The sequence below is a fragment of the Heptranchias perlo genome, unplaced genomic scaffold (genome assembly GCF_035084215.1).
Source record: "Heptranchias perlo isolate sHepPer1 unplaced genomic scaffold, sHepPer1.hap1 HAP1_SCAFFOLD_56, whole genome shotgun sequence".
NCBI classification, from domain to species: domain Eukaryota; kingdom Metazoa; phylum Chordata; class Chondrichthyes; order Hexanchiformes; family Hexanchidae; genus Heptranchias; species Heptranchias perlo.
This window is the reverse complement of record NW_027139581.1, coordinates 2,923,093-2,985,168: the sequence shown is the minus strand read 5'-3', so window position 1 is coordinate 2,985,168 and position 62,076 is coordinate 2,923,093. Positions and strand designations below refer to the sequence as shown.

Here is a 62,076-nt window from a genome sequence, read left to right as displayed (position 1 = left end):
TGGTCCATCTCTCTGCCGCTTCTGGATCTTCTGGTGACCTTCAACTTCGCCACCGTCTTTCTGCCCCTCGAACGATTCTGCACACATCCGGGCTCTTCATTCTCACGGAAATGCCTCCAGAAGTGCGTTCTCTGATACTTCAAATAGCTTCTGGATTCTCTCTCCCTCCACACCTGTCTCCGAACCAGGACATCAGTTCGTTGATGCTCCAAACTGACTCCACCCTATCTACGTCATCTTTATCCCACCACGGGACTTCTAAATGTAACTTTCTTCTCCCTCCTATTGTCTCCTCTATTCCCTGTTTATTGCCAGGAAATTTCTATCCCAATCTTGCTATGTAACCGGGCCTATGTAACCAGAGTTTCCCTGTGTCCATTCACGTGTGTGTTTTTGCGGCCGCTCCAGAACCGAGCCCATCGCATCTATTTCCCCTTTTTTCTTCTTTACTCTTTACCCCTCCTAGGCCCCTCCCTCCTGTCGTCATGCCTCCTTTCATTTCTGCCCTCTCGGGTACTCTGCCCCCCAATCCCTATCCCAACCCTTCAGCACTCCTCCACCTTCCTACTCTCCTACCGCCATCCCAGGCTTGACTCCCTCTTAGATAATCCCACAGCTTCCTTCTGTGCCTCTCTTGACATCCTCTGAAGGGCCCATCGAGACACTCGTCGCGACCTCCTTATGAGCAGCAACCCCAAATGCCCCTTCCGACTCTCTCACCGACATTCCAACCCAACGTATCCGCTGCGGGCTAACCTTCCTGTCCCACTCACCCCTCCCAGCTCTGACACTGTCGATTCTCCCAGCGGATCAGCAATCACCGCCCCTCTCCGCATCTCCCTCCAGAATGTCAGTTCACTTGTGATCGAAGCCCTTGCAATCCATGATCTCACTGTGGATGATTGCATCGATATCATGGCCTTGACAGAAACCTGGCTGACGGGTGATGACACCTTCCCCCTTAATTATGCCTGACGCCTGGGTATATCTATCACTTGACCCGCCCAGACCGCCGCGGTGGCGGTGTGCATCTTATCACCAAATTACACCAATGTCTGACCCCCTAATCCTCTGGCACCTTCTCCTCCTTTGAGCATCTCACGTTGATCCGCTCCACTCACCGCTCCGATAAAATCCTCGTTCTCTACCGCCACCCAAATCCCACGCCACGTTTCTCACCGAGATATCTTCACTGCTTCCCTCCCTCAACCTCTGCACCGAGCGACTTCTCATCCTCGGTGATTTCAATCTCCATCTCAACTCATCATTCTTTCTCTCCTCTGAGTTCACTGCCCTCCTATCCTCCATTAATCTCTAATATGAACATATGAACTGGGAATCCAGGGGGTGTTGTGGGACGTCAGCAGCAGCAGCAGAATTGCATCCCAGCACAATCTGTAACCTCATGGCGCGGCATATTCCTCACTCGTATGAGGCCATTCGGCCCCTCGAGCCTGCTCTGTCATTTGATAAGATCATGGCTGATCTGATTGTGACCTCAACCCTATTTTCCCGTCCACCTACTATAACATTTGACTCCTTTGTTAATCACGATTCTATCCAACTCAGCTTTAAAAATATTCAATGACCCTGCCTCCCCCGCTCTCTGGGGAAGGGAGCTCCACAGACTCACGACCCTCTGAGAGAAAAAAATTCTCCTCATCTCTGTCTAAAATGGGAGACCCCTGGTTTTAAAACTGTGGCCCTAGTCTCTCCAGTCTCTCCCACAAGGGGAAACATCCTCTCAGCAGCTGCCCATTCTAGTCCCCTCATGATCTTATATGTTTCAATAAGATCACCTCACAGTCTTCTGAACTCCAGTGTATACCAGCCCAACGTGTCCAACCTTTCCTCATAAGTTAACCCATTCAATCCAGGAATCAGTCGAGTGAACCTCCTCTGAACCGCCTCCCAAGTAATTATGTCCTTTCTTAAATAAGGAGAACAAAACTGCACACAGTATTCGAGATGTCGTCTCACCAATGCCTGTACAACTGTAGCAAAACATCTCCACTTTTATATTCCATTCCCCTTGCAATAAATGACAACATTCCATTTGCCTTCCGAATCACTTGCTGTACCTGCATACTAACTTTTTGTGATTCATGTGCTAGGACACCCAGATCCCTCTGTACCTCAGAGTTCTGCAATCTCTCTTCATTTAAGTAATGTACTGCTTTTCGATTCCTCTTGCCAAAGTGTACAAGTTCACATTTTCCCACATTATACACCATCTGCCAATTTTTTGCCCACTCAACCTATTTAACCTATTTATATCCCTTTGTAGACACATTATGTCCCCTTCACAACTTACATTCCTGCCCACCTTTGTGTCATAAGCAAATTTAGCAACTACACATTCGGTCCCTTCATCCAAGTCATTGATACAGATTGTAAATATTTGAGACCCAAGCACTGATCCCTGTGGCACTCGACTTCCTACAACTTGTTAAGCTGAAAATGACCTTTTTATGCCTACTCTCTGTTTCCTGTTAGCTAACCAATCCTTTACCATCCGGTCGCTCTCCCTGCATTTAAATTCCCCATTCATATTCAAAGCCACCACCTCGACCTTGCCATCTCACGTGACATCTCTACTCCTATCGTGTCAATCACGGATACGGACATTTCTGACCACGAAGTTGTCTCCCTCTCCAACCGTATCACCACACCCCCTCCCAACTGCACTTCTTTCTGTGTTCGTCCCTGGAACAAACTCTCCACCAAATCACTTATAAAGGCAATTTCATATTCACAACTGTCTCGCCTTTGCCCCTCCATTCACCATGAAATTTCTGTTGCTACTGATCTGCTCAGTCACAACCTCACCTCCACCTTTCTTGCCCTTGTCCCCATTAAAACCATTATTCTCTCTCACCCGGGTCGCTCCCCCTGGTACGGCCCCTGTCTCCGCTCCCTTAAGTCCAGGGGACGCAGACTGGAAAGTTTATGCTGGACAATTCGTTTAGTCATTCATCGCCAGATCTGGCTGGACCACATAAAGCACTATCGGGTCCTGATCTCCTCTGCCAAAACTGCTCACTTTTCCAGGATCACCATTGGCGGCCGTGCCTTCAGCTGCCTAGGTTCCAAGTTCTGGAATTTCCTCTCAAAATCTCTCCGCCTCTCGATCTCTCTCGCCTCCTTTAAGACGATGCTGACAAACTACCTCTTTGCCCAAACGTTTGATCACCTGTCCTAATATCTCCTGATGTTGCTCGGTGTCAAAGTTTGTTTGATGATCGCTCCTGTGAAGCATCTTGGGACGTTTTACCACATTAAAGGCGCCATATAATTGCAAGTTGTTTTTGATGTCGAATATATGCGGGGATTAAAGAGTGGCAGCAGCATTAAATAACGGTAAATTATTGGGGTTAAGAATCTCCACTGGTGCTGCTCACAAGTGAGCTAGAGAACACCCTGGTTAATCTCGTTCCAATATGTAAACTGGCCCACTGATGTACCGCGAGTGAACCAGTCCGACTGTATTTTTATTACAGACTGGTCGACCTCTCGTGGCATTCCTTGTAAGGGGTGATCGGGTGAAGAGGGATGAGATGGCAGAGGATAATGGCACAAGGAGTGCTAACCTCGTTCAACCCTAATTTTAAATTCCCATCATGTGGAGATGCCGGTGATGGACTGGGTTTGACAATTGTAAACAATTTTACAACACCAAGTTATAGTCCAACGATTTTATTTGAAATCTACAAGCTTTCGGAGGCTTCATCCTTCCTCAGGTAAATGTCAGGAACTCCTCGAAGCCTACGCATTTATAAATCACAGAACAATACATGGTGATTACAGACAGCCTTTGCAACTGCCCGTTGCCAAGGCAATCACCGTGTTCAGACAGAGAGGTGTTACCTACAGAACCCCCGAATATACATTCAACAAAAAAAACAAACAGGGAAAAAAAACAGAGAGAGGCAGAAACATCCGGAAGGCACAGAAAGCCAGCAAATGACCCCTTATATTAAAAACAGATAGATATTGTTCGCTGGTGGGCTTACGTGTCGCGTAACATGAACCCAAGATCCCGGTTGAGGCCGTCCTCATGGGTGCGGAACTTGGCCATCAATTTCTGCTCGACGATTTTGCGTTGTCGTGTGTCTCGAAGGCCGCCTTGGAGTACACTTACCCGAAGGTCGGTGGCTGAATGTTCCTGACTGCTGAAGTGTTCCCCGACTGGGAGGGAACCCTCCTGTCTGGCGATTGTTGCGCGGTGTCCGTTCATCCGTTGTAGCAGTGTCTGCATGGTCTCGCCAATGTACCATGCTCTGGGGCATCCTTTCCTGCAACGTATGAGGTGGACAACGTTGGCCGAGTCACAGGAGTATGAACCATGCACCTGGTGGGTGGTGTCCTCTCGTGTGATGGTGGTATCTGTGTCGATGATCTGGCATGTCTTGCAGAGGTTACCGTGGCAGGGTTGTATCGTGCCGTGGACGTTGTTCTCCTGAATGCTGGTTAATTTGCTGCGAACGATAGTCTGGTTGAGGTTGGGTGGCTGTTTAAAGGCGAGCAGTGGCGGTGTGGGGATGGCCATAGCGAGGTGTTCGTCGTCATTGATGACATGTTGAAGGCTGCGGAGAACATGGCGTAGTTTCTCCGCTCCGGGGAAGTACTGGACGACGAAGGGTATTCTGTTGGCTGCGTCCCGTGTTAGTCTTCTCAGGAGGTCTATGCGATTTTTCGCTGTGGCCCGTCGGAACTGTCGATAGATGAGTCGAGCGTCATATCCCGTTCTTACCAGGGCTTCTTTCAGAGTCTGTAGGTGTCCATCGCGTTCCTCCTCGTCTGAGCAGACCCTGTGTATTCGCAGGGCCTGTCCACAGGGGATGGGCTCTTTGACGTGGTTAGGGTGGAAGCTGGAAAAGTGGAGCATCGTGAGGTTGTCCGTGGGCTTGCGGTAGAGTGAGGTGCTGAGGTGCCCGTTTTTGATGGAGATTCGTGTGTCCAAGAAAGAAACTGATTCTGAGGAGTAGTCCATGGTGAGCTTGATGGTGGGATGGAACTTGTTGATGTTATCGTGTAGTCTCTTTATTGATTCTTCGCCGTGGGTCCATAGAAAGAAAATGTCGTCGATGTATCTGGTGTATAGCGTTGGTTGGACTCCTCCGGAGGGTCGCTGCCCAAGCTTTCAGGAAATGCGTCAATGCCAGATTCATCAGGCGCACTCAGAAGACAGTCCAGAATGTCACCCGAGCACAACGCAACGCCATCAACGCTCTCAAGACCAACCACAACATCGTCATCAAACCAGCGGACAAAGGAGGAGCCATCGTCATACAGAACAGAACGGACTATTGCAAAGAAGCATACCGACAACTGGACAACCAGGAACACTACAGACGGTTACCCGCAGATCCGACCAAAGAACACACCCACCAGATCAACAAACTGATCAAGACCTTCGATCCAGACCTTCAAAGCATCCTACGCGCTCTCATCCCACGTACTCCCCGCGTGGGAGACGTCTACTGCCTCCCAAAGATACACAAAGCCAACACACCCGGACGTCCTATCGTATCAGGCAACGGAACCCTGTGTGAGAACCTCGCTGGATACATCGAGGGCATCCTGAAACCCATCGTACAGGGAACCTCCAGCTTCTGTCGCGAAACTTCAGACTTCCCACAAAAACTCAGTACCCACGGACCAGTTGAACCAGGAGCACTTCTCACCACGATGGACGTCTCGGCACTCTACACCAGTATCCCCCACGATGACGGCATCGCTGCGACACCATAAATACTCAACACCATCAACAGCCAATCTCCAGACGCCATCCTACAACTCATCCGCTTCATCCTGGATCACAATGTCTTCACCACAATACGCCAACATTTTCATGCCCAAGTTCGAGCAGGACTTCTTCACTGCACAAGACCTCCAACTAACCAGATACATCGACGACATTTTCTTTCTATGGACCCACGGTGAGGAATCACTAAAGAGACTACACGATAACATCAACAAGTTCCATCCCACCATCAAGCTCACCATGGACTACTCCTCAGAATCAGTTTCTTTCTTGGACATACGAATCTCCATCAAAGACGGGCACCTCAGCACCTCACTCTACCGCAAGCCCACGGACAACCTCACGATGCTCCACTTTTCCAGCTTCCACCCTAACCACGTCAAAGAGGCCATCCCCTGTGGACAGGCCCTGCGAATACACAGGGTCTGCTCAGACGAGGAGGAACGCGATGGACACCTACAGACTCTGAAAGAAGCCCTGGTAACAACGGGATATGAAGCTCGACTCATCTATCGACAGTTCCGACGGGCCACAGCGAAAAATCGCATAGACCTCCTCAGAAGACTAACACGGGACGCAGCCAACAGAGTACGTTTCGTCGTCCAGTACTTCCCCGGAGCGGAGAAACTACGCCATGTTCTCCGCAGCCTTCAACATGTCATCAATGACGACGAACACCTCGCTATGGCCATCCCCACACCTCCACTACTCGCCTTTAAACAGCCACCCAACCTCAAACAGACTATCGTTCGCAGCAAATTGCCCAGCTTTCAGGAGAACAGCGTCTACGACACCACACAACCCTGCCACAGTAACCTCTGCAAGACATGCCAGATCATCGACACAGATACCACCATCACACGAGAGGACACCACCCACCAGGTGCATGGTTCATACTCCTGTGACTCGGCCAACATTGTCTACCTCATACGTTGCAGGAAAGGATGCCCCAGAGCATGGTACATTGGCGAGACCATGCAGACACTGCGACAACGGATGAACGGACACCGTGCAACAATCGCCAGACAGGAGGGTTCCCTCCCAGTCGGGGAACACTTCAGCAGTCAGGGACATTCAGCCACCGACCTTCGGGTAAGCGTACTCCAAGGCGGCCTTCGAGACACACGACAACGCAAAATCGTCGAGCAGAAATTGATAGCCAAGTTCCGCACCCATGAGGACGGCCTCAACCGGGATCTTGGGTTCATGTTACGCGACACGCAAGCCCACCAGCGAACAATATCTATCTGTTTTTAATATAACGGGTCATTTCTGTGCCTTCCGGATGTTTCTGCCTCTCTCTATTTTTTTTTCCTGTTTGTTTTTTTTGTTGAATGTATATTCGGGGGTTCTGTAGGTTAAACCTCTCTGTCTGAACACGGTGATTGCCTTGGCAACGGGCAGTTGGAAAGGCTGTCTGTAATCACCATGTATTGTTCTGTGATTTATAAATGCGTAGGCTTCGAGGAGTTCCTGACATTTACCTGAGGAAGGATGAAGCCTCCGAAAGCTTGTAGATTTCAAATAAAATCGTTGGACTATAACTTGGTGTTGTAAAATTGTTTACAATTAAATTCCCATGGCAAGCTATTCTATCTTGTCCAAAACAGTAGGACCAGCGGGCACGGTCTGCACTTGAAGGGGATAAATTCAAAACTAATCTGCAGAAATAATATTTCAGTGAGCGAGTGGCCAATGTGTGGAACAGATTCCCTTCGGGAGACAGTGGAAGCAGTTGGATCGATTTCTTTCAGAAAATATAGGATCCAGTATAAGAGTGATATGGGACATGACATGTGGTTAGTGTAACATGGTTGGGAGGAACAGGTAACTTTGGACCTATGGTTCCTGAAGCTCTCCATCACTGGGGTTTCCCTCCCCTCATGCCTGGGTCTGATGTAGATTAATTGATAGAGATTGATTGTCATGATGAATCAACAACTCCATTATCATTATATCATGTGACTACCCAGGATGGTAGAAGATCAACTAGATGGACCTTGGTCTTTCTTTCCTTTTGGAATTCCTATGTTCCAAAAAGCACAAGTCCGCTTTTGAAATGGGAACCGCGTCTGTAACTTGTCACGCTGCAATTACACCCTCCCACCAGCAGTGGCACTGCAGCGCCTTCACTGGCAAGAGAATGCAACTGCATCATGCCAAGTTGCATTGGCGTTTCCCATTCTAAATATGGTGCAATGACATTGTTAATGATATTCTTCGGCTCAAATTTGATGATTCTGTGCATATTAACATGCAAACTGTAAATCGACAGTTTTCCTCCTCACTATTAACCACACGGTCAATTTTTATATCATCTGCAAACTTCTTGATCAAGACTTTCATGTAGAAAAACGACCCAAGGCGCTTCACAGATGCATAATCAGATAGAAATGGACACTGAACTACAGAATGAGGTATTATGAGGAGTGGCCGAAAGCTTGGGCGAACAGGTGGGTTCCGAGGAGGGTCTTGAAGGAGGTGTTTAACCATGTAAGTAAAAAAAAACATTAAAAAATCACAATGAACATGTCTGCTTTGGAATATTCAGCCACCGATCTTCGGGTAAGCGTTCTCCAAGGCGGCCTTCGAGACACACGACAACGCAAAATCGTCGAGCAGAAGTTGATAGCCAAGTTCCGCACCCATGAGGACGGCCTCAACCGGGATCTTGGGTTCATGTCACGCGACACGTAACCCCACCAGCAAAAAGGGGAAAAAAAGTTATGTTTTTAATATTCTCTCTCTCTCTCTCTGCCATTTGGGTTTCTTTCTGTCTGTCTGTTAAATTGACACAATGTATATCCAGTGTACTGGGACGTGCCGTTCTCCGTGACTGGCCTGTTTGAACAACAACGACACCTTTTGATTGGTGTGATGCTGTCCCAGCCGAGTCTTAGATATGCGATTTGAGAACCTTTTCACTCATTCACCTGACGAAGGGGATAATCTCCGAAAGCTTGTGATTTTAAAATAAATTTGTTGGACTATAACCTGGTGTTGTAAGATTCCTTACATTTGCTTTGGAATACACAGAGGAAGTCCCGCTCACCCAACACCACTGTCCTCGCTGTCACACATTGTTTTCCAGTTCCCCAACGCCTCCAATTTAAAATTCTCATCCTCGTCTTTAAAACCCTCCATGGCCTCACTTTTCCATATCTCTGTAACATCCTCCAGCCCTACAACCCTCCGAGATCTCTGCACTCCTCTAATTCTGGCGTCTTATCCACTCCCACACTTTTCTTCCAACCATTGGCGGCCGTGCCTCCAGCCGTCTAGGGCCCAAGCTGTGGAATTCCCTCCCTAAACCGCTCCACCTCCTTCAAGACCCACCTTGGAACCCACCTCTTCGCCCAAGCTTCCGGCCGATCCTCACAATACCTCATTCTGTAGTTCAGTGTCCATTTATATCTGATTATGCATCTGTGAAGCGCCTTGGGTCGTTTTTCGACATGAAAGTCTTGATCAAGAAGTTTGCAGATGATATAAAAATTGACCGTGTGGTTGACAGTGAGGAGGAAAGCTGTAGACTGCAGGAAGATATCAATAGACTGGTCAGATGGGGAGAAAAGTGGCAAATGGAATTCAATCTACAGAAGTGTGAGGTAATGCATTTCGGGACAGACAAGGCAAGGGAGTACACAGTAAATGGGAGGATACTGAGAGGTTTAGGGGAACAAAGGGACCTTGGAGTGCATGACCACAGACCCCTGAAGGTAGCAGGATAGGTAGATAAAAAGGTTAAAAAGGCATGTGGAATACATTCCTTCATTCGCCAAGGCATAGCATAGAAGAACAGGGAGTTTATGCCAGAACTGTATAAAACATTGGTCAGGCCACAGCTTGAGTGCTCCGGACAGTTCTGCCCACCATGTTACAGGAACGACGTGATTGAACTCGAAAGAGTACAGAGGAGATTTACGAGGATGTTGCCACTTCTGGAGAATTTTAGCTATGAGGAAAGATTGGATAGGCTGGGTTGTTTTCTTTGGAACAAAGGAGGCTGAGGGGAGATTTAATTGAGGTGTATAAAATTATGACTGGACGAAACAGAGTGGATAGGGAGGACCTATTTCCCTTAGCGGAAGTGCAATTGACCAGGGGCATAGATTTCAAGTGATTGGTAGAAGGATTGGAGGGGAGCTGAGAAGAATCTTTTTCACCCAGAGGTTGGTGGGGTCTGGAACTCAATGCCTGAAAGGGTGGGAGAGGCAGAAATCCTCAACTCATTTAAAAAGTACTTGGATTTGCACTTGAAGTGCCATAACCTACACGGCTATAGACCAAGTGCTGGAAAGTGGGGTTAAGCTGGATAACTCTTTTTAGGCCGGCACGGGCACGATGTGCCGAATGCCCTCCATCTGCGCCTTAACTTTCTATGATTCCATGATTCAGCCCCTCAAATCTGTAACACAGGAACAGTAGGAAGCCTCGTCAGATCCCCTCCCTGTTACATTGGAACAGGAGGATGCCCATTAATCCCCTCGAGCCTGTGACACAGGAACAGGAGGAGTCCATTCTGCCTCTCAAGCTTGTTACACAGGAACTGGAGGAGTCCATTCTGCCTCTCAAGCCCATTGCACAGGAACTGGAGGAGTCCATTCAGCCTCTCAAGCTTGTTACACAGGAACAGGAGGAGTCCATTCTGCCTCTCAAGCCCATTACACAGGAACTGGAGGAGTCCATTCTGCCTCTCAATCCTTTTACACAGGAACAGGAGGAGGCCATTCTGCCTCTCAAGCCCATTGCACAGGAACTGGAGGAGTCCATTCAGCCTCTCAAGCCCATTACACAGGAACTGGAGGAGTCCATTCTGCCTCTCAAGCCCATTACACAGGAACTGCAGGAGTCCATTCTGCCTTTCAAGCCTGTTACAAAGGAACAGGAGGAGGCCATTCTACCACTCGAGCCTTTCCCGCCACTTTATTAAATCTTTGCCGATCTGTATCTCACTCCATTTCCCCGCCTTAACTCCATATCCCTCGATCCCCAGACCAAATAAAAGGGGAGGTTTTATGACTTACGACTTTGTACTGAAAACAGAATCTGATCCTGTTCAGAAACTGGAAACCAGGGAAACAGACAGACTAAGTGAGTGGGCAAAACTGGGGCAGAATTTATGTTTAATGTGGGCAAGTGTGAGACCATCTACTTTGGGTCAGAGAAAAACAAAGGAGTATATTGTCTTAATGGGGCGAGATTAGGAACCGTGGATGAGCAGAGAGATTTGGGGTTCAAGTACACAAATCACCAAAATTATTCAAAAGCCTATTGGGCTGTTGGCCTTTATCTCAAGAGGGCTGGAATACAAAGGGGTGGAAATTATGCTTCAATTGTTTGGAGCTCTGGTTAGACCCCATCAGGAGACTGTCTTAAGTTCTGGGCACCGAACCTCAGGAAGGATATATTGGCCTTGGAGGGGGAGCAGCACAGATTCACCAGAATGATACAGGGCCTTAAATCGCTACATTATAAGGACAGGTTGCATAAAATTTGCTTGTATTCCCTTTAATTTAGAAGGTTGTGGGGAGTTCTGATCGAGGCGTTAAAATGATCAGGGGATTAGATAGGGTAGATACGGAGAAACTATTTCCTCTGGTGGGGGAATCCAGAGCAAGGGTGCTAATCTTAAAATTATAACTAGGCTGTTCAAGGGAGATATCAGAAAGCATTTCTTCTCAAAAAGTGTCGTAGAAATCTGGAACCGTCTCCCCCAAAAGGCTGTGGATGCTGGGGGTCAATTGAAGCTTTAAAGACTGAGATTGATAAGGTTTTTGTTGGGTGAGGGGATCAAAGGATACGGAACAAAGGCGAGTAAATGGAGTTGAGGTCCAGATCAGCCACCATCGAATAGAATGGTGGAACAAGCTGGAGGGTCTGAATGGCCTCCTCCTGTTCCTATGCTCATGAGTGATTAATGTTAGCGGTTTGGCAAGCAGCACAAGTGGGGTCTAATAGCGGCGACCCCGCCCCCCACAACAGCTTGTTACAACAAAAATTTGCACCTGTGCTCGATCCTGCGGTAAACTTTGAAGAGGAGTGGTGTGAAATATTGAATAAGGTAAACAGAACGAGAGAGGAAGTAGTCGAGGGACTGGAATCCTTGATTGTTGATAAGTCAGCAGGGCCGGATGGATTGTTTCCCAGGATATTGAAGGAAGCCAGGGAGGAAATAGCAGATGCTCTGAGGATCATTTTCCAATCCTCACTAAATACAGGGGAGGTTCCGGAGGGATGGAAGATTGCAAACGTAGTACCATTGTTTAAAAAGGGTACGAGGGAAAGGCCGAACAATTATAGGCCGGTCAGTCTTACCTCGGTGGTGGGCAAACTATTAGAATCAATACTGAGAGATAGGATAAACTGTCACTTGGAAAGGCATGGTTTAATCTGTTATCGTCAGCATAGATTTGTTCAGGGAAGGTCATGCCTTACAAATCTGATTAAATTCTTTGAGGAAATGACAAGGAGGATGTTGTCTACATGGATTTTGGTAAGGCATTTGACAAGGTCCCACATGGCAGACTGGTCAGAAAGGTAAAAACCCATGGGATACAGGGAAATGTGGCGAATTGGATCCAAAAATTGGCTTAGTAACAGGAAACAAAGGGTAAAAGTCGATGGATGTCTTTGCGAATGGAAATCCGTTTCCAGTGGTGTGTCACAGGGCTCAGTGTTGGATCACTTGCTGTTCGTGGTATATATTAATGATTTGGACATGAATGTCGGAGGCATAATTGGTAAATTTGCAGACAACACAAAAATTGGCCGTGTAATTGATATCAATGGGTTGGTGGAGTGGGCGGAAGAGTGGCAAATGGAGTTCAACCCAAAGAAGTGTGAGTTAATGTACTTCGGGAGGGCAAACAGTAAAAGGGAATACGCAGTGATTGGGAATATATTGAGAGGGGTCGAGGAAGTGAGAGACCTTGGAGTGCATGTGCACAGGTCCCTGAAGGTGGCAGCACAGGTCGATAAGGTTGTGAAGAAGGCATACGGAATGCTCTCCGTTATTAGAATACAAAAGCAGGGATGTAATGATGGAACTGTATAAAACGCTGGTAAGGCCACAGCTGGAGTATTGTGCGCAGTTCTGGTCACCACATTACAGGAAGGACGTAATTGCTGTGGAGAGAGTGCAGAGAAGATTTACAAGAACGTTGCCAGTGCTTGAAAGTTGCAGCTACGAGGAGAGGTTGGATAGGCTGGGATTGTTTTTCTTGGAGCAGAGGAGGCTGAGGGGTGACATGATTGAGGTGCACAAAATTATGAGTGGCCCAGATAGAGTAGACAGGAAGTACCTGTTTCCACTAGCGGAGAGTTCAAGAACTAAACGACATCGATTTAAGCTGGTTGGCGGAAGGATTAAAGGAGACATGAGGAAAATCTTTTTTACCCAGAGGGTGGTGGGTGTATGGAATTCGCTGCCCGATTTGGTGGTAGAGGCTGGGACCCTCAACTCTTCTAAAAAGTCCCTGGATCTGCAGCCAAAGTGCTGAAAGCTGCAGGGCTCAGACCGGGTGCTGGGAGGTGGGATTAGAATGGGCACCTGGTTGTTCTACGAGCTGGTGCGGACTCGTTGGGCCGAATGGCCCCCTTCTATGCTGAATCTTTTCGATGGATCTATGGTTCTATCCCTTCTCAAAGCACTGACCTTGTCTCTCTTCCCGTTGGGTATTTTCACCGCTGATTTTCATTTGTCCCTTTCTGTAACTGCTTTAATCCTAATTATATTATGATCACTATTACCCAGATGTTCTCCCAATGAAACACACTCCACTTGCCCTACTTCATTCCATAGAACTGGATCCAGCACTGCCTCCTTCCACTTTGGGCTCGAAACATACAGATTAAGAAAGTTCTCCAAAACACATTTTAGGAATTCTTCACCCTCCTTGTCCTATACGTTGTTTTCCCCCCAGTCTTCTCTGTTTCTGCAGAAATAATTCCAATATTGAACCCAGATACAGTTTCCCTTCCTTGGCTTCATTAGAGTGAATCTACACTGTGCTCTCCATGGCGTTAATGTAGTTTCTCTAATGGGATGCACAAAGCTGCACACAATACTCTGGAAATGTGGGCTAACCCATGTTTTGTACAAATTTGTCATTGCTTCTTTATATTTGTACTGTATGACCCTACTTATAAAATTCAACATGCTCTTTGCATTTGTTTATGATTTATGGAGCTGCCGTCACAATTCCATGGAATTACACATTTGAGTACTTAATTCTCACTTTTATTCAACATCATTCGGCGTCTTTTCATTAACTGTATACACAAATTCATTGATTTGCTTCCAATATCGTTCACTTTACATTAAAATACAGCTGCCTCGTGTCTGCTCAATCCAGCCAAGCTGCCTGCATCGTTCTTTAATATTGATATAACCGTCCTCATATTTTGCCAAACTCTGCTGTTGTTTATCAGCAGAATTAGAGATTGCCCTCCGTCGGCCTAAGCCCAAATCCTCTCTACAAACAGTGGGACTTCGTGGGGTTTGGCACATGGACATTCCTTGATTAACCCGAGCACTGCTACCTGCTCCACAGATTTAGATCTAATGATGGATTCTAAGAGTTTCTCCACAAATAAGGTTAGAACCACTGGTCTACACGTATCCAATGGATTTCTCTCTCCCTCCCGTCCCAAAAACAACAATCTAATTTCATACCAAGACAACACAATGTCAGAACATACGGGGTCTTTCTCAATCAGCCCCAGGGAGCAGTGACATCGCAGATTGGATGGCAAAAAAAGTGAATCAGCCCCAAACCGAAGAGAATAACAATTAAAGCTTCATCCCAGTCATCATTCAGGGTGCAGTAAAATGAGTTAAAACCAAAGAGAAAAAAGACAAATAACCAATAAATCTTCATCTTAGTCACTGTAGCTGGTCTCATCTTAGATAGCAGACTCCCTAAATGTTGTCTCACAGAGGGTCAAACCTATTTCAATGCGCTGTCTGTTGACAAACCAACTTATGTTGTTCTAACAAAAAGATTTGTGCGAGTCGTTGCCGAAATTAATGTATCTTATCAAGTCTGCCTATTATAGAAATCTCTTTCTGGTACAAGAATATTAGCCCAGTAATTACTTTTGCTCACACAGTGGACAACTAATGAACACATTCCAATGAAAATCAACAACAACTTGCATTCACAGACCGCCTTTAATGTAATAAACATTCCCAAGGGGATTCACAGGGGCTGGAAGTAAAACAGGCACAAACGGAATAAGGAGGGATGATGAAATCCTTCGGAAAGGAGGGTTTAAGGGGGGTGTAAAACGAGAGACGGAGGGGATAAGGTTGGTTTTAGTTGTGTGAAGGAATGGCCACCAATGGTGGGATGAAGAAAGAGGAGGATGGTAAAGTATAACAATAACTACCTGGATTGATAAAGCGCCTTTAACATGGATAAAAATTAAAGGTGCTTCACAGAGATATAATCAGACAAAAATTGACCCCAGCCAAAGAAGGAGATATCCGTAGAAATGACAAAATATTGGAGCAAGAGATGGATGGAAAGAAAGAAAGAAAGTTGCATTTTTTAGCGCATTTCACTATCTCACTGTTTCCAAAGTGCTTTGCAGCCGAAGAAATACTGTTGTAATGTAAGAAACACAGCTGCCAAACTGCACACAGCAAGATCCTGCAAACAATAATGTGAAATTTAGCAGATCATCTAGTTTTAGTGATGTTGGTTGAGGCAAAAATATTGGCCCAGATCACCGGGGAGAACTTCCCTGCTTTTCTTCCAATAGTGCCATGGGATCTTGTACATCGACTTGAGCGGACAGACAGGTCCTCGGTTTAACGTCTCATCTGAAGGACGGCACCTCTGACAGTGCAGCATTACCTCAGTACAGCACTGAAGTGAAGATTGTGTGTTCAAGTGTCTGGAGTGGGTCTATGAACTCACAATCTTCACAGATTCCAACTCAGAGGCAAGAGTGCCACCCACTGAATCACAGCTGACACCTGAAAGGGAGTAATGGAGATGGGGAGAGTGAGGGAGCACATTCTGGGGCGTGGATGTGGCTGAAGAATAAGCTGCCAAAAGTAGGCCAAAGAGACTGTGGATACACAAGCAGCCAGGGGTGGAGGAGAAGAGAGAGGGCTGTAAAGCTGGGGGCGGTTGCAGAGATACGGAGGGGTGAGGCTCTTATGTATTTAAGTTTCTAAGAAAGAAAAAAATAAAGACTTCGGAGACTGGAAGCCAATGCAGCTCAGTAAGGGCTTGGATGATTGGTGAAGGAGTTCGTAAGGGAAAGGTTACAGACAGCAGAATTTTGGATAAGTCGAAATTTTCGGAGATGCCGGAGAGGAGAACAAAGGCCAGAGAGGGTAGGTTGGCATGGCTAAGGGTTTTAGTAGCAGATTGGCAGGACGAGTGGAATGGGAGTTATTCCGGACCCGGAAGTAGGCGGTCTTTGTGATGGAGAGGATATGGGGTCAGAAGCTCAGCACGGGGTCGAATACGACGTCAAAGTTACGATAAGTGAGGAATCTCAATGGGGCACTTTCAGTCTCCGTCCCTTAATATCACCCACAGTCATTTCTAGGCTGCAATCCTCAACCTGCCCTTTAAATCTCCTCGTGTTGGAGACTCAGAATTCATATTATAACTGGGAAACTGCAGGAAAAGAGTGGAACGGGTCTGGTTGAGACCCTGGATTTAATGTACACGGCGGATAAATCGGTATAAATTTTAAATGAATCGCAAAGAGTGAACATGGACAATACAATTATATGAAAACTGTAAATGAAGCCGCTCATTATTGTTGGATCAGTCCTATATGAGCACAGTTTTTAACTTTATTCCTGAGAGAGGCCTCATTAAGACAATGTCCTGGACTTTGAGATGTTTGTGATATATCCACCGCATTATTTATATCGGAGTCAAAGCTGCTGATGTAATGTGTTTGTTTAAGTGACTGTAACTAATAGCAATGATCAGGAGTATAACCGTGCAGTGGAGTCTTGTCCCCTGTATAAATCAGGGTTCATTGGAATGTATCAGCTCAGAGTACCTGCCAGAGTTATGGTTACCAGAACAACGGAAGTGACTGCTTCTCACAGAAATGGAATATCCAATAATTTATCAGATAGAAGATATTTACTATCCTGCCCTTGCAGTAATTGGAGTGCCGGGTAAGCTGTTATCTCAGCTGTTAATGGTGTAAATCGGTGATAACTGTGCTGCTGTACTTGGCAAAATATTTTTGCTCCCTGAATGTCTCACACAGTCGCCTGTTCTGTTCTACCAGTTGACTGATGGAGTCTCTGCTCTTTCAGTTACAGGACTGAGCAGTAATGATCTTTGTGTATCCAACCCTGACCTTGTCACTGGATAATTGTCTGCACTAAGTGTACTGTTCAATAATGGCATCTCCTCAATAGCAAACATTCGGTCTTTTAGCAATTCCTTTATATCTGTAATGAACTTTTTATGTCCAACCCTGGCATTGTCACTGAATTATTCTCTGTACTAAATGTATTGGAATCAGGTGTCTGGGCTAAGAGCTGGTATCAGACCATCAGGAGCTCGGAACAGTTTCATGTTGTGGAACGAACGTGTCCTGCAGATTTTTTTCAAAAATGTGTTTTGAGTGATTGATAACGAGACAGCTCACGGTCTCAGTGTTACAAGGAGGCAGCGCAATGTCCTCCCTCCCCAATAACATGGTTCAGCTTAACTGGGATTTCAATGTATTTATTGGTTCTCACTCTTATGAAACATTTGTGTGTGTCTGGCGCAGCTCCAAAGTTCTGGCTACTGAACTGAGTTTGCTGCTGACTCTTTCACATCTCCTTCTCTGTGTCACGGTGGATGAGTTCATTGTAAAATGCAATGTTTTGAGGGTATGATAAATCAGTTTGCACTGTATCCATTGGAATCCTGAGCCCTTCTATTTATCTGACGATTCTTTGCAGCAGCGGTGATGTTGGCGTTTTGTGAATTGAACAACAGCTCCATCTAATGGTGCACTTTATAATTACAGGAGAAGGAATTTCAATTATTGTGAGGTCTGTCTGGAAGAGACATTTGATTCTGTTTCTTCCATGATTTGGAGATGAAGCAAACAGTGCAGGCGAACAGGTGGAGACTTAGATGTTCTGTAGTAACATTAAAATATTCCACAGATGATTCACAATTTAACAAACTGACACTGAGAATAGGATCGGTGGAACACGGGACTGGTTAACAGAATAAAGGGACAGGATGTTAGGATTGAATCGGATGTGAAAAGGGGCATTGAGAAAGAGTAGAGATGGCAGAATAATAGATAGAGAAGCGATAGAGACAATGACGGAGACGGAAAACGAGAGGCAGGGAGAGAAAGAACGTGAGAAGAGAGAGAGAAAGAGAGATAATGGGAGAGAGAATTGGAGAGAGACAGAGATAAAGCGGCCATGCGGTGAATCATTCATCGGAATGAACTGTTGAAACTTCCAGTACAAATTAGGAAGAGGAAATGTGACTTGAAGATGTTAATAGGAAGTTGTCAGATTGTGAGAGTTTTATTGCACTCTCGCTGGGTGTGTTTATCGTTTTCAGGTCCTCAGTCTGTTTTGGTGATTGTTACTTTTCCTTATTCACTGACTGAATAAATAAACATGATTCAAATGTATTTAAAGAATAGAATTAGTGATTTCTTGATCCTAATGAATTATTCGGATACTGTATTCAAAAACTCAGAATCAGCAGAATTCACTGAAGAACGAGGTTGATTTAATTCATATATTTTAATTTAGTTTTAATTGAATGTGCAAAGTAAATTTAATGAACACATTTTATACCCAAAGAGCTGTTCCCTGACACCAATAACCACTGAAATGAACCGTTCAATGTATTAGTTGGATTGTGTTAGTGGGACCGATAGATTAGATTTCCTCTCACACTCTGCTGCAGTCTCTCCATGTGAATCCCAGCCTCTCCAACCACCACATTGAATCCTCTGTCTCCTCATCCATTGCTTCAGTTTATCCGCTTTCCCAAACAATCTGTTCCTAACTCCCCTCCTGCTCCGACATGTCCTTTTCCTTGTCTCCCTCCCAATCTCACTCATTACCTCGGTCTCCAGCTGCCTCTTCCAATTCGATCCGAAGCCTCAAACTCACGGCCACCGCTTTCGGCCTTTCCCTGTTTTGTGTCAGCCTCTGTCGGTTCTATTAACCCAGGGCAACAAACCAGCTTCACCTCCCCCTGTCCCCTCACCTTTCCGGCCTTCGCTCTCTTTCCCGTCAGTCTGGAGCCCAAATTCGGCTTAAACCCGTTGGATTCCCGCTCGGTAAAACTCCTTCTCCCTTCCCCACCGGCACTGCGCTCTCACTCGGCCCTTCCAGTGGATCCAGTGCTCATTTATTCACTTTCTTTATCGATTTCACAATTCATTATTGATCATTGAGTTTATAAACATTTCTCTGCCCGAAAGCGCTGCCCAGGTGAATGAATCAGTTTCCACCGTTCGATGCAGCAACAAAGCTGGAAATTTAACCCCAGATCCTATCAAATTGCTGCTTTGGCTCCAGGTCTGATCAGTAATTTCTCTGCTTCCTTTTCTCTCTCTTACAGTTAACTTGTTGGCGATTGTGATCCTGTCCCGAGGAAAGTGCGGGCTCTCCAAGTGTATCAGTCGCTACCTGCTGGGAATGGCAGCGGCCGATCTCCTGGTCGTTATCACTGATCTGAAATTGACACGGGTTGGTCTAAGTTATTTCCCCAATTCATTCTTGTTCATTACTCCCGTGTGTCGTCCCATTATGTTCTTGGGTTCTGCAGCCACGGTGGTTTCTGTCTGGCTCACAGTCGCTTTCACCTTTGATCGATTTGTGGCCATTTGTTGTGAGAATCTTAAAACAAAATATTGCACCGAGAAAATGGCGGCTGTAGTTATAGGAACAGTGAGTGTGTTGGGCTGTTCAGAGAGTGTTCCCTGGTACTTTATATATCAACCTTACCTTATAATTGATGATGTTCCCCGGTATTGTGTCTTTAAAGTGATCTTCCGCACTTCCCCAGTGTGGGCCGCATTTGAGTTATTTCACCTCATTTTAGCCCCTTGTGTCCCGTTCTTTTTGATTTTGCTGCTCAATGTTCTGACGGTCAGACGTATTTTAGCAGCCAGTCGAGTCCGCAGGGGACTCCGGGGCCGCAGCAATGGAGAGAATCACAAGGATCCAGAGATGGAGAACCGAAAGAAATCCATCATTTTACTCTTCAGTATATCGTGCAGTTTTATCCTATTATGGGTGACCCAGGTTGTAAATAACATTTATCGGCGAATTACAGACATTCGGTATTTTAATTCATTCATTGACCCTCGTTATATCACAGAAGCCACATCACGAATGCTGCAGCTTCTCAGTTCCTGCACAAACACGTGTATTTATGTCCTGACCCAGGCTAAATTCAGAGAGGAGCTGAAGAACGCGGTGAAATACCCACTCAATCTAATTGTTAAATTAGTGAAATCATAGAAAGAGCTGAAGGGTTTCAAGCACTAGAACTATTTCTAGCCATTTCATACTCCACCCCCTGCACTTCCCACCGGGTGGAAAGGAGATTTTATATGAGCTGACGTAATCTCAAATCTGATTCTTATATTACATCATATTGATAATCTGACCTATTGAGGCGTGATTCGCTCTGCAGACAACACATGAATTGTTGCTCAAACAGGCGGCACTAAAGAGCTCAGCTGGACTTCAACTAAATGGCCGCCCTGCAAAATGGGCAAACCTGTCAATGAAAGTAGGTGCTGTGGGCCTGATCGGAATAGCTGCACTCCATATAAATGGAGAGATAAAATGACAGAGATAGACAGACAGACAAACCAACAAACAGATAGATTGATAGATAGATAGATCGATAGATAGATAGATAGATAGATAGATAGATAGATAGATAGATAGATAGATAGATAGATAGATAGATAGATAGATAGATGCATGGAGAGGAAGAGACAGGGTTACACATGGAGATAACCTTACAGATAGAGGCAGATAGAAAGGGGAAATGAGAGACCGTTAGAGCCATAAACAGAGAGAAAAGCAGATCATTGAGAATGAAATCGTGAAGAAAGTGAAAGAAAGGAAGACGAAGAGAAAAAGAAATTGAAAGTGATTGAAGAGCAGAAAGGGGCAGAGAGAAAAGGACAGTTAACAAGTTAGAGAAAGACGGAAAGAAACAGAGTAAGAGATTGAGATGGAGAAACAGCTCGAGACAATCAGAAAGAAAAAGAAATAAACAGAAAAGAGGGAGAGAGGGAGAAAGAATAAAGGGCAGAAACGGAGAGGGAACAGGAAGATAAATAGAAAAGACAAGAGAGATGGAAAAAACATGGAAGGAGAAAAATATAATCAGAAAGAAATACAGGGAGAAAAAGCACAAACAGGAAAGGAGCATGCATACATTAGAAAACAGAGACAGGAAATGATTAACACAGATTAAGGGAAAGAGAGGGAGTTTACTAGCGAGAGAAAGTTGAGAGAAACAGGTCGACAAATGGTGAAAGAAACTCAGAGGTGCAGAAGGAAAGTGGACAGAAAGTGAGAGGCACACAGGGAAAATTACAAAGAGAGATTGAAACAGGGCGATCGAGACAAATGAAGTGAAGCAAAGAGAACTGGAGACACAGAAAGAATCAGTGCAGGAGAGAGACAGACAGCAAAAGAGACAAAGTGAGACAACAAAAGAAAGAGGCGGATATTTTCTGGTCTACAAATGGACAATGTAATTCATTAAAACGGAATTTGTACAGTGCCCTTTATATTAACACATCTCAAAACACTTTACACAATGAATTACTTCTGAACAGCGGAGACAGTTATGTAGACATATGTGTAAATGAATTCCTATACATGTATCTGAACAGAAGAAATGGGTGTTTTTATGTTGATATCCAAACATCCAAATGTACTGTTATTTTTTCTTCATTTGTACAAAAGATAATGTTGGACTAATGTGCAAGAATTAATGATGCATTTACGGAGTCTGCCGACAACGAAATTAAAGTTGATTGTGAATTCATAAAAAAGAAAGAGATGGAGAAAGTGAAGAGAGAAATAAAGAAAAGGAGAGACAGAACAGAGAGCGTGAAAGGCAGAGCGAAAGAGAGAGAAAGAGTTGAAAAGGGTGTGAGAAGGCAAAAAAGACAGAGATAGACAGAGAGAGTGGGGAGAGAACGAGCGAGAGGGACAGCGAGGCAAATTGAAAGAAGAGATAAAGATGGAAGACAGAAACCGAGAGATATAACGAGAGAAGCAAAGGGTGACAGAGAAAAAATATAGAAATGGAACAGTGAAACAGAGACAGAAATTAAAAGAGGGTGAAGTAACAAGACAGAAAAATGCCAGAAAGACGACTGAGAAAGATAAATATGTTGACAGAGAGACAGAACCAGTGAAAGACAGACAGATGAAAAAAAAAACAGCAAGGTAGAGACAGGAATGTGATCAACAAACAGAGAGCACGAAATAATCATAAAACAACTCATTGTAATCAGCTTGGAGTGGGTGAGTGCAGAAGCAGAACAGCAGGAGATGAAGCAGGCGAGCCAGTTAATGTCTGCTCTGGGGGAACAGATTTTGGGTTTAATTTTGACAGTTGTAAAGATGATGCCTGGAGGCTGCACAATAAAGTCACTCAGTCTTGTGTAACTGACCCTGCCCTTTATTTACAGCAGGAGTTTTACCAGCTGCTCTGTACAGTGTGTAACTTTCCCAGTGACCTGCTGTATTCTGTATTAAATCAGCCTGTACTCTTACTCCTTCTGCTGTGTCAGTAAACTGGACAGAGTCCCACAGCACTGTAACAAAAAGCAAAATGCTCTAAATCTGAAAGAACAAATGTTATCGTTTCGGGCGTGGAGAATCTTCTTCGTCAAAATTCATCCAATCAGAAAAAATAGACGTGGGATATATACACTTTTCTATAAATTTAAAAAATCAATATTTATGTATGCAAAAAGCACAAAGCAAGAGAGGAATCATGGGTAGAGTGGTGTATCAGATTATCTCTGTCAAATGACCCCATGCAGAATGAGAAAGATAGAAAGTCTTGCGTGTCTATAGCGCCTTTCACATTGTCACGTTGTCTCAAAGCGCTTTACAATCGATGAAATACTTTTAACTGTACTCACTGTTGTAATGCAGGCAGCCAATTTGAGCACAGCAAGCTCCCATAAACAGCAATGAAGAAAATGATGAGATAATCTGTTTTAGGTATTGGTTGAGTGATAAATATTGGCAGGACATCGGGGAGAACTCCACTGCTCTTCTTCGAATAGTACCATGGGATCTTTTACATCCACCTGTGAGGTCCTCAGTTTAACGCCTCATCCTAAAGACGGCATCTCCAACAGTGCAGCGCTCCCTCAGTACTGCACTGGAGTATCAGCCTTGATTTTCTGCTCAAATCCCTGGAGTGTAAACTGTGCCCAGGCAAGGACCATTTTTTACCAATCAAAATATTAAAGTTAAGCGTCCAGCAATCAGGCATCAGCTCATGTAACCTGAACTCCAGGTTACAACAATTCTCTCAAAATGATTGCTGATTTTATTTTCATCCGCCAACTGTACAGTCTCCATAAAATAAGGTAAAGGGAATAAAATGAAAACAAGAAAGATTCTTCATGATAACATGAATCAATACCAGTGGTGGTAATGCAGGGAACGGCATCAAACAGGAAATTAGAGATGCATGTAACAAGGGTACTGTAGTTATCATTGGTGACTTTAATCTACATCTTGACTTGGCCAAACCAAATTAGTAATAATACTGTGGAGGATGAATTCCTGGAGTGAGTCTGAGATGGTTTTTTAGACCAGTACGTTGAGGAGACAACTCGGGAACAGGCTATCCTTAATTGGATATTATGCAATGAGAAGGGGTTAATTAATTATCTTGTTTGCGTGGTCCTTTTGGAAAGAATGGCCATAACATGATAGAATTCTTCATTAAGATGGAAAGTGAAATAGTCCAATCGAAACTAGGGTCCCAAATCTAAACAAAGGAAACTACGAAGAATGAGGAGTGAGTTGGCTGTGATAGATTGGGGATTACCATGATGTTGGATAGGCAATGGTTAACATTCAAGGAGTGAATGCATGAACTGCATCAATTATACATTCCTTTCTGGCGCAAAAACACAAAAGGAAAAGCGGCCCAACCATGGCTAACAAAATAAATTAAGCATAATTTTAGATCCAAAGTGGAGTCATATAAAGTTGCCAGAAAATGGAGCAAGACTGAGGATTGGGATCAGTTTATAATTCAGCAAAAAAGATTACAAGGGGAAAATAGAGCATGAGAGCAAACTTGCAAGGAACAAAAAAGCAGACTGTTAAAGCTTCTACAAGTATGTAAAAAGAAAAAGATTAGTGAAGACAAATGCAGGTGCCTTACAGTCAGAAACGGGAGAATTTATAATGGGGAACAAGGAAATGGCAGAGCAATTAAACAAATACTTTGGTTCTGTCTTCACGGAAGAGGACACAAACATCTTCCCAGTTATGCTCGGGAACCAAGGGTCGAGTGAGAAGGAGGTGTGAAAGGAAATTAGTGTTTGGAAAAAAATAGTGCTGGAGAAATTATTGGGACTGAAAGCCGATAAATCCCCACGGCCTGATAATCTGCATCCCAGAGTATTAAAATAGTTATCTATGGAAATAGTGTATGCATTGGCTGTCATCTTCAAAAATTGCATAGATTTTGGAGACATCCCTGCAGATTGGAGGGTGGCAAAGGTTATCACACTATTTAGAAAATTGGGGGCGGGGGGGGAGAGAGAAAACAGGGAACGACAGACCGGTTAGCCTAACATCAGTAGTAGGGAAAATGCTCGAGTCTATTATAAAGGATATGATAACAGGACACTTCGAAAGTATCAATGGGATTAGACAAAGTCAACATGGATTTATGAAAGGGAAATCTTGTTTGACAAACCTACTGGAGGTTTTTGAGGGTGTAACTGGTCGGATAGATAAGGGGGAAACCAATGGATGTGGTGTATTATGATTTTCAGAAGGCCTTTGAGAAACTCCCACATAAGAGGTTCGTGTGCAAACTTAAAGCACAAGGGATTGGGGGTAACATACTGGCATGGATTGAAAATTGGTTAACAGATAGGAAACAGAGAGTAGGAATAAATGGGTCTTTTTCGGGGTTGCAGGTGGTAACGAGTGGGGTACCGCGGGGATCCGTTCTTTGCCCTCCATATTTGGATGAGGCAACCAAATGTAATATTTCCAAGTTTGATGATGATACCAAACTAGGTGGGGTGGTGAGTTGTGAGGATGATGCAAAGAGGCTTCAAGGCGATTTAGACAAGTTGATGGAGTGGGCAAATACATGGCAGATGCAGTATAACGTGGATAAATGTGAAGTTATCCACTTCGGATGGAAAAACAGAAAGGCAGAGTATTATTTAATTCGTGATAGATTGGGAAACGTTGATATAAAAAAGGACCTGGGTGTCCTTGTACACCAATCACTGAAAGCAAGCATGCAGGTGCAGCAAGCAGTTAGGAAGGCGAATGGTATGTTGGCCTTCATTGCAAGTGGATTTGAGGACAGGAGATAAGATGTCTCACTGCAGTTTTCAGGGCCTTGGTGAGACCACACCTGTTTGTGTGCAGTTTTGGCCTCCTTACCTAAGAAAGAATACACTTGGCATGGAGGGAGTGCAGCGAAGTTTCACCAGATTGAATCTTGGTACAGCAGCGTTGTCGTATGAGGAGATATTGCGTCGACTAAGCCTGTATTCACTAGAGTTTAGAAGAATAAGAGGGGATGTCATTGAAACGTATAAAACTCTGACAGGGCGAGACAGGCTGGATGCAAGGAGGATGTTTACCCTGAATGGGGGGGGGGGGGTCCAGAACGAGGGGTCACAGGCTAGGAAACGGAGCAGGACATTTCGGACTGAGATGAGGAGAAATTTCTTCACTCACAGGGTGGTGAAGCAATGGAATTCTCGACCCAGAAGGCTGGGGAGGCCATGTCACTGAATATATTTAAGAAGGACATTGATAGATTTCTAGACACAGAAGGCATGAAGGGGTATGGGGAGAGAGCGGGAATATGGTATTGAGATAAAGAATCAGCCATAATCATATTGAATGGGAGAGCAGGCTCGAAGGGCCGAATGGTCTACTTCTCCTCCTATTTTCTTTGTTTCCATGTTTCGATGGAAAAAGGAAGAGAGTAGCAAAAGTAAACGTTGGTCCCTTCCAGGCTGAGACAGGAGAAATTAAAATAGGTAATCAGAAAGTGGCAGAGACGTTAAACAAATATGTTTTTCTCTGTTTTCAGAGTGGAAGACACAAAAAGCACAACAAGAATAATGGGGAACCTGGGGGTAAATGAGAGGAAGGAACTTAACACAATTAATATCACTGGATAAAAAGTACTGGACAAACTAATGGAACTAAAAGCCGACAAATCCCCTGAACCCGATGGCCAACATCCGTGGGTTCTAAAAGAGGTGGCTGCAGAGATAGTAGATGCATCGGTTATGATCTTCCCAAATTCTCTAGATTCTGGAATGATCCCCGTGGATTGGAAGATAGCATATATTATCCCGCAATTCAAGAAGGGAGGGGGAGAGAAAACAAGGAACTGCACAGCAATTAGCCTGACCTCTGCCGTTGGGAAAATGTTGGAATCCATTATTAAGGAAGTGGTAACAGGGCACTTGGAACATCATAATATGATTCGGCAGAGTCAACATGGTTTTATGAAAGGGGAATCGTGTTTGACAAATTTATTAGAGTTTTTTGAGGATGCAACTCGCAGGATCGATAACGGGGAACCAATGGATGTCCTATATTTGGATTTTCAAAAGACATTCGATAAGATGCCACATCAAAGGTTGTTGCACAATGTAAGCGTTCATGGAGTTGGGATAATCCATCAGCACGGATAGAGGATTGGTTAACGGACAGAAAATAGAGTACGGATAAATGGGTCATTTTCAGGTTGGCAGGCTGTAACTATTGGGGTGCCGCAAGGATCGGTGCTTGGGCCTCAGCTGTTTACAATCTATATCAATGACTTAGTTGAACGGACCGAGTGTAATGTATCCAAGTTTGCCTATGATACAAAGCTAGTTGTGAAAGTAAGCTGTGAGGAGGACACAAAGAGTCTGCAAAGGGATATAGACAGGCTAAGTGAATGGGTAAGAAGGTGCCAGGTGGACTATAATGTGGGGAATTGTGAGGTTTTACAATTCGGTATGAAGAATAGAAAAGCAGAATATTTTTATATGGTGAGAAATTAGTAAAATTTGGTGTTCAGGGAGAATTGGGTGTCCTCGCACAAGAAACACAAAAAGTGATTATGCAGGTGCATAATGATTATGAGGAAGGCAAATGGCATGTTGGCGTTTATTGCAAGGGGGTTGGAGTACAAGAGTAAGGAAGTCTTACTACAGTTGTATAGGGCATTGGTGAGACCTCACCTGGAATATTGCGCAGAGTTTTGGTCTCCTTATCTAAGGAAGGATATAGTTGCCTCAGAGGCGGTGTGACGAAGGTTCACTAGATTAATTCCTGGGGTGAGAGGTTTGTCCTATGAAGAGAGGTTGAGTAGAATGGGACTATACTTTCTGGAGTTCAGAAGAATGTGAGGTGATTTCATTGGAACATATAAGATTCTGAGGGTACTTGACAGGGTACATGCCGAGTGGCTGATTTCTCTGGCTGGAGAGTCGAGAACTAGTGGTCATAGTCTCAGGGTAAGGGGTCGGCCATTCAAGACTGAGATGAGGAGGAATTTCTTCACGCAGAGGGTTGTGAATCTTAGGAATTCTCAACCCCAGAGGGCTGTGGATGCTGAGCCATTCAATATATTCAAGACTGAGATCGATAATTTTTTCGACTCTCGGGAATCAAGGGATATGGGGATCGGGCGGGAAGTGGAGTTGAGGTCGAAAATCAGCCATGATATTATTGAATGGCGGTGCAGGTTCGAGGGGCCGAGTGGCCTACTCCTGCTCCTATTTTATGTTCTTATGCTCTTATATTGCTTAATGCTTTATTTAAAAAAATCAAATAAGTGATTTGATTCCCAAACAGAATTAAAACGATGGGATTCTTGTCATTCTCCAGTGATTTGAACCGGCCATTCCATATCCAGACCCAGTGCTACCATGAGGCCATCAATGTCTGTTCATGGATTTCCAAGTGTCTTATATATAATTCGTGTTGGAGAGAATGTTCCTGTCACGTTTTCAACATTGGAATCTGTGTATTCAGAGAGAAAAATCCACGCGGAAGACCAGGATTCAATTCCCCGACAGGGAGGTTACATTTTTGCTGTCTTTAATAGATTCACTTTCATTTCTCTTGTAATTTACCTGTAATATTGGATGCGGAAAATACACTGAAAGACAAACTCGGACCATCCCACTTTCCACAATTTAATTTCACTGATATTCCAGCGATTTTAAAAGCTGCTCTCTGCCTCACCCTTCACCTCGATATCAGAACCAACAGTTCATCTGTTTTTTGGTGATATTGCTTGAGGAAAGATTATCGTCCAGGTTTCCAGCCATGCGCACAGCAAAGTCCCACAAACCGCAATGACAAAGTAACAGGTACATAATGCAGATGGTAAACGAGTGGAACTGAGCAGTATGAAAGTGTAACGGGATTAAATTAAAGAGCTGCCTGGAGTGGGGTTCACCCGGTTGTGAACCAATTGGATCTTAAGGCCTTAACCACTCGGCCTGGTACTTAATGACACTTTATTTACCTTTCCACGGGCCACTGGTGAAAGAAGATGAACGACCACTTTTCCATCTCTTTGTTGGATCATGTCCAGAGTCAAATTATGTGAGGAACGCGGGAGAGAGTGAGGGAGAGAAAGAAAGAGACAGAGACCCCCTCAGAAAAACGGAGAAAATGTGTGGCGCGCACACACACCAACACACACACACAAACAGACAGAAACACATCGGGTGACTCAAACACACAGAGAGAGACAGACTATCGGTCATTTGGCACATTCTTTGTTCTATTTCTGTCGTCGATTTCGTGAAATCTTGCAGATCAATTCCAACGAGCATAAAACTCGAAGTGTTCAAAGCCGTGCATTTTTAATTCACTGAAGAATGAGAAGTTTGCTGCATGTTCAACCGCTGATAATGGCATCCGCAGTCGGCAGGATCCGTACCTTCGCGGAAAGATCCCAATGGATTTCTGATCCATCGCTTTAACCACTCGGGGATACTCAGTACCATCTCAACACATCGACAAGCATGGAGGCGTGGGGTTAAAATATTAGACTAAAAATCCAACGGGTTTATACCCGCGTGGGTTCGAAACCCATTTCTGATAACTGTTATTTCCGTTCCATTTTGATACTGCTCATTGAAACTCTTGTTCCATCTGCCTCATGCACCTGTTACTCTGTCATTGCTGTTTGAGGGGCCTTGCTGGTCGCAAATTTCCAAACCTGGACGATAATGAACACCACCAAAAAGCAGATGAACTGACCATCCTTTTCATTGCTGTATGTGAGATCTTTCTGGTTAATCTCCTCTCCGCCCTTTCCGATGTCTTTGTCTCTCTGTCTCTCCCTGTCCTTCACCACGACGCCAACGAAGAACTGGCACAGGACGAAAAGTGAAGCTTTTGAAGGCAGCAAAAGTTCCACTTTCGGTCGGGGAATTGAACCGCGGGTGTTCGAGTTGCAGGCGAGGATACTCACCACAATACTAACGAGGAGCTGGTGTAATCTGGTGATGGACACTCACCACAGATGGCGTTGGACACCCTTCAAATTTCAGTGAATCTATTTTGAACATTTATTTGATGACAATTTGCGAAACTTCCTTCTTCAACTAACACCACCAAAACGCAGATTAACTGGCCATTCATTTCATTGTTGTATGTGGGATATTTCTCGTAAACCTCCTCTGCGCCCCGATCAGGGCCTCTCTCACTCTCCGTCTCTCTTCCTGTGTCTCGCTCTCTGTTTCTCTCTCTCTCTCTGTTGCGGGCTGCTGAATCAGCCCGGGAATGCTCACAGCTCGATTCTGCGTCTTCATTTCTTGCACATTATTCGTGTTCTGAAATCGAGGTGAAGAGTGAGGCAGAGAGCAGGTTTTAAAATCGCTGGAATATCAGTGAAATTAAATTGTGGAAAGTCGGATGGTCCGAGTTCGACTTTCAGTGTATTTTCCACATCAAATATTGGAGATAAATGAAAGTGAAGCTTTTAAAGGCAGAAACACCGGGACTTCGACATTGGAGAATTGAACCCTGATCAACCGCGTGACAGATGGGGATATTCAGCACGACACCAACGTGGAACGAGCGTGAGCAGTTGATGGACATTCCCCACAGATGGCGTTGGACACGCTGCAAATTTCATTGAATCCATTCCAACCATTTATTTGATGACAAAGCAAAGCGTAGAAGAAGTGACACTCAAGTACATTACATATAGAGCAAGATTCTGAAAAGACCAGGATGGCCGAGTGGTTAAGGCGTTGGACTTAAGATCCAATGGGTTTATCCCCACGTGGGTTCGAACCCCACTCCTGGTAGATGTTCCATTTTGATACTGATCATTGACTCTCTTTTGCAATTTGCATCACAGAATCATGGAAAGTTGACAGCACGGAAGGAGGCCTTTTGGCCCATCGTGTCCGTGCCGGCTCCATGCAAGACCAATCCAGCTAGTGCCACGACCCCGCCCTATCCCCCGAGCAATGCACTTTTGTTCCTTTCAAGAACTGATCCCGTTCCGTTTTGAAAGCCATCATTGAATCTGCCTCCATCAGCCACTTCGGGATGCTGAATTCGCCCGGGTCTCTTCACAACGCGACTCTGCCTTTCATTTCTTGCTCATTATTGTGGTTCTGACATCGAGGTGACGCGGAGAGTGAGATTTAAAATCGCTGAAATATCAGTGAAATTATATTGTGGAAAGTGGGATTGTCCGAGTTCGTTTATCAGTCTTTTTATCACACGTCCAATGTTCGAGATAAATGATATCTTGAAAGGCAGAAGAAGTTCATCGTCCAGGTGTATTTGAAGCCAGGTCTACCATGTAATCGGTAGGGATACCCACCACTTTCCAAACGAGCAACGAGCGTGAACAACCGATCCCCTGACCGAAGGTTGATACCGATACCAGTTCTGCGGCTCGGTGACGCAGAGCGCTGGATTATTGCGATTTTAAGTGAGCAGCATTGTGCTTTCAACAAGTAGTCGTGGCCGAGTGGTTAAGGTGATGGACTAGAAATCCATTGGGGTCTCCCCGCGCAGGTTCGAATCCTGCCGACTACGGTTTAAAGTTATCATTTTATCTTTTAATCTCTGAGTTTCAACCGATGCGAGTGTGTGAAATGAAAATCCATTGTCAAGAAGTCGGAGCAGGACATTCGCGGACTCATCATACAATCGAGAATAGTCAACATGGTTTTATGAATGGGAAATCGTGTCTGACAATTTTATTAGAGTTATTTGAGGAAGTAGCGATCAGGGTGGATAAAGGGGAACCAATGGATGCAGTATATTTGGATTTCCAAAAGGCATTCGATAAGGTGCCACATAAAAGGTGATATCCCTGCTGCTTGTTATTCTCCACGCTTACACACACCCGTGCCTTCTGCCGCTTCCTGCCACTGCTTCTGACCTTTACCTCGCAGAGAATAACAGGCACAATATAAGAGCTCATAGATTGGGGATTTGCTAACTCACAGAAAACAAAGAGTCGGGATTAAAAGTCATTTTCAAAATGGCAATCGGTAACTGACGGGTGCCGCAGGGATCAGTGCTGGGGCCTCAACTATTTACAATATGCATCAATGACTTGGATGAAGGGACAGAGCGTATTGTGGCCAAATTTGATGATGATACGAAAATAGGTGGAAAAGCAAGTTGCGAGGGTGGCACAAAGGATCTACAAAGGGATATTGACAGGTTAAGCGAATGGGCAAAAATTTGGCAGATGGAATATAAGGTGGGAAAATGTGAATTCATCCACTTTGGCAGGAAAAATAAAAAAGCAAAATATTATTTGAATGGAGAAATACTACAAAATGCTGCAGTACTGAGGGATATGAGTGTCATCGTACATGAAACACAAAAAGTCACCATGCAGGTGCAGCAGGTAATCCAGATGGCGAACGTAATATTGGACTATTGAGAGAAAGAAGAAGAAAATATTGACCATTTAATGATTCAACCGGAGCCGTTTTCCTGGGAGTCGGTTTTGAAACAGGACACAGTCTCAATTTGTTCCAATCTGTTTCCTTCTTTGACCCTGTGATTCTCAAATCTGCGGGTATTGGACAGATAGAGGGAGAGAGACTGACACAGACTCAGACAGACCGAGAGAGTCTCTTTCTCTCCCAGTGTCTCTCTCTCTTTCTGAGTGTCTCTCTTTCCCACTCTTTTCCTCGCACCCCACATCACTTTATTCTGGATCTTAACGAACAGAGAGATGGAAATGTGAACAGTGAGTCTTCTTTCAACAGTGGCCCGTGGAAAGTGAAACAAACTGTCATCAAATAGGTCATTTCATTAAAAGTTAAAGCTGGAAACAGGTACGGACGGGGATCGAGCTCGCGCTTTTCTATTATAATGAGACCAACGCTTTTCCAATTGGCCACCGCACCCCACGAGCCAAACACGGATGATAATGTTCTTCATCGGGTGAAGTCAGATCAACAGCTTGAAGCAACTGATTGCGACAATCGACTGATTGAGGAGCATTGGATTTCGACTATTCCGCCTGAACTAATAATTTCATGACAGTTCATTTAACGGGCCATTGTGGAAAGATTCACAGAGAGAGAGATAGAAAGAGACAGAGAGAGAAAACGAGGGAGAGAGATGGAGACATGGGGAGAGAGAGATAGAGAGACCTTAATAGAGAGTTTTAAAATCGTTGGAGTATCAGTGAGATTAAATTTTGGAAAGTGGGATGGTCCGAGTTAGTCTTTCAATGTTTTTTCCACGTCAAATATTGGAAATAAATTCCTTTCTGTATGTCTCTCTCTCTCTATTTGGAGCGGCTGAATTAGCCCGGGTCTGCAAACAGCTCGATTCTGCGGATTTATAACTTGCACATTATTCGTGTTCTGAAATCGAGGTGAAGAGTGAGGCAGAGAGCAGGTTTTAAAATCGCTGGAATATCAGTGAAATTAAATTGTGGAAAGTCGGATGGTCCGAGTTCGACTTTCAGTGTATTTTCCACATCAAATAGTGGAGATCAATGAAAGTGAAGCTTTTAAAGGCAGAAACACCGGGACTTCGACATTGGAGAATTGAACCCTGATCAACCGCGTGACAAATGGGGATATTCAGCACAACACGAAGGAGGAACTGGCGTGAACAGTTGATGGACACTCCCCACAGTTGGCGTTGGACACGCTTCAAATTTCATTTAATCCATTCCAACCATTTATTTGATGACAAACAAAACCGTAGAAGAAGTGACTCTCAAGCACATTACACATAGAGCAACATTATGAAAGGACCAGGATGGCCGAGTGTTTAAGGCGTTGGATTTAAGATCCAATGGTTTTATACCCGCGTGGGGTCCGAACCCCACTCCTGGTAGGTGCGGTTTGCGTTACATTTTGATACTGATCATTGACTCTCTTTTGCCATTTGCATCACAGAATCAGAGAAAGGTGACAGCACGGAAGGAGGCCTTTTGGCCCATCGTGTCCGTGCCGGCTTTATGCAAGACCAATCCAGCTAGTCCCACTCCCCCGCGCTATCCCTCCAGCACTGCAACCTTTTTCCTTTCAAGTACTTATCCCGTTCCGTTTTGAAAGCCATCATTGAATCTGCCTCCATCAGCCACTCGGGATGCTGAATTAGCCCGGGTCTGTTCACAACGCGACTCTGCCTTTCATTTCTTGCTCATTATTGTGGTTCTGACATCGAGGTGACGCGGAGAGTGAGATTTAAAATCGCTGAAATATCAGTGAAATTAGATTGTGGAAAGTGGGATTGTCCGAGTTCGTTTATCAGTCTTTTTTATCACACGTCCAATGTTCGAGATAAATGATATCTTTGAAGGCAGAATAAATTCATCGTCCAGGTGTATTTGAAGCCAGGTCGACCATGTAATAGGTAGGGATACCCACCACCATACAAACGAGCAACGAGCGTGAACAACCGACCCCCTCACCGACGGTTGATACCCACACCAGTTCTGCGGCTCGGTGTCGCAGAGCGCTGGATTATTACGATTATAAGTGAGCAGCATTGTGCTTTTAGCAAGTAGTCGTGGCCGAGTGATTAAGGCGATGGACTAGAAATCCATTGGGGTTTCCCCGCGCAGGTTCGAATCCTGCCGACTACGGTTTAGAGTTATCATTCTATCCTTTTATCTCTGCGTTTCAACCGATCCGAGTGTGTGCAAAATGAAAATTCATTGTCAAGAAGTCGGAGCAGGACATTCGCGGACTCATCATACAATTAGAATCGTCAACATGGTTTTATGAATGGGAAATCGTGTCTGACAATTTTATTAGAGTTATTTGAGGAAGTAGCGATCAGGGTGGATAAAGGGGAACCAATGGATGCAGTATATTTGGATTTCCAAAAGGCATTCGATAAGGTGCCACATAAAAGGTGATATCCCTGCTGCTTGTTATTCTCCACGCTTACACACAACCGTGCCTTCTGCCGCTTCCTGCCACTGCTTCTGACCTTTACCACGCAGAGAATAACAGGCACAAGATAAGAGCTCATAGATTGGGGTTTTGCTCACTAACAGAAAACAAAGAGTTGTGATTAAAGGGTCATTTTCAAAATGGCAATCGGTAACTGACGGGTGCCGCAGGGCTCAGTGTTGGGGCCTCAACTATTTACAATATGTATCAATGACTTGGATGAAGGGACAGAGCGTATTGTGGCCAAATTTGATGATGATACGAAAATAGGTGGAAAAGTAAATTGCGAGGGTGACACAAAGTATCTACAAAGGGATATTGACAGTTTTAGCGAATGGGCAAAAATTTGGCAGATGGAATATAAGGTGGGAAAATGTGAATTCATCCACTTTGGCTGGAAAAATAAAAAAGCAAAATATTATTTCAATGGAGAAATACTACAAAATGCTGCAGTGCAGAGGGATCTGGGTATCATCGTGCATGAAACACAAAAAGTCAAAATACAGGTGCAGCAGGTAATCCAGAAGGCAAACGGAATATTGAGAGAAAGACAGAGAAACCATTGACCATTTAACGATTCAACCGGAGCCGTTTTCCTGGGAGTCGGTTTTGAAAGAGGACACAGGCTCAATGTGTTCCAATCTGTTTCCTTCTTTGACCCTGTGATTTTCAAATCTGCGGGGATTGGACAGAAGGAGCGAGAGACACTGACACAGACTCAGACAGACCGAGAGAGTCTCTTTCTGAGTGTCTCTCTTGATCATTCTTTTCCTCGCACCCCACATCACTTTATTCTGGATCTCAACGAACAGAGAGATGAAAATGTGAACAGTGAGTCTTCTTTCAACAGTGGCCCGTGGAAAGTGAAACAAACTGTCATCAAATTGATCATTTCATTAATATTTGAAGCTGAAAACAGGTACGGACGCGGATCGAACCCGCGCGGTTTTGTTCAGCAAACCGACGCTTTGCCACTTGGCCACCGCACCCCTCGATCGATAACGAGATAATAATGCTCTTCATCGGGTGAAGTCAGATCAACAGCTTTTTGCAACTGATTGTGACAATCGACTGATTGAGGAGCAATGGATTTCGACTTTTCCGCCTGAAGGAATAATTTCATGACAGTTCATTTCACGGGCCATTGTGGAAAGATTCACAGAGAGAGAGATGGAAAGAGACAGAGAGAGAAAACGAGGGAGAGAGATGGAGACATGGGGAGAGAGAGATAGAGAGACCTTAATAGAGAGTTTTAAAATCGTTGGAGTATCAGTGAGATTAAATTTTGGAAAGTGGGATGGTCCGAGTTAGTCTTTCAATGTTTTTTCCACATCAAATATTCGAATATAAATTCCTTTCTGTATCTCTCTCTCTCTATTTAGAGCGGCTGAATTAGCCCGGGTCTGCAAACAGCTCGATTCTGCGTATTCATAACTTGCACATTATTAGTGTTCTGAAATCGAGGTGAAGAGTGAGGCAGAGAGCAGGTTTTAAAATCGCTGGAATATCAGTGAAATTAAATTGTGGAAAGTCGGATGGTCCGAGTTTGACTTTCAGTGTATTTTCCACATCAAATAGTGGAGATAAATGAAAGTGAAGCTTTTAAAGGCAGAAACACCGGGACTTCGACATTGGAGAATTGAACCCTGATCAACTGCGTGACAAATGGGGATATTCAGCACGACACGAACGAGGAACTGGCGTGAGCAGTTGATGGACACTCCCCACAGATGGCGTTTGACACGCTTCAAATTTCATTGAATCTATTCCAACCATTTATTTGATGACAAAGGAAAGCGTAGAAGAAGTGACACTGAAGTACATTACACATAAAGCTAGATTGTGAAAGGACCAGGATGGCCGAGTGGATAAGGCGTTAGATTTAAGATCCAATGGGTTTCTACCCGCATGGATTCGAGCCCCACTCGTGGTCGATATTGTTTCCGTTATATTTTGATACTGATCATTGACTCACTTTTGCCATTTGCATCACAGAATCATAGAAAGGTAACAGCACGGAAGGAGGCATTTTGGCCCATCGTGTCCGTGCCGGCTCCATGCAAGACCAATCCAGCTGGTCCCACTACCACGCCCTATCCCCCGAGCACTGCAATTTTTTTCCTTTCAAGTGCTTATCCCGTTCCGTTTTGAAAGCCATCATTGAATCTGCCTCCATCAGCCACTTCGGGATGCTGAATTAGCCCGGGTCTGTTCATAACGCGACTCTGCCTTTCATTTCTTGCTCATTATTGTGGTTCTGACATCGAGGTAACGCGGAGAGTGAGATTTAAAATCGCTGAAATATCAGTGAAATTAGATTGTGGAAAGTGGGATTGTCCGAGTTCGTTCATCAGTGTTTTTTCACACGTCCAATTTTGGAGATAAATGAAAACTTTAAATGTCGAAGAAGTTCATCTTCCAGGTGCATTTTAAGCCAGGTCGACCATGTAACAGGTCGGGATACCCACCACGAAACAAACGAGTAACTTGCGTGAACAATCGACCCCCTGACCGACGGCTGACACCGACACCAGTTCTGCTGTTCTGTGTCGCAGAGCGCTGGATTATTGCGATTTTAAGTGAGCAGCATTGTGCTTTTAGCAAGTAGTCGTGGCCGAGTGGTTAAGGCGATGGACTAGAAATCCATTGGGGTCTCCCCGCGCAAGTTCGAATCCTGCCGACTACGGTTCAGAGTTTTCTTTTCCGACCTTTCATCTCTGCGTTTCAACCGATCCGAGTGTGTGTCAAATGAAAATGCTCGAATCCATTATTCGGAAGTAGCAGCAGGACATTCGCGGACTCATGATACAATCTCGAATAGTCAACATGGTTTTATGAATGGGAAATCGTGTCTGAAAATTTTATTGGAGTTCTTTGAGGAAGTAACGATCAGGGTGGATAAAGGGGAACCAATGGATGCAGGATATTTGGAGTTCCAAAAGGCATTCGAAAACGTGCCATATAAAAGGTGGTATCCCTGCTGCTTGTTATTCTCCACGCTTGCACACACCCGTGCCTTCTGCCGCTTCCTGCCACTGCTTCTGACCTTTACCTCGCAGAGAATAACAGGCACAAGATAAGAGCTCATCGATTGGGGATTTGCGAACTTACAGAAAACAAAGAGTCGGGATTAAAGGGTCATTTTCAAAATGGCAATCGGTAACCGATAGGTGCCGCAGGGATCAGTGCTGGGGCCTCAACTATTTACAATATATATCAATGACTTGCATGAAGGCACAGAGTGTATTGTTGCCAAATTTGCTGATGATACGAAAATAGGTGGAAAAGCAAGTTGCGAGGGTGACACAAAGGGATATTGACAGGTTCAGCGAATGGGCAAAAATTTGTCAGATGGAATATAAGGTGGGAAAATGTGAAGTCATCCACTTTGGCAGGAACAATAAAAAAGCAAAATATTATTTCAACGGAGAAATACTACAAAATGCTGCAGTACAGAGGGATCTGGGTGTCATCGTACATGAAACACAAAAAGTCACCATGCGGGTGCAGCAAGTAATCCAGAAGGCAAACGGAATATTGGACGATTGAGAGAAAGACAGAGAAACGGACACACACAGAAAAGCTGAGAAAAAATGAGACACACACACATTGCACACAGAGGCATGGTCGTTCTTGGTGCCCGTCTGTTGCAGCGCGATGGATGGTTGCAATTTTAAGTGAGCAGCATTCAGCTGAGCTCTCGCAGACGTGGCCGAGTTGTTTCGGGCGATGGATAAAAAATTCAATGGGGTCTCCCCGTGCAGGTTCAGAGCTTTGTTTTCAGACCCTTCACGTCTGCGTTTCAACCGACATGTGTGTGTCTGTCTGTCAGTGTGTGTACCTGTGTGTTTGAGTATCTATCTGTGTATCAGTGTCTGCTGAGTCAGCGTGTGTGTATTGTGTCTGTCCGTGTGTGTCTCACTTATTCAACGCTTTTCAGAGTGTCTCTCTGTCACTCTTTCCCCCGCTCCCCACATCATTTCATTCTGGACTTTGACTAACAAAGAGATGGAATATGTGAAAGACAAGCCTTCTTTCAACACATTGTGAGCTAGTTGCCAAGACTGATGCCCACTGAGCGACGGCTGATAACTATACCAGTCATGCGGCTCTGCGTCAATTGTTTGTCCGATTACGCTGGTGTGAAGCGCCTTGGGGCGTTTTGCTGCGTTAAAGACTCGATATCAATGCAAATTTTTGTTGTGGGCAATTGTGATAGCATCAAACTGAGATAGTTGAGGGGAGAGCTGCACCGCCACCACTGGAGACGATTGGTATTGCAGGCATCTCCTGTTTTGTGAGTTTCACCGGCCTCCCTCTTCTCAGACCCCTTGCGAACCTTGTCCGGTTCCCGGTTTGGGAACCTCTGCTCTGCTCAGCTCTCTGGTGGGGTGGGGCTTGAAACCACAATCTTCAGACTCAAAGGCCAGAGTGGAGCAGATTAGAGAGATCTGAGATTCGCTGGAATATCAGTGCAATTAATTTCGGGAAGGTGGGAACATTTTATCAATAGATTTTCTGCATCCAATATTGCAGATAAATAGCCAGAAACATAAAAGTGAGACTTTTAATGCCACAATTGAACCTCGGTCTTCCGCGTGCTCCCACTAACGGAGAACTGATGCACGAAGTGAATGTCCTCTCACCACAGATGGTCTGAGACATGTTTTATGTTTTATGTTCCAGTCAATCTTTTTAAACTATTTATTTGATGATAGTTTGTTTAACTTTCCATGGGTCTCTGTTGAAAGAAAACTTACCTTTCACAATTCCATCACTTTGTTGGTCAAGGTACAGAGCAAAATGATGTGGGGAGCTGGGGACAAAATGACAGGGAGAAAGAAAGACTGTGAGACACTCAGAAAAGCGTGGAAGTGACACTCAGGCACGTTGCACACAAACTTTCCACGGGCCTCTGTTGAAAAAAAACTTACCTTTCACATTTCCATCTCTTTGTTAGTCAAGGTGCCAGAATAAAGTGATGTGTGGAGCGGGAAAGAGTGACAGAGAGAGAGAGAAAGGCAGAGAAAGAGGAGACCCACTCACAAAAGCTTAGAACAAGTGAGACAAACATACACATTACACACACAGGCCTAGTGAACCTTGGTGCCCGTGTGTTGCAGAGCGATGGGTCGTTGCCATTTTAAGTGAGCAGGTTTTAGTTGAGGTTAAGTCGTTGTGCTGAAGGCAATGGACCAGAAATCTATTGGGGCCTCCCCGCAGCTTCGAATCCTGCCGACAACGGTTCACAGCTTTCTTTTCAAAACTTCCATATCTGCGTTTCAACATACACGTGTGTGTCGGTCTGTCAGTGTGTGTAACTGTATGTGTGATTATCTATCTGTGTATCAGTGTCGGTTTGTACATGGCTGCGTGTGTGTAATGTGTCTGTGCGTGTGTGTCTCACAGCTGAGTGCAGTGGATACAACAAAAGCTACGGGCCCCGACAACATCCCGGCTCTCGTGCTGAAGACTTGTGCTCCAGAACTAGCGGCGCCTCCAGCCAAACTGTCCCAGTACAGGTACAACACTGGCATCTACCCGACAATGTGGAAAATTGCCCAAGTATGTCCGGTCCATAAAAAGCAGGACACAACCAATCCGGCCAATTACCGCCCAATCTGTCTACTCTCAAACATCAACAAAGTGATGGAAGGTGTCGTAGACAGTGCTATCAAGCGGCACCTGCTCACCAATGCTCAGTTTGGGTTACGCCAGGACCACTCGGCTCCAGACCTCATTACAGGCTTTGTCCAAACATGGACAAAAGAGCTGAATTCCAGAGGTGGGGTGAGCGTGACGGCCCTTGACATCAAGGCAGCATTTGACCGAGTGCAGCACCAAGGAGCCCTCGTAAAATTGAAGTCAATGGGAATGATGGTGAAAATTCTCCAGTGGCTGAAGACATACCGAGCACAAAGGAAGATGGTTAGTGGTTGCCAAAGGCCAATCATCTCAGCCCCAGGACACTGCTGCAGAAGTTCCTCAGGTCCATCCACCACCCTAAACATTCACTCCCTCCACCACCGGCGCACAGTGGCTGCAGTGTGTACCATCTACAGGATGCACTGCAGCAACTCGCCAAGGCATCTTCAACAGCACCTCCCAAACCCGCGACCTCTACCACCCAGAAGGACAAGGGCAGCAGGCGCATGGGAACAACACCACCTGCACGTTCCCCTCCAAGTCACACACCATCCCGACTTGGAAATATATCGCCGTTCCTTCATCGTAGCTGGGTCAAAATCCTGGAACTCCCTTCCTAACAGCACTGTGGGGGAACCTTCACCACACGGACTGCAGCGGTTCAAGAAGGCGGCTCACCACCACCTTCTCGAGGGCAATTAGGGATGGGCAATAAATGCTGGTCTCTCCAGCGACGCCCACATCCCATGAACGAATAAAATTAAACAACGCGACTGTTTCTTTCATTTCTTGCTCATTATTGTGGTTCTGTCATCAAGGTGACGCAGAGAGGAAGGTTTAAAATCGCTGGATTGTCAGTGAAATTATATTGTGGAAAGTGTGATAGTCCGAGTTAGTTTATCAGTGTTTTTTCACGCATCCAATGTTGAAGATAAATTGCAAGAGAAATGAAAGTGAAGCTTTTAAATGCAATAAGATTTGATATATTTCGTCGGGGAATTAAGCCCCGGTCTCTCGCATAACAGGCGGGGATATTCACCACAAAACGAACGAGGAACTGCCGTGGGCTAATTAAGGACTCTCACCACAGATGGCGTCAGACACGCTTCAGGTTTCAGTGAATCTATTTTAACCATTTATTTGATGACAATTTGCTTAACTTTCCACGGGCTACTGTTGAAAGAAGTCTTACCTTTCACATTTCCATATCTTTGTTCATCAAGGTCCAGAATAAAGTGATGTGGGGAGTGCGGGAGAGAGTGACAGAGCGAAGAAAGGCAGAGGAACGGAGACTCACTCGGAAAAGCTTCGAAAAAGTGAGACACACAAATACAGGTACATTACACACACAGGCAGCCCGATTCTTAATGCTCGTCTGTTACAGAGCGATGGGTCTTTGTAATTTTAATGTGAGCAGCATTTAGAACAGGTTCAGTCGTCGTCCCGAAATCCATTGGATTCTCCCCGCGTATGATCGAGTCCTGCCGACTCCGGTTCAGAGCTTTCTTTTCAAACCTTTCATCTCTCCGTTTCAATCTGCACGAGTGTGTGTGTGTCTCACTTTTACAACGCTTTTCAAAGTGTTTCTCTGTCTTTCTCTCTCTCTGTCTCTCTTTCCCCCGCTCCCCACATCATTTCATCTTGACTGACAAATTGATGGAAATGTGAAAGACAAGTCTTCTTTCAGCAGATTGTGTGCTCGCTGCCGACAGTGCTGCCCACTGAGCGACTGCTGACACCTCGACCAGTTCTGCGGTTTGAAGCCCACTCCTGGTCGCTTTTTAATTTACACTTTCATACTGTTCAGTGACACACTTTTTACATCTGCATTATGTACCTGGTACTTTTTCATTACTATTAATGGGACCTTGCTGTGCGCAAATTTGGAAACCTGAACGGTAATCCTTCCTCCCTCAACGAACACCACCAAAAAGCAGATTAACTGGCCATCCATTTCATTGTTGTATGTGGGATCTTTCTGCTAATCATCCTCTGCGTCCTTATCAAGGCTTCTCTCACTCTCCATCTCTCTTCTTGTGTCTCGCTCTATGTTTCTCTTTCTTTCTGTATCTCTCTCTCTCTCTCTGTCTGTTTCGAGCTGCTGAATTAGCCCGGGTCTGCTCACAGCTCGATTCTGCGTATTCACCACTTGCAAATTATTGTGGTTCTGACATCGAGGTGAAGGGTGCGCCTGTCTGTCAGTGTGTGTACCTGTTTGTGTATCAGTGTCTGGGTGTGTAGGTCGCTCTATATGTGTGTATGTAATGTGTCTCACTTCTTCAACGTTTTTCAGATTGTCTCTCTGTCTTTTAAAGGCAGTTAAAGTTGGGTATCCCCGGTCTCCCGCTAGACAGACGATACTAACGAGGAACTGCCGTGAGTCGGTCAAGGACAATCACCACGGATGGCGTTAGATGCGCTTCAATTTTCAGTGACTCTATTTCAACCATTTAGTTCATTACAATTCGCTAAATTTAGTGGTGCTCCCGAGCCACTCTTGGTGATGGACATGGAAGTTCCCCACCCAGAGTGCCCCTGCTCCCGTCAGTGCCTCCTCTAAGTGCTGCTCAACATGGAGGAGGACTGATTCATCAGCTGAAGGAGGGCGGTAGGTGGTAATCAGCAGAAGGTTTCCTTGCCCATGTTTGACCTGATGCCATGAGATTTCATGGGGTCCGGAGTCAATGCTGAGGTCTCCCTCCTGACTGCATATCACGATACCCCCACCTCTGGTGGGTCTGTCCTGCCGGTGGGAGTGGACATACCCAGGGATGGTGATGGAAGAGTCTGGGACGTTGGCCGAAAGGTATGATTCTGTGAGTATGGCTATGTCAGGCTATTCTTGGGACAGCTCTCCCAATTTTGTCACAAGTCCCAAGATGTTTGTGAGGAGGACTTTGCATTGTCGACTGGGCTTGGTTTGCCTTTGTTGTGTCCGGTGCCTCGTGGTCCGTGATAGCCTTTCAGTGTATTTTCCGCATCAAATATTAGAGATAAATTGCAAGAGAAATGAACGTGAAACTTTTAAAGGCAGCGAAAGTGCAACCTCCCCGTTGGAGAATTGAACCCCCGGTCACTTGCGTGATAAGCGGTGATACTCACCAGTACACGAACGAAGAACTGGTGTGGGTCAGTAAAGGACACTCACCACAGATGGCGTTAAACATGCTTCAAATTTCAGTGAATCTATTCTAACCATTTATTTAATGACCTTTCATCTCTGCGGTTCAATCTACACGTGTGTCTGTCTGTCAGTGAGTGTACCTGTGTGTGTGTGTGTGTGTGTGTTAGTATCTGTCTATGTATCAGTGTCTGTGTGTGTACATGGCTGTGCATGTGTGTGTCTAAAATGAAAATGCTAGAATCCATTATTAAGGAAATTATCCTTCCTCCCTCAACTAACAAAACCAAAACGCAGATTAACTGGCCATCCATTTCATTGTTGTATGTGGGATCTTTCTGGTAAACCTCCACTTGGAGATAAATTGCAAGAGGAATGAAAGTGAAGCTTTTAAAGGCAATAAAAATGTAACCTCCCGGTGGGGAAATTGAACCCTGGTTTCCACGGGCCACTGTAGAAAGAAGACTGACCTTTCACATTTCCATCTCTCTGTTCGTCAAGGTCCAGAATAAAGTGATGTGGGGAGAGCGGGAGGGAGTGACAGAGAGAGAAAGACAGAGAAAGAGAGAACCACTCAGAAAAGCTCAGCAAAAGTGAGACATACACACATATTTAGGCACATTACACACACAGGCATAATCGTTAAATCTCTCTCTCTCCCTCTCCCCCCAATATTTCAAGGTGTCTCTCAGGATCAGTCTTTCTCTCTCTCTCTCTCTGTTTCAGTCTCTCTCTCTCTCTCTCTGTTTGTCTCTCCCCCTCCCTCTCTCTAATTCCCGCAGATCTGAGAATCACAGGGTCAAAGAAGGAAACAGATCGGAACACATTTGTGCTCTGCAACAGACGGGCCCCAAGAATTCAGTCCCCAAACAGTCTCCGCTCAATAATATTCTGAAAGTGACAATCACCTGTTTCATTCTTTTTCTGTTCTATTTTTCTGTCGTTTTTGAAGAAGAAGTGAGGCAAAGAAGTAACATTTGTAGTTAGCGTCTTAAAAATGCTTCCTCCCTATCGGGGAATTGAATCCCTGGCTAAGGGGGGATATCTCACCACGATGGAGAATATCCAATTGGAAGTTATTTTTCCGAAGACTTTTAATCGCCCCACGTCCCCGTGTCTCGCCATCTCAGGGAGGAGGTCAAACTCGCCGGAAAAACTTGAACCATTTAACGATTCTAGCGGAGCCGTTTTCCTGGGAGTCGGTTTTGAAACAGGACACAGGCTCAATGTGTTCCAATCTGTTTCCTTCTTTGACCCCGTGATTCTCAAATCTGCGGGTATTGGACAGATGGAGGGAGAGAGACTGACACAGACTCAGACAGACCGAGAGAGTCTCTTTCTGTCCCAGTGTCTCTCTCTCTTTCTGAGTGTCTCTCTTTCCCACTCTTTTCCTCGCACCCCACATCACTTTATTCTGGATCTGAACGAACAGAGAGATGGAAATGTGAACAGTGAGTCTTCTTTCAACAGTGGACCGTGGAAAGTTGAACAAACTGTCATCAAATCGGTCATTTCATTAAAAATTCAAGCTTGAAACAAGTACGGACGGGGTTCGAACCCGCGCTTTTCGGTTTACAAGACCGACGCCTTTCCACTTGGCCACCGCACCCCACGAGCAAAAACCCGATGATAATGCTCTTCAGCGGGTGAAGTCAGATCAACAGGTTTATGCAACTGATTGCGACAATCGACTAATCGAGGAACAATGGATTTCTACTATTCCGCCTTAACGAATAATTTCATGACAGTTTATTTCACGGGCCGTTGTGGAAAGAGTCACAGAGAGAGAGATAGAAAGAGACAGACAGAAAGAGAGAGAGAGAGAGAGAGAGATAGAGACAGATGGAGATACGGGGAGAGAGATGCAGAGAGAGAGACCTTAATAGAGAGCTTTAAAATCGGTGGAATATCAGTGAAATTAAATTCAGGAAACTGGGATGGTCCGAGTTCGTCTTTCAATGTATTTTCCACATCAAATATTGGAAATAAATTTCTTTCTGTATGTCTGTCTCTCTCTCTCTTTCTCTTCGTTTAGAGCGGCAGAATTAGCCCGGGTCTGCAAACAGCTCGATTCTGCGTATTCATTACTTGCACATTATTCGGGTTCTGAAATCGAGGTGAAGAGTGAGGCAGAGAGCAGGCTTTAAAATCGCTGGAATATCAGTGAAATTAAATTGTGGAAAGTGGGATGGTCCGAGTTAGATTTTCAGTGTATTTTCCACATCTAATATTGGAGATCAATTGCAAGTGAAAGTTTTTCGGACGGAGGGAGGTGTACAGTGGTGTTCCCCTTAGGTCGGTATTGGGACCATTGCTTTTTTGACATATATTAATGACTTGGACTTGGGTGTGCAGGGCAAAATTAAAAAAATTGCAGGTGACTCAAAACTTGGAAGTGTAGTGAACAGTGAAGAGGATAGTGAAAGACTGCAACAAATATATATTCCTTAAGGCACAAAAACCCAACAGGAAAAGTGGTCCAACCGTGGCGAACAAGATAAATTAAAGATAGTATTAAATCAAAGGAAGAGGCAAATAAAGTTGCCAGAAAAAGCAGTAAACCTGAGGATTGGGAGCATTTTAGAATTCAACAAAGGAGGACCAAGAAATTGATGATGAAAGGGAAAATAGAAAATGAGAGTCAACTGGCAAGAAACATAACGGACTCTAAAAGCTTCTGTAGGTATGCAAAAAGCTAAAGAATAACGATCGTTAGTGCTTAAGGCGTTGGATTTAAAATCCAATTGTTTTATATCAGCGTGTTTCCACACTCCTCGTAGCTGTTTCATTTTGATACTGCTCATTGTCACTCTTCATCCATTTGCATCAGAGAAAGGTTACAGCACGGAGGGATCGTTGCAATTTCCAGTGAGCAGCATTTAACTGAAATCAAGTCGTCGTCGCCAAGTGGTTAAAGCGATCGATTAGAAATCCATTGGGATCTCCCCGCGCAGCTTTGAATCCTGCCGACAACGGTTCAGAGCTTACTTTCCAAAGATTTCATTTCTGCGTTTCAACCTGCACATGTGGGTACCTGTCCGTGTATGTGTATGTGTAATGTGTCACTTCTTCAACGCTTTTCAGAGTGTCTCTCTTTCCCTGCTCCCGACATCATTTCATTCTGGACCTTGACTGACAAAGAGATGGAAGAAATAACACTCAAGCACATTATATAAAAACACAGTAAACAGGATGGCCGAGTGGTTCAACCGTTTTACTTAAAATCCGCTGGGTTTATGTTCTCGTGGGTTCGAACCGCACTCCAGTGCGTTGTTATTTCGGTTACATTTTGACAGTGCTCATTGTCACTCTTCTCCCATTTACATCATACCGTCTGATAAAGGTTTCAGCACGAAAGGAGGCCATTCGTCCCATCGAGTCTGTACCGGCCCTGTGCAAGAACATTCCAGCTCGTCCCTGTCCCCGTGGCCCTGCATTTTTTCAGCCATGATTGAATCTGCCTCCACCACCCCCTCGGGCAGTGCATTCCAGATCCAAACCACTCGCTGTGTAAAAAAGTTTTTCACCTTTGGTTCTTTTGTCAATCGTCTTAAAGCCATGTCCTCTAGTTCTTGACCCTTCCACCAATGGGAACACTTCTTCTCTATCGACTCTGTCTGGACCCTTCATGATTTTGAATACCTCGATCAAATCTCCTCTCAACCTTCTCTGTTTCAAGGAGAACAACCCCAGCTTCTCCAGTCCATTCAAGTAACTAAAGTCCCTCATCCCTGGAATCATTCGAGTAAATCTCTTCTGTACCCCCGCCAGGGCCTTCACATCTTTCCGAAAGTGCGGTGCCCAGAATTGGACACAATACTCCAGTTGTGGTCAAACCAGTGTTTTATAACGGTTCATCATGACTTCCATACTTTTGTACTTGTGCCTCTATTTATAAAGCCAAGGATCCCATTGCTTTTTTAAACGGTTTCTCAACATGCCCTGCCACCTTTCAAGATTTGTGCACATAAAGCCCCCGATCTCTTTGTTCCTCTACCCGTTTTAGACTTGTGCCCTTTAGTTTATATTGCGTCTCCTCATTCTTCCTAATAAAATGTATCACTTCGCATTTTTCTGCATTAAATTTCACCTTCCACGTGTCCGCCCATGCCACCAGCCTGTGTATATCCTCTTGAAGTCTATCACTATCCTCCTCGCTGTTTACGACCATTCCAAGTTTTGTTTCATCTGCAAATTTTGAAATTGAGCCCTGCACGCCCAAGTCCAAGTCATTAATATATATCAATAAAAGCAGTGGTCCCAGGACCCACACTGGGGAACACCACTATCCACCTCCCTCCAGTCCTAAAACAACCGTTCAGCACTTCTCTCTGTTTCTTGTCCCAAATTCAATTCTATATCCATGCTGCTACTGCCCCTTTTGTTCCATGGGCCGCAATCGTGATCATAAGCCGACCGTGCGGCACTCTATCAAACGCCTATTGAAAGTCCATATACACCACACCAACCACATTGTTATCGGAAGAGATATCTGTGTGGAGACTTCGTTTTAGCAAGGAGGCAATCGGCCGCCTCTATGAGATGTTACAAGAGGACCTTCAGCCACCTTCTACTTCCTGCAGGGCCTCGTCAGTGGCATGTGGGTCATTTCAGTCAGGCCCTGGTGACATGTGTAACATCACCAGAGCCCTGTGAGAGTCTGAATTCATCAGGTCACAGATACACCATCACCCAGAGCCCTGTGAGAGTCTGAATTCATCATGTCACACATACACCATTACCCAGAGCCCTGAGGGAGTCTGTATTCATCAGGTCACGGATACACAATCACCCAGAGTCCTGTGAGAGTGGATTCATGAGGTCACGGGCGCGATATTCCGCGCGGTTTCCCAGTTGATCAAACTTGACATGTCCCCAGCGCGGTAAAGGGAGAGGTCGACCGTGTTCCACAGGATCGCTGGATTCCCCAATGGGAGAGGTCTACCGCGTTCCACACGATCGCTGGATTCCCCAAAGGGAGAGATCTACCGTGTTCCACACGATCGCTGGATTCCATAAAGGGAGAGATCTACCGTGTTCCACAGGATCGCTGGATTCCCCAAAGGGAGAGATCTACCGTGTTCCACACGATCGCTGGATTCCCCAAAGGGAGAGATCTACCGTGTTCCACAGGATCGCTGGATTCCCCAAAGGGAGAGATCTACCGTCTTCCACACGATCGCTGGATTCCCCAAAGGGAGAGATCTACCGTGTTCCACACGATCGCTGGATTCCCCAAAGGGAGAGATCTACCGTGTTCCACAGGATCGCTGGATTCCCCAAAGGGAGAGATCTACCGTGTTCCACAGGATCGCTGATTTCCCCAAAGGGAGAGGTCGACCGCGTTCCACAGGATCGCTGGATTCCCAGATTACAGGGGGCTGTCGACGGATTCAATGTGACGTTCAAGGCACCCAATGAGGCACCTGTCACTAACATCAACAGGAAGAGGTTTAATTGGTTAAATGTGAGGTTCCTTTGCGATGCCGACCGGTGGATCATGAGTGTAAATACAGATCACAAGGGAAGTGCCCATGATGCCTTCGTCCTTCGCCACTCAGACTTGCAATGATACATTCACCGGAGAGCAGCAAGGATCTGGATGGATTTCAGGTGACAAGGGCGACACGCTAAAGCCGTGGCTGATGACACCCTACCACAGGACCAATAGTACAGCACAGGAGAGGTACAACCGTGCCCACGTGTGCTCGCGCCAAGTCGTGGAGAGGAAAATCGGGGAGCTGAAATCACGCTTTCGATACTTGGACAGGTCGGTGGATCCTTGCAATACTCACCTGTCAAGGTGTCCAGGGTTATGGTTGTCTGCTGTGCATTGCACGACTTTGTCTGCGGGAAGGACTGAACTTTGACCAGGAAGAAGAGATTTTGCTGGGAATGGATGAGATGCAGGATGACAACCCGGATGTTGCTGGGGCCTTGGTTGGACCCCAATCCCCACCCCCGAGGAAACCGTGGCTGCAGGGGACAGGGCAGCGAGAGAGCACCCAGTGGCTGATGCTTTTAGACATCGATGAAAGTGACTAATTGCCTCCCCACTCCCTTCCAGGAAAGCAGATAACAGGACAAGCAAGATTGAAAGTGAAACAGTGAGCTTGAATTGCCGCATCAAAAAAATAGTGCAAAACTTTACATTAACATTTTGAGGTAGTTCGCAATTGCAAAACTTTATTGTGAACATTGAGTTGTGTGGTGCAAAATTTTAAATAACAATTGCGTTAGCTTATTAATTTTCTGGTTCGAAATCAGTTGTGATGTTAACATGGTTTACATTAATAAATTTTTCGAACAATTACAAATGACTTCTGACTAAGATTGAAGGGCAGCAGCAGCAAACAAAATTATCGCACAAACAATCAGGAGAGATTCATTACATCACAAAATATCAACAGGCGAATAAAAACAAACAACCAAAACACCAACCGAACAAACAGCAATAAGATTTACAGACGCCCCCTAGCGTCATGCTCGAGGGTCGCTGTGACACTCTGAATAAGAGGAGGTGAACTCTGTACAAGAGGAGGATCCTATTTCCTCCTGGCCCCCATCCCTCCCTGTGATCCAGCCCCTCTTCAGCCTCTGTGTCTTGTAAAATGGCTGAAATCAGGGAGCTCGGAGCTGGGGTGCTGCTGTTCCATGGGGACATGAGTAAAAGTAGCGTCAGGTGCAGGAATAGCTCCTGGCTCTTGGGCCTGTAATCTGTCTTCGGCAGAAGGTGGCACGGAGGGTGTCACGGGCTTCAGGTGCAGCACATCCGTGCTCGCATTCAACTCCATGAAATTTACGACAGCCTGGTGAATATTGCCAGCTCAGCAAAGTTCTGTCCAGTATGTGCCATCTGGACAATGTTCTGTCCAGTGTGGGCCAGCTGGGCAATGATCTGTCCACTATGGGCCAGCTGGGCACTAATGCAGAAAGGAAATGGGTGACCGCCAGGCAGAGGAAAAGGACCAGGCAGGCAGAGCAGGAGTCCCCTGGGGCCATCTCCCTCTCTGCTTTGGATACTGTTGGGGGAGATGGCTTATCAGGATAAAGCAGCAAGTGCCAAGTTCGTGGCACCACGGGTGGCTCTGCTGCACTGGAGGGGAGGAAGAAGAGTGGCAGGGCTATACTGATACGGGATTCAATTGTAAGGGGAACAGATAGGCGTTTCTGCGGCCGTAAACGTGACTCCAGGATGGTATGTTGCCTCCCTGGTGCTAGGGTCAAGGATGTCATGGAACGGCTGCAGGACATTCTGGAGGGGGAGGGTGAACAGCCAGTAGTCGTGGTCCATATCGGTACCAACGACATAGGTAAGAAAAGGGATGAGGTCCTGCAAGGTGAATTCAAGGAGTTAGGAGATAAATTAAAAAGCAGGACCTCAAAGGTAGTGATCTCAGGATTACTACCAGTACCACGTGCTAGTGAGTACAGGAACAGGAGAATAGCCAGGATGAATGCGTGGCTGCAGGGATGGTGTAGGAGGGAGGGATTTTGATTCCTGGGACATTGGGACCTGTTCAGGGGAAGGTGGAACTTGCAAAAGCGAGACGGGTTACACCCGAGCAGGACCGGGACCAATGTCCTCGCGGGGGTGTTTGTTAGTGCTGTTGGGGAAGGTTTAAACTGGAGTGGCAGGGGGATGGGAACCTTAGCGGGGAGTCAGAAGGGAATAAAGTTGAGAGCAGCAAGAGATTGGAAGCCCAAGGCAGATTTACAATACAAATAGTACAAACAGTTGTTCAAGAACAAGTGAAAGGGAAAAGCGTAGAGCAGCGGAAATAAATTGTACTTTAGACACTACAGATAATGTGAAAACTAGAAGGCGTAACGCGATTATCCCAGCATCAAAGCTGAAGGTCAGACTAGGGTGTGTGGCCCACCTAAAAGTTCTATACACAAATGCACGGAGTATAAGGAATAAATTAAATGAACTACAGGTTCAAATTCAAATTGGAGGGTATGACATGATAGCTATTACTGAGACATGGCTGCAGGATGGTCAGGATTGGGAACTAAATATACCAGTTTATAAGGTCTACAGGAGAGATAGGGAAAATGGAAGAGGGGGAGGGGTAGCCTTAGTGATTAGAGATTAAATCAATTCAATGATAAAGGAGGATATAACGAGAGGTAAGCAGCCAACAGAGACCTTATGGGTTGAATTGAGAAAAAGGAAAAGATCTAAGACTATAGTGGGAGTTGTGTATAGGACCCCTGGCAGCAGCTCTGACGTGCTAGATTGTATAAATGGAGAGATTAGACAAGCGTGTAAGAAAGGCATGGTGGTCTTAATGGGGGACTTTAACCTTCACATAGATTGGGGAAAGCAGACTAGCAACTGTCAGAAATGTAGTGAATTTCTTGAGTGTGTCCGGGATAGTTTTCTACAGCAGTAGGTCCCAGAGGTAACAAGGGGGCAAGCCATACTAGCTTTAGTAATGAGTAATGAACCAGATTTAGTTAACATCTTAACTATGCGTGAACATCTATCCAAAAGCGATCATAACATGATCGAGTTCAATGTAGTAATGAAAGGGAAAAAAGTGAATCAGCTGCTAAGATTCTGGACTTGGGCAAGGCCGACTTCAATAGGATGAGGCAGAGACTGTCCACAGTAAACTGGACAAATCTGTTAATGGGTAAAACGACTGATGATCAGTGGGAAATGTTTAAAGAAACATTTAAGGAGATACAGAACTGGTTTATACCCCTGAGGGGCAAGAACTCTACTTGCCAAAAAAAAACAGCCATGGACAACTAAAGAGGTAAGGGACAGTATATGATGTAAGGAAAGGGCATACAAAAAGGCAAAGATTATACAGATCCTGGCGAATGGGAAAGATACAAAGATCAACAAAGGGTCACAAAACAGACAGTAAGAGTTACAAAAAGAGATTATGAAAAGAAACTTGCAAGGGATATCAAAACCAATACAAAGAACTTTTGTAGTTATATTTGGAAAAAGAGGGTGGTCAGGAGCAGTGTTGGCCCCTTAAAAACTGAAAGTGGGGATATTGTCATTGACAATGGGGAAATGGCGGACATGTTGAACAATTACTTTGCGTCAGTATTTCAAGTAGAAAAAGAGGAAAGCATGCCAGAAATCCGAAGAAAACTAATGTTGAATCGGGGAAAGGGACTCGATAAAATTAACATAAGTAAAGCAACAGTAATGAAGAAAATAATAGCACTGAAGAGTGACAAATCGCCAGGACCAGATGGTTTCCATCCCAGGGTTTTAAAGGAAGTAGGTGAGCACATTGCAGATGCCCTAACTATAATCTTTCAAAGTTACCGAAATTCAGGAACTGTCCCCCTCGATTGGAAAATTGCACATGTCACTCCGCTTTTTAAGAAAGGAGAGAGAGGGAAATCGGGGAATTATAGACCAGTTAGCCTAACATCTGTTGTGGGGAAATTGCTGGAGTCTATAATTAAGGATATGATGACTGAACGCCTCGAGAATTTTCAGTTGATCAGGGAGAGCCAGCATGGATTTGTGAAAGGTAGGTCGTGCCTGACAAACCTAATTGAATTTTTTGAAGAGGTGATTAAAGTAGTGGTCAGGGAAATGTCAATGGATGTTATTTATATGGACTTCCAGAAGGCATTTGATAAGGTCCCACATAAGAGACTGTTAGCTAAGTTAGAAGCCCATGGAATCGAGGGAGAAGGACGGACTTGGTTAGGAAATTGGCTGAGCGAAAGGCGACAGAGAGAAGGGATAATGGGTAGGTACTCACATTGGCAGGATGTGACTAGTGGAGTCCCGCAGGGATCTGTCTTGGGGCCTCAATTATTCACAATATTTATTAACGACTTAGATGAAGGCATAGAAAGTCTCATATCTGAGCTTGCCGATGACACAAAGATTGGTGGCATTGTAAGCAGTGTAAAGAAAAGATACATTTACAAAGGGATATTAATAGATTAGGTGAATGGGCAAAACTGGCGAATGGAATTCAATGTGGACAAATGTGAGGTCATCCACTTTGGATCAAAAAAGTATAGAACAGGTTACTTTCGAATTGGTAAAAAGTTAAAAACTTTGGATGTCAAAAGGGACTTAGGGGATCAGGTACTGAGATCATTGAAGTGTCATGAACAGGTGCAGAAAATAATCAAGAAGGCTAATGGAATGCTGGCCTTGATATTCAGAGGACGAGAGTACAAGGGGGCAGAAGTTATGCTGCAGCTATACAAAACCCTGGTTAGACCGCACCTGGAGTACGATGAGCAGTTCTGTGCACCGCACCTTCGGAAGGACATATTGGCCTTGGAGGGAGTGCAGCGTAGGTTTACTAGAATGATACCAGGACTTCAAGGGTTAAGTTACGAGGAGAGATTACACAAATTGGCGTTGTATTCTCTCGCGTTTGGAAGGATAAGGGGTGATCTGATCGAAGTTTATAAGATATTAAGGGGAACGTATATGGTGGATAGAGAGAAACTATTTCCGCTGGTTGGAGATTCGAGGAGCAGGGGACACAGTCCAAAAAATAGAGCCAGACCTTTCAGGTGAAAGATTAGAAAACATTTCTACACACAAAGGGTGGTAGAAGTTTGGAACTCTCTTCCGCAAACGGCAATTGATACGAGCTCAATTGCTAAATTTAAATCTGAGATAGATAGCTTTTTGGCAACCAAAGGTATTAAGGGATATGGGCCAAAGGCAGGTATATGGAGTTAAATAACAGATCAGCTATGATCTTATCAAATGGCGGAGCAGGCACGAGGGGCTGAATGGCCTACTCCTGTTCCTATCTTCCTATATTCCGAATGTTCTGTCCAGTATGGGCCAGCTGGGCACTAATGTTCTTTCCAGTATGAGCCAGCTGGGCAATGTTCTGTCCAGTATGAGCCAGCTGGGCAATGTTCTGTCCAGTATGGCCAACTGGGCACGAATGCTCTGTCCATCGTCCTTGATCTCCGGTCTCATGGGGACGAAACAGTCACGGTATTTGTCGCTCTCATCAGCCGTTAATCATATCACTTGTTGAACATTGATGTCTTCTCCGAAGTCACCACACACATGGGGCGAGGGGAGAGGCAGGGGCGATGACGTCTACGCCCTCTCACGCGGGACTGGGGCGCATCTGCCCCAACTCGCATCGGTCCTTCACACCTCGACAGGTCGGACTCAGCTTGACGGCTGCCTGTGAGAGGGGGATTGTGTGTGTCTCGCACAGAGCCAGAGGGGCCGGGAGTTGGAGAGGCGGTGAGGTGAGTCTCCTCATGGTCAAGAGCTTCCCCCACATCAACACCCTGAGGTTGACAGGTGGGCTCAGGAGTGACGACACCACTTCGCCTGGCCTGCGCCCCCCACAGTGTCCACACCCTCCTCATGCTCCAGAAATCGTCAACGTTCTTCCTCCTCCCGCTCACGAAACGTCACAAATCTCTGCAGCGCAAACATCCTCACCCTCTGCAGCCCAAACACCATCACTCTCTGCAGCACAAATACCATCACCCTCTGCAGCACAAACACCATCACTCTCTGCAGCCCAAACACCATCACCCTCTGCAGCCCAAACACCATCACTCTCTGCAGCACAAACACCATCACTCTCTGCAGCCCAAACACCATCGCTCTCTGCAGCCCAAACACCATCATTCTCTGCAGCCCAAACACCATCACTCTCTGCACCACAAACAAAGTCACCCTCGACAGACCAAACACCATCACTCTCTGCAGCCCAAACACCATCACCCTCTGCAGCACAAACACCATCACTCTCTGCAGCACAAACACCATCACTCTCTGCAGCACAAACACCATCACTCTCTGCAGCCCAAACACCATCACTCTCTGCAGCCCAAACACCATCACTCTCTGCAGCACAAACACCATCACCCTCTGCAGCACAAACATCATCACTCTCTGCAGCACAAACACCATCACTCTCTGCAGCACAAACACCATCACTCTCTGCAGCACAAACACCATCACTCTCTGCAGCACAAACACCATCACCCTCTGCAGCACAAACACCATCACCCTCTGCAGCACAAACAAAGTCACTCTCTGCAGCCCAAACACCATCACCCTCTGCAGCTCAAACACCATCGCCCTCTGCAGCACAAACACCATCACCCTCTGCAGCCCAAACACCATCACCCTCTGCAGCTCAAACAGCATCACTCTCTGCAGCCCAAACACCATCACTCTCTGCAGCCCAAACACCATCACTCTCTGCAGCCAAAACACCATCACCCTCTGCAGCACAAACACCATCACTCTCTGCAGCCCAAACACCATCACTCTCTGCAGCCCAAACACCATCACTCTCTGCAGCCAAAACACCATCACCCTCTGCAGCACAAACACCATCACTCTCTGCAGCCCAAACACCATCACTCTCTGCAGCCAAAACACCATCACTCTCTGCAGCCCAAACACCATCACCCTCTGCAGCACAAACACCATCACCCTCTGCAGCACAAAGAAAGTCACTCTCTGCAGCACAAACACCATCACCCTCTGCAGCACAAACACCATCACCCTCTGCAGCCGAAACACCATCACTGTCTGCAGCCCAAACACCATCATTCTCTGCAGCCCAAACACCATCACTCTCTGCAGCACAAACACCATCACCCTCTGCAGCACAAACACCATCACTCTCTGCAGCACAAACACCATCACTCTCTGCAGCACAAACACCATCACTCTCTGCAGCACAAACACCATCACTCTCTGCAGCCCAAACACCATCACTCTCTGCAGCGCAAACACCATCACTCTCTGCAGCATAAACACCATCACTCTCTGCAGCCGAAACACCATCACTCTCTGCAGCACAAACACCATCACTCTCTGCAGCCCAAACACCATCACTCTCTGCAGCACAAACACCATCACCGTCTGCAGCACAAACACCATCACACTCTGCAGCGCAAACACCATCACTCTCTGCAGCCCAAACACCATCACGCTCTGCCGCCGCCGACTCACCACCTTCTGCAGCCCGAGTGTCCTCAGACGGCTGTTAACTTGTGGGAAGGAAGAACAAAATGTTCCACTGGTGAAGCATGTTCATCGGTCACATCACAGACGCCCACACGCTGCACGACCATGGTCAGACTCTAATCTCCTTTTCCCATCCTTCAGACAACACGCAGGTTTTAAACATGCAGCTGGCCAATAGAGGAATGTCAAACTCACCTTTCCTCGCTCCAGTGTCTGATCGGACACCAGGCACTAAACTGGAAGTGTTGCCCTGCAGCTGAGTGGCCCTTTCTTCATGCTCGGTCATCTCCCTCATAAAGGCTGAACCGGCGCCGGTCTTCGACCTCTCACGGTTGTTAAATGCCATTTTACTCGACAGGATATTTAACAATAAAAATCAGATTGTGCTTGTTTGTGTGAGAGAGATAAGTTGGGGGTTTGGAGACGGGGTCTTATTCACTAATTGTAATTCAACACCTCAAATCTCTGGAGTTGGGATAAAAGATCCCTAAAAGCATTCAGTGAGGGCCGTCCACAATGGCAACTGAGTTTTACGACCAGTTGCCATTGGATTGAACCTTGACCACACCACCCAGAAACAACCTGTGTTTGTGCATTAGTTAAACAAAGCTCATTTAAATCTGAAATTTTGAATTTCAAAAACTCTCTATGTATCCGAGCCGACTGTATTAAATCATTGATTTTTTGCGGCCCTGTTCCGCTCTCCGTGACACGGTGCTGTTAGTGCTCAGAACCTGTGCCACCTCCTTCCACACCAACACGCTAACTTTCTGTGCCGCCCGAGACTTCCGTTCCCCAGAAGCCGCCGAAGCCTCACCTCAACCGCATTGAGGAGTGTGGAGAGGTCTTCATCACAACATTTGTTTCACCTCTTCTCATTCATCTTTTGCTGTCCCATCATTTTTCTCAGTGTAAAAACAGCCTTTTCAAAAACAGTTCATTTTATTTTACACTCCTTTTTAAAGACTGTTAATTTAAGTTTCCATTGCTTTTTAAAAATGCATTTAAATTCGGCTTTTTATAAAAAGTTTATTTTGAATTTACAATTACATGAAGAACACTAACTTTCAATGAGAAGTCTGCTCACCTCTTTGAGCAATGAAGGCTGGAGCTGTGGGCGTGACTTCACTTCCTGACAGATTTTGTGGGCGTGTCTTCTCCTCTCACAGACATTTCCAGCCGCGGCAACCAACGCTGCTCAGATGCTCGGGGGACAGAGCAGGATTGGATTCATGGTCCAATTCAAACAATTCGACGCCGAAGAGCCCGCGAGAAGGAATTTCGTTAATTTAAATCGAAGGAGCGGCGGTGAACGTTGATTCGACGCTCCGAACAATTTCTGGCAAGATCTGCCTCATGCTTCCTCACTGACCATTGCATTATCAGACTCCATGCACACTTACTGACCATTGTATTATCACTCCCATGTATCCTTACTGACCATTGTATTATCAGTCCACGTGTACACTTACTGACCATTGTATTATCAGTCCACATGTACACTTACTGACCATTGTATTATCAGTCCACATGTACACTTACTGACCAGTGTATTATCAGTCCACATGTACACTTACTGACCAGTGTATTATCAGTCCACATGTACACTTACTGACCATTGCATGATCAGCCGCGGCGTATACTTATTGACCATTTTATTATCAGCCCCCATGTATACTTACTGACCATTGTATTATCAGCCCCCATGTATACTTCCTGACCATTGTATTATCAGCCCCCATGTATACTTACTGACCATTCTATTATCACTCCCATGTACACTTAAAGACCATTTTATTATCATCACCCATGTATACTTAAAGACCATTGTATTATCAGCCCTCATATGTACTTACTGATCATGATATTATCAGCCCCTATGTATCCTTACTGACCATTGTATTATCAACCCCCATGAAAACTTACTGACCATTGTATGATCAGCCGCCATGTATACTTACTGAGCATTGTATTATTATCCCCCATGTATACGTACGGACCATTCTATTATCACTCCCATGTATCCTTACTCACCATTATATTATCACTCCCATGTGTACTTCAAGACTATTGTATTATCAGCCCCCATGTATACGTACTGACCATTGTATTGTCAGCCCCCGTGTACACTTACTGACCATTCTATTATCAGCCGCCGTGTAAACTTACTGACCATTGTATTATCAGCCGCCGTGTATACCTACTGGCCATTGTATTGTCAGCACCCTTTTATACTTATTGACCATTGTATTAATATTCCCCGTGGATAATTACTGACCATTGTATTATCGGCCCCATGTCTACATACTGACCACTGTATTATCGGCCCCCATGTATCCTTAGTAACCATTGTACTATCAGGCCCCATGCATCCTTACTGACCATTGAATTATCAGGCCCCATGTATCCTTCGTAACCATTATATTTTCAGGCCACATGCATCCTTTGTAACCATTATATTATCAGCCCCCATGTATCCTTGGTAAATATTGTATTATCAGGCCCCATGTATCCTTACTGACCATTGCATTATCAGCCCTCATGTATACTTGCTGACCGTTATATTATCAGCTCCCATGTATACTTCCTGACCATTATATTATCAGCCCCCATGTATCCACACTGACCATTGTATTATCGGCCCACACGTATCCTTACTGAACATTGTATTATCAATCCCCATCTTTACTTACGGGCCATAGTATTATCAGCCCTCATGTATCCTTACTGACCATTGTATTATCAGTCCCCATGTATCCTTACTGACCATTGTATTATCAGTCCCCATGTACACTTACTGGCCATTGTATTTTCAGCCACCATGTATCCTTACTGACCATTGTAATGTCAGACCCCATGTATACTTACTGACCATTATATGATCAGTCCCCATGTATACGTACTGACCATTATATTATCAGCACCCATCTTTACTTACTGACCATTGTATTATCGGCCCCGTGTATACTTACTGGCCATTGTATTTTCAGCCCCCATGTATCCTTATTAACCATTGTATTATCAGGCCCCCTGAATTCGTGGTAACCATTGAATTATCAGCCCCCATGTATACTTGCTGACCACTGTATTATCGGCCCCCATGTATACTTACTGACCACTATATTATCAATCCCATGTATCCTGACTGACGATTGTATTATGAACCGTCATGTATTCTTACAGACCATTGCATTATCACTCACATGTATTCGTACTGTCAATTGTAATATCTGTGTCGAATTATCTTTACTGACCATTGTATTACCACCACCATGTGTTCTTAGAGACCACTCCATTATCAGCCCCTGTGTCTTCTTACTGACCATTGCATTATTTGCCTAAAATATCCAAAATGAGCATGTAAATGTCAGATCCCATGTATTCTAACCGACTGTTGAATTAACGGCCCCATGTTTCCTTAATGAATAGTGTATTATCACCCCCGTGTATTTTTATGGATCATTGTGTTGTCACCCCCGTGTATTTTTACTGATCATTGCATTATTACCACCGATGTATCCTTATTGCCATTGCATTATCACACCCCATGTATAATTACTGACCATTGTATTATCAATCCCATCTCTCCTTGCTGACCATGACATTATCAGCCCCCAAGTATCCATACTGCCCATTGTATGATAACCCCCATGTATCATAATTGACCATTGTATCATCTGCATCCAAGTATCCTTATCGACCATTGCATTATCACATCTCAAGTATCCGTGCTGACCGTTGTATTATCACCCCTACACATTATTAGTGAGCAGTATATTATCTGCCCCATTTACAGTTACTGACCATGGCAGTATCACACCCCACGTATCCTAACTGACCATTGTCGGATAAACACCAGGTGTTCTTCCTGACTGCTGTATTATCATCCCGCTGTGTTCATACTGACCGTTACATTATCACACAAATGTGTTCTTTCTGACCATTGCATTAGCAAACCCCGTGTTTCCTTACCATTGCATTATCTGCATTCAAGAATCCTTACGGAACATTCAGTTGTCACCCACATGTATCCTTACAGGACATTGCATTATAACACCAAATGTGTTCTTACTGATCATTATATTATCAGCCCCCGTGTACCCTTACTGACCATTGTATTATCAGTCCCCCTGGACCCGAACTGACCATTGTATTATCAGTCCCCATGTATCCTTACTGACCATTGTATTATCAGTCCCCATGTATCCTGACTTACCATTGTATTATCAGCCCCCATGTATCATTACTGACCATTGTATTATCAGTCCCCATGTATCCTTACTGACCATTATATTATCAGCCCCCATGTATCATTACTGACCATTATATTATCAGCCCCCATGTCTCCTTACTGACCATTACTTGATCTGCTTCAATCTATCCTTGTTGTCTTTTGCACTTTTGTTAACTCCACCCCAGAAAACGTATTTGAAACATTCTGAAATTGCCGGCTGAATTCAAATCACAGAAATAATCTGAACTCTGTCAGTGAAGCTGCTCTCTCTTCACATCAGCACTGTAAGACTGCGGGATTCATATTTTCTTTTTTCCGTCATTTTCTTTCAGTAATATTCAGAACTTTCGGTAGCTTCACTCCACATTAGTAAAATGCTTGTTTACCTGTAATTTTCAATATGGAGTGACGGTGTTAAGGGATTAACCGAACCTGTTTGTTCACTGACCTTAATTAATGTCAACGTGTCGTTTCATTGTCTCACTGGAGAGTTCCCTCTGGGCCATAAATAGGGACTGTTTTCAAGGCGTCACAGCAGAGTGTTTGATGCAGCTTTGCCTCCAGTACAAACAGTGATCATTGGATCTCAGAGATAATGAAGTCATGTTCTGGTATATTCCAACTGAGCTTCGGATTCTGTGGGCAATTTTTGATGTACAAAAGATTTACTATCCGCTCCTCGCTGCTGTTGGTGTTCCTGGTAAGTCATTATTTCAGCAATTAATTCTGTAAACCATATTTAACTGTATTTACTGTCCTTGTCCTTTAGACCCGGTTATTAATTGTATTCAGTGTAATCCTCTTGTTCAGTGTCTGTTAATGCACCTTGTTTCCTTCATTTAACTTGTGAACAGTTGCCGATTCATTGGTCCCAGTCCAATGAACAGTCTGTTCTTTTTATGACTTTCTTCAACTGATGGTCATTTTTTTGGATTTGCCTGTTATTTGAGTCTCGTACACAAGGAATGTTGGTGGACGATTCTCTTTATTGAACAGTTTGCCGTCTGCTCTCTGCACTGAACCCTGGTATCGGATCAGAAATATGTGTTCATAGAGTAAGACAGCTGCCTGGAGCTGAATCATTATTGGATATTGTCCAATATTTCAGAGTGTATTGGTGACCTATCTGTAAGCGCTGGTTTCCACAGATCAGTGTCATTAACTATAACCAGCAGACCTTAAAACTCCTGTTACCTGTGAACAAGTAACTTGAATTGTCTTTCCCAGGGGTTTCTAACTGTTTCAGCATTGTTTTTTCCAAGTTGTTATCTGTTAAGGTTCTTAGTTGTTTTGAGAACCAGAAGCCAGTTCGAAGCTTTTCGAAGCTTCTACTCATCGTTGCTTTCATTCTTATCAGTTGTTGTTGAAAACCGAAGCTTCTCAAAGTTTCTGCACATTGCTGCCTTTGCAGTTTAAACTTACAATGTCCAAATCTAATGTCCAAAGGGGGAAAGTTAACCCTTTTATTCACGGTTCTCTCTCGTCTCCTCTTCAAATCTGCCGTCATCACCCCATCCTCAAAAAAAAATCCATGACCCCTCGGTCCTTGTAAATTACCGCCCCCATCTCCAACCTCCCTTTCCTCTCCTTGAACGTGTTGTCGTTTCCAAAATCTGTGCCCATCTTTCCTGCAAATGCATTAGCAACCTCTCCAATCAGGTTTCCACCGCTGGCACAGC

The 62,076-nt window shown here is 45.0% G+C and overlaps 6 non-coding genes across 6 annotated transcripts; 5 read left to right on the top strand and 1 right to left on the bottom strand.

Annotated features, from left to right (window-relative positions):
- Positions 1-30,248: 30,248 nt before the first annotated feature.
- Positions 30,249-30,331, top strand: trnal-uaa (transfer RNA leucine (anticodon UAA)). Its single transcript has one exon. It is a non-coding gene; the product is annotated as a tRNA-Leu (tRNA).
- A 663-nt stretch (positions 30,332-30,994) lies between these two features.
- Positions 30,995-31,076, top strand: trnas-aga (transfer RNA serine (anticodon AGA)). The gene has a single exon. It is a non-coding gene; the product is annotated as a tRNA-Ser (tRNA).
- A 2,196-nt stretch (positions 31,077-33,272) lies between these two features.
- trnal-uaa (transfer RNA leucine (anticodon UAA)) lies at positions 33,273-33,356 on the top strand. The gene has a single exon. It is a non-coding gene; the product is annotated as a tRNA-Leu (tRNA).
- A 672-nt stretch (positions 33,357-34,028) lies between these two features.
- trnas-aga (transfer RNA serine (anticodon AGA)) lies at positions 34,029-34,110 on the top strand. The gene has a single exon. It is a non-coding gene; the product is annotated as a tRNA-Ser (tRNA).
- A 2,917-nt stretch (positions 34,111-37,027) lies between these two features.
- On the top strand, positions 37,028-37,109 carry trnas-aga (transfer RNA serine (anticodon AGA)). Its single transcript has one exon. It is a non-coding gene; the product is annotated as a tRNA-Ser (tRNA).
- Positions 37,110-44,727: 7,618 nt separating this feature from the next.
- trnat-ugu (transfer RNA threonine (anticodon UGU)) lies at positions 44,728-44,799 on the bottom strand. The gene has a single exon. It is a non-coding gene; the product is annotated as a tRNA-Thr (tRNA).
- Between the last annotated feature and the right edge of the window lie 17,277 nt (positions 44,800-62,076).